This window comes from Diceros bicornis, chromosome 30 (genome assembly GCF_020826845.1).
Source record: "Diceros bicornis minor isolate mBicDic1 chromosome 30, mDicBic1.mat.cur, whole genome shotgun sequence".
NCBI classification, from domain to species: domain Eukaryota; kingdom Metazoa; phylum Chordata; class Mammalia; order Perissodactyla; family Rhinocerotidae; genus Diceros; species Diceros bicornis.
The window spans coordinates 3,811,976-3,878,646 of NC_080769.1; the positions used below are offsets into that span (position 1 = coordinate 3,811,976).

General features: G+C 59.7%; 4 protein-coding genes and 1 long non-coding RNA gene across 17 annotated transcripts; 1 reads left to right on the plus strand and 4 right to left on the minus strand.

Annotated features, from left to right (window-relative positions):
- Positions 1-546: 546 nt before the first annotated feature.
- On the plus strand, positions 547-6,195 carry LOC131394305 (uncharacterized). The gene is made up of 2 exons (XR_009216106.1): positions 547-1,125; positions 4,946-6,195. It is a non-coding gene; the product is annotated as an uncharacterized LOC131394305 (long non-coding RNA).
- A 1,771-nt stretch (positions 6,196-7,966) lies between these two features.
- Positions 7,967-26,213, minus strand: ZSWIM4 (zinc finger SWIM-type containing 4). Of its 3 annotated transcripts, none has more exons than XM_058525543.1 (14): positions 25,952-26,213; positions 23,835-24,036; positions 21,907-22,263; positions 21,143-21,291; positions 20,918-21,068; positions 19,949-20,116; positions 18,980-19,333; positions 17,608-17,745; positions 16,858-17,112; positions 16,124-16,259; positions 13,621-13,775; positions 12,219-12,382; positions 10,376-10,457; positions 7,967-9,947 (listed from the first exon to the last, which is right to left on the minus strand). In XM_058525543.1, exons 1-14 carry the CDS (start codon positions 26,102-26,104, stop codon positions 9,088-9,090), a joined length of 3,324 nt encoding a protein of 1,107 aa, XP_058381526.1. In that variant the 5' UTR covers positions 26,105-26,213; the 3' UTR covers positions 7,967-9,087. The 3 variants fall into 3 exon arrangements, with proteins under 3 accessions (XP_058381526.1, XP_058381528.1, XP_058381527.1); XM_058525545.1 differs by lacking the exon at positions 25,952-26,213 and adding an exon at positions 24,662-25,937; XM_058525544.1 differs by lacking the exon at positions 25,952-26,213 and adding an exon at positions 24,524-25,937.
- Positions 26,214-32,597: 6,384 nt separating this feature from the next.
- On the minus strand, positions 32,598-35,434 carry C30H19orf53 (chromosome 30 C19orf53 homolog). Its single transcript, XM_058525562.1, has 3 exons — positions 35,320-35,434; positions 35,187-35,242; positions 32,598-33,059 (listed from the first exon to the last, which is right to left on the minus strand). The coding sequence occupies exons 1-3, from the start codon at positions 35,414-35,416 to the stop codon at positions 32,919-32,921; spliced, it is 294 nt and encodes a 97-aa protein (XP_058381545.1). The 5' UTR covers positions 35,417-35,434; the 3' UTR covers positions 32,598-32,918.
- Positions 35,435-36,568: 1,134 nt separating this feature from the next.
- On the minus strand, positions 36,569-41,304 carry MRI1 (methylthioribose-1-phosphate isomerase 1). Of its 3 annotated transcripts, none has more exons than XM_058525558.1 (6): positions 41,197-41,304; positions 40,851-41,089; positions 39,883-40,058; positions 38,690-38,866; positions 38,394-38,618; positions 36,569-36,795 (listed from the first exon to the last, which is right to left on the minus strand). In XM_058525558.1, exons 1-6 carry the CDS (start codon positions 41,290-41,292, stop codon positions 36,668-36,670), a joined length of 1,041 nt encoding a protein of 346 aa, XP_058381541.1. In that variant the 5' UTR covers positions 41,293-41,304; the 3' UTR covers positions 36,569-36,667. The 3 variants fall into 3 exon arrangements, with proteins under 3 accessions (XP_058381541.1, XP_058381543.1, XP_058381540.1); XM_058525560.1 differs by having other exon boundaries at positions 38,566-38,618; positions 41,161-41,304; XM_058525557.1 differs by having other exon boundaries at positions 41,161-41,304.
- An 861-nt stretch (positions 41,305-42,165) lies between these two features.
- On the minus strand, positions 42,166-54,136 carry YJU2B (YJU2 splicing factor homolog B). 9 transcript variants are annotated; one of them, XM_058525547.1, is made up of 11 exons: positions 54,083-54,097; positions 53,356-53,430; positions 51,535-51,937; positions 50,059-50,112; positions 48,924-49,006; positions 47,501-47,556; positions 46,273-46,333; positions 45,304-45,446; positions 45,054-45,226; positions 42,905-43,043; positions 42,166-42,829 (listed from the first exon to the last, which is right to left on the minus strand). In XM_058525547.1, exons 3-11 carry the CDS (start codon positions 51,535-51,537, stop codon positions 42,339-42,341), a joined length of 1,203 nt encoding a protein of 400 aa, XP_058381530.1. In that variant the 5' UTR covers positions 51,538-51,937; positions 53,356-53,430; positions 54,083-54,097; the 3' UTR covers positions 42,166-42,338. The 9 variants fall into 9 exon arrangements, with proteins under 9 accessions (XP_058381530.1, XP_058381529.1, XP_058381536.1 ...); XM_058525546.1 differs by lacking the exon at positions 54,083-54,097 and adding an exon at positions 53,603-54,002; XM_058525553.1 differs by lacking the exon at positions 54,083-54,097 and having other exon boundaries at positions 51,535-51,579; positions 51,851-51,937; positions 53,356-54,002.
- Positions 54,137-66,671: the final 12,535 nt, after the last annotated feature.

Below are 66,671 nucleotides of genomic sequence, written 5' to 3' on the forward strand. Positions count from 1 at the left end.
ACCGGGAGGTTTTAAAGGCGATCGGGCCCCCGGCGGGCCGGCCAGTGAGTGGGATGGAGCGCGGCGCCCCCCGGCCCGCCCGGCCCTTCGCCCCCCGCCCGCGTTCCCGCCGCCCGGCCCGGCGCGGCGCCCTCCCCGCGGGTGAGTCGCAGGGACCCGGAGGGAGGCGGCGGCCCGGCGACCGCAACTTTCCGCGCCGGACTCGTGGGCGGAGGGGGCGCGCCCGGCGGGTCCCCAGCCCGGCGAGGGGAGGGCGCCGCCCCGCGCGCCGCCGCCGGGGCCGGGGGACAGCGGGGACCGTGCGTCTGGCGGCGGCGGTGGCAGAGTCCCGGGGCGCCCCCTACGGAGCGGGGGAAGGGCGGCCAAGCCTCTCCCCCTCCCCGGGGGCCGCCGAGGCGCCCCCAACCACACCCCCCAGGACACCGGGGAGCGCGCGGTGGGGAGGGCGGGTTCTGACGCGCCCCGGGCAGGTCGAGGTGGGCAGGGAGAAGGCCGCAGGGCGGAGGGCAGGGGCCGGGGCTGGGGGTGGGGGTGGATATGCGGGCGCCTGGTCCCAGGGATGCCTGTCTGGGCTTTGGCGGGGATGGGGCTGGAGGAACAGGGCGGGGGGGGGGGGGGTCTCCCAGAGTTCTGTGGGTTGGGGGGGGAACACTGGTTTAAGTTCTTGACATGTCAGCCGGCGAGTCTCTGAGCCCAGGAAGGCCTTCCACCAGCAGGGCGGGCGGTGGCCCGTCAGTGCCGCCCTGGCTCTGGGGAGACTGGGGGACCCCTGCCCTCCCTCCTGGCTTCTCCTGGCCTAGGAGAGAGCGCTCATTCTGTGGAGGGGGCCAGGTTTGGGAGATTCCTGGAGGGCTGATTCCCAGCCCTGTGTAGCTCAGGGTCCCCGTGCCCTTGGGCGACAGGAGGAGGGTGAAAGGCCCAGATTGCACCCCGATCCTCCATCCTAGCCCTGGACTGACCTCTGACCCCAGCCTTGGACTGGACTGCACCGCCTCTCCCTGCCGCCCAGCCAGGCCCCGACCCCACGGCTTCCTGGCTGCCTCGGAGCTGCAGCTGGCTCCCGTCACCTGCCCCTCTCTGCACCAGCCCCAGCCAGCTGCTCGCCCCTGATGGCTGGTGCACGAGGTGAGGCTGGGCTGTGGGACCCCTGGCACGAGGAGGGTCCTCTGGAGGCCCTGCCGTGCCAGCTCGAGCTGGAGGGCAGTACCAACAGGTGTCCAGGCTCAGGGGCGCGGCGATGTGAGACACCGCCTGTCTGCTGGCCCCCACGCCCTGCCCAGGCTGGCCTGGGCGCATGTGTCCACATGCCGCCGTCCTGGGAAGGCATGGGCCCGGGGCCTGGTGCCAGCTCTGTCCTAGTGCCCCGGAGGCGCCCATGGCCCTCTGTCCTTGCAGGACGTCCTCTGGGAGCTCTCTCAAGACCCCAACTGACAGGCCTTGTCTGTGGGCCTAGAGGGGGCCCCAAAATAGCTGCCGGCCTGGCCTGGGGCTGGCACGCGGAGCACATGCGTGACAGGGCGTGTCCGGGGGTCGGGCCTGTCTGTGCTGGCCCGGCCTCTGAGTCTCCGCAGACCCTTGCTCGCTGGAGACAAACAGTGGAGGCGGATGCTCGGGGGTCCTCCCAGGGACCCCTGTACCAGCCCTGCCTGTTGCAAGTGGAGGCCAGATGTTCTGTGCAGGCCGCAGCTGCGGGGCAGACCCCCGTCCCGTCTGCCATCTCAGGGTAACCGTCCCCGTGGGGACAGTGGGTGACCTGCTCGCCATGGGCCAGGTGGTACTTTGGTACACCTTAAGGCATTTTTCAGAGCGTGCCCTTCACCTCGGGAGGCTGGGTGGGGTGTCTGTTCGTGGTGAAGAATGGCGCCAGGAACCCTGGGCAGTATTAAGAAAATGCTTTCCTGCGCCTCTCTGGGCTGGGCCGCCAGCCCTCCTCTCCTTTGGAGGTACTTTATGCGAGGGTCAGGCCTGGCTTTTTGTTAAACTTATTTCGTGACCTTGGCCTGGTTCCGAATCTCTTTGGGCCTCAGTTTCTCCATCTGTAAATAGGGAGCACTGGGAGCCGTTCCCCTCCCGTCCCAGGCAGGCTCTGGCCTTCAGATCCCTTTTGGGGCACCCTGGCCACCTTCCCTCCTGCCATCGGGTGCCCTGGTGGACATGGAGGTGTGTCTGGGAAGGCTGGTCCCCTGGGCAGGACGGGTGAGGAGGGCAGCAGCGTGGGCAGAGAGGGACGCCGCCATGCTGGGCACGGCTGAGTCATGCTCCAGCAGCTCCGTGCCCCAGGGTGCGGGAGCTGGCGCCACCCTGGGTGTGGTCACTGAGCTGTGGCCCTGGGCAGAGCAGGCCTGGGGGGGTCTGGGATGGGGGCCTGGGTGGTGAGGGGCCAGGGACCCGACTTCTGAGATGCTAAGCCCTTTGGCCTCCTTGTGGCGTTGGTCTGGCGTCACCATCCAGGACCGTGGTCACCCACACCCTGGGAATGCCTTGGGGAGCCCGGGGACCCCGAGCTTTGGGTCTGGGAATTGTCGGGGTGCTGAGGGCGGAGGACGGGGCCCGGAAGCCAGTGACTGCCCTCGAGGCCAGTGGCCCTGAAAAGCCAGGCTAGAGTGGGACATGGGCCCATCTGGGGTAAGGCAGAGGTGGACCTGCAGTGGGGTGTACCCCTCAGTTAAGGGCACACAGTGTGGATGGTAGGGGCCCTGGGAATCCGTGACTGGCCTGAGGGGGTCACAGTTGAGGGCAGGGGTTGGAGAGTGGTGCGGTGTGGCCAGGCGCAATGGGGGCTGGGATGTGACTTGCACGGTTCCCCTATTTATAACAAGTGATTCAGCCCTCGGTTACTCACCCCTGCCTGGGCCTGCCCCCTTCCCCCCAGCCCTGGGTGGGCAGCAGGGCCCACCCACTCGCAATGCCCTGCCCCTCCTCCCAGGTGCCAGCCTCCGAGGGCTGCCCGTCTGGATGGCCGTCATGGTGGCTGCGTTGGGCTCTGGGTGAGGGGCGGGGGGCTGGTGGGCAGGCAGCCCTTGGCTGGGCAGCCCAGGTCGGCGGCTGGCTCTCGGCCCGGCCCAGGGAGCCTCTGCGGAGAGTCTGGGCCCATTAGGCAAAGCGTTAGTGACAGGCTGGGAGGGCGGGCGGCGGCGGCAGGGCGGGGCCTGCAGCCCGTGGTATTTTCCGATCCCAGCTGCTTTGAGAGGGTGGAAAGTATTTGGGGACCAGGCTTGGGGGCGGTGGTGGTGGCGCCCCCGGCGGAAGCTGCCCTGATTCATTCTTGGAGCGTGGGGTGGGGGGTGGTGACTTGCGTGCTGCGTCTGCCTCCTGCCTACACGCCCTGTCTGTGGAGCAGACTCAGGCCTACGTCCCGCATCCCTCCATCGGGCGGCCCGGCCTGCACCCTGCGCCCTCCCCCGCGCCTCCGCTGCCGGGAGCCTGGCCCTCCCAGACGCCCTCTCCCCCGAGCCCGAGCGGCACGCTCCAGTCACGGGCCCAGCTCCTGGGCACCGGCGTGGCAGTGCCCCGCCAGCGAGACCCCGGCCCTCTGTGCCTGCGGGCATGGGGAGCGGCCTTGGCCCTGGCCCGGGGCTCTGTGCAGGGGAAACCCCACAGGAAACGGTCCTGGCCAAATGGCCGCCCTTCCCGTTCTCGTCCCTGGGACACGAATGTGCTGTCTCACTTCCGGAGGCGGCCCAGGGAGGCCAGCCGCCCTGCGGGGCCTCGTCCGCTCCCGGTTGGTGCCCCCAGACCCTGAGGGGCCAGGGCTGCGCTGGGGCCCGAGGGGAAGGGAGGTGGCGGGGTGGGGGTGTGTGTGTGTGTGTGGCAGGGGTGGGGGACAGGGCAGGACATCTCTCTCCACCTGTCTCCCAGTGGTGGGCGCCACCGGATCCGGGCGCTGAGGCCCTACCCGAGTGCGGCGGCCTCCCGCCACCATCCTTCCTGTCTCTGCCTGGTTCACGATGACAGCGCAGCCCCATCCTCATGACACGTATCGCTCATGAGATCCTTACTGAGACATCACCCCTGCTTTGCAGATGGGAAACGGAGGCCCAGAGACGTTGAATGACTTTCCCAGAGTCACCCAGCTGGGAAGCCGCAGAGCCAGGGTTCAGATCCCCCCGAACTAGCTCCAGAGCTGGGGTCTCCTGGCCGCAGGGCTCTGCAGAAGGGAGATCTCTGCTTACTGAGCACGGGGCTGGCTTCCTGGGCAGAAGGACCTGGAGCTTGGTCGAACGCTCTGCTGTCGATGTCTTGACGTTCTTAATGCGTGAACAAGGGGCCCCATCTCTTTGTTTTGCACTGGGCCCCACAAATCCCATAGGTGTCCCGGGGCAGGGCACTTGGTGAATGACATACGCCCTCTCGGTGACACCTCCATGTGCTACGAGGGGGGGCCCCTGGCTCCGTTTGACAGCTGGGGAAACTGAGGCTCCGAGGGCATTTGGGAAAGTGCCAAGCGGGGATCTGCACCTCCAGCCTGGGTCCGGCACCCTGGGGGCGCCTGTGCCCGGGGGAGAGCTGGGCGCCCGCTGCAGGCATCCGCTCTGGTGGGTGCGGGCTGAGGCCCGGCCTGAGGAGACGGGTCCGGGGGGAGGCCTGGTGGTTTCCTCCTGCCCTTCAGGCTTCTAGGAAGTGGCGCCAGCTGGAGTGAGATCACTTCCTCAGCCGCCTGCCGCCACCCCCTCAGCTTCCTCTCCTCATGGCCCCATGTAGCCTGCCAGGGCTCAGCACTCGGGGGGGACAGGGGGGACCTGGCTCTGGAGTTCCTGCAGCCTCCGTGGCCGAAAGGGACCCTTGGGCATCTCTGCCTCTCTGGGCCTGGGACTGAGGGCACGGCCGGGGTGGGGGCGTCCAGCCTGGTGGTCCAGCTCTCCCCTCAGCTGCTGCTGCACGGCCCCAGCGGGAGGACAGATGTCCTCAAATCTCATCGCCTCCTTTGCTCTCTCTCTCCCCCCAGGTGCCAGCCGCGGGCCCCGCCCAGCGCTCCCCCACCACTGTGCCATGGCCGGCTGGGGTTCCTGGGGATGGGATTTGCTGCTTGTCACAAATCACATTGCCAGGGATTTCCAACTGACCCTGAGCCCTACCTCTGGGGCCACCACTGCCGCCGCCACGGCCACCACCGAGGACACTGCCCAGGGATGGGGATGGGGTGGCAGAGAGCCCCCTCTGCCTTCGTCTGGCCTGGGGAGCAGGGCTTAGCTGCTTGTGAGCAGGGTCCACACCACGTCGTGTTCACAGTGGCTAAGTTCCGCCCCCCGGGCCCCCGCCTCCTCTGGCCCTGCCGCCTCTCCCCGCTGCTGCCCGCCCGTCCTGCACCTGCCTGGCCTCCCCGGGTCTGCCTCCCGTGCCTACTGAGCTGAAACACAGTTGATTTGTGCAGACTGGCTCAGTTCAGCAGGAACAGGAGTCAAGCCCCCTCGGAGCCTGCAGCCCCTGCCTGCCTTGGGTGGGCTGATGCCTGGGGAGCAGACGAGGGCCCAGACGCAGGCCTGTGTTTGGAGGGGGACTTGGGGAGGGCTGGGCGTGGGGGGGGCGGGTGGACCCAGCTGCCTGCTGCAGGCCCCCTCCCCCAACTATGCACTTGGGGACCCTCCCCAGACCCACCTATGGCTGGGCCGTGCTCCCAGGAAGGACTGGCAGGGGGTGAGCAGCCCTTCCATGAAAAAAGGAAGCCAGCTGTGTCCCTGCCTGGACGACCCTCTCCGCCTGGAGCCTTGGCCCCTCCTCTCCCATGCCTGGTGGGGGCACAGGGCAGGCCTGCCCCTTCCCAGCAGCCAGTTACCCAAGAGGAAGCTCCCTTAGGCCCCCAGACCGTTAAATGCCAACTCCGGGCTTCCGGAACCAGGCTGGCCTGACCTAAGCGTGCCTGCCTTCTTCCCGAGTCCTGCCGCCTCCTACCTCGGGGTGGAGCTGGGACACTCTCCCGGCACGTGGGGTGAGAACGAGTCTCTGTGGGCCCAGGAAGGACACAGGCAGGCCTGCTCAGTCCTCAGGTGGCCCCAGGGCGTGGAAAGTTGGGGCTCTGTCCACTATCAGATGAGATGGGGCTCTCTTCCGGATGGGACTGGGGAAGCAGAGGGAAGCCCCCAGGCTGTCGGGGCTCGCCCAGCGTACCCTTTCCTGGTGGCAGACAGAAGCCTGGGGCCGTCTGTGCTGTGTGTCCTGCCTGCTGTCCAGTTAAATAAAAGCTGCCTCATTCCTGAAGGTCTGGTGGTTTGTGACTCACTCCCGCCTCCATCCCTGGAGTTCCGGCTTTTCCCCGGGAGGGTTGATCAGCCTGAATTTACTGTCCTGGCACCCGGGGCTCCTGGTCTTACAGGATCCCCATCCCTGCCCCACCTGTTCCCAGGAAGGCCCCACCTGTTCTGGGGAAGGTGGCAATTTAGTCTATGGCCGGAGAGGGTGGAAAGGTGACCTTGAGGGGTGTCCTGGGCCTGGGGAGTGACCCCGAGGGAAACCCTGGACTGGAGGGACTGACTTTCGGGGCTGACGTGGTAAACGGGCTGTGATGCAGAAGGCCCAATGCCCAGGGTGGAGGGGGCATGGGACTCAATCTAAGGTGGGGGGCGCCCTGAGGGAAACACTGGGCATTCGGAGATACGCGGGACCTGAGCTGGTGACATTTGGGGGCAACTGAGACATAAGGGGTGACTCAGGCCTGGGAGGAGGATTTGGGGTGCCTGGTATCTGACAGTGCTGGCAGGGAACTTGGGCTGGAGAGTGTGTGTGACAGAGACATTTGCGTGTGACTGGGACCCTAGTGGAGCCCCCGGTCCGTGGGGGACATCTGTCGGGCGCCCCAGGACCGAGGACTACATTTGGAGGCGGCCAGGACCCCAGGGGCGGAAGCCGACGCCGGGCACCCCGGCTGCCACCCCCACCCTCCAGGCGGCGCTAGTGAGCGCGCCGGCCGCTCGGGTCCGCCCGCGCATACCTGCGGGAACACGCGGGGCGGGGAAGGAGGTGGGGCCTCTTCCAATTGGTCCCCTCGAGCGGAGTGCGGAGCCACGAGCCAATCGCCGTGCCCAGCGCCGCCAAAGCCCCACCCCCGGCTGCGCGCGCTGCCTCGGCGCCCTCTAGCGGCCGGCCCCGCCCAGCCGCGCTCCGGGCCCCGCCCCTCCGGGAAGCTTCTGTCCTCGCCTGCCCCGGCCCGGACGGTGACCCAGACGGTCTGTCCGTCACCCGTCGGTCTCTACAGGCAGGAAGGTCCCGAGGGAGGCGCTTCTCGGGGAGCCCGGGAAGGAGACAGAGGGCGTTCCCGCCGTCCCCCAGACCTCTCACTCTCTTTGGGGACTGGGAACCTCGTCGGCGGTGCAGGCGCCCAGACACGCCCCGGCCATGCCCCTGACCACGCCCCCGCCTCGTTCCTCGCGGCCGGGGCCCCGCCCACTGGGCCTGGTCTAAGCCCAGGGTTCCCGCCTTCGGGGGTGTCTTCCCCACCTAGCTGCACCCAGCGCTTGACGCGGCGCCCCACCCCGTGCTCAGCGACTTGGAGACGAGTATCGTCCGTAGCGGGTGTCTGGGGCCAGGGCACCCCCTAGCGGCCATTCCCAGTGGTGCAAGGGCCTCGCGGCCTGGGCTGGGCAGGGTCAGCCACTCCAGCCAGGTACTAACTATGTTCCGCCGACGCTCCCTAAAATGGGTACCCGTCCCTTAAACGTCGAGGCCTCTGTCTTCTCGTCTGTAAAATGGGCACGATAGCCCTCCTGAGGGCTACCGTGACAGGCGTTGTAACATGACAGGTGTGGGCACTCCGCGTAGGGCTCGCTCGCGGTGAGCTCTCCCCCGTGCCTGCTGTTAGCCCACCACGACCACTGGATGGATGTACCAGCCGGCGCCTCCATGGCTCCCCTCTGTGGAGGCTGTGCCCGGAGACGAGGCTGGAGGTCTCCCGTGCAGGGAACAGGGGCCCTGGCTGGGGCCTGGGGTGGGGTGGGGACACACCTCACTCTCAAAATAAAAGAAAAAAGAAAAATGTGTGTTCAATCTTTTAAAAAAAAGGAAAAAGAAAATACAATATATGGTTCAATAAATAGAAAAAAGTTACAAAATGATGTGATCTTTTGTCCTTAATTACAAGAGGAGGAAATAGAGAAGAGTGACTGGGATGGGACAGACTCCCCCAACCTCTCTGGGCCAAGGTGGGGTGGGGGGGCGAGGCCAAAGAGAGACAGCAGCTGGGACTTAGAGATGCAAACAGAAAGGCAGGCCGAAGGCAGAAAACTATGGGAAGGGAGAGAAAGAGGCAGGCAGAGAGCGGGATGCCAGCCTCTTTCCCTTCCAGATCGGGGCGGGGGCCCTGGCTCGCCTGTGCTTGTCTCCCGACACAGGGTTTGGAGGACAGCGTGAGCCTGGCTCTGTTCCTGAGTTGTATGTCCAGTGACTGACAGGGAGGGGAGGGACAGCAATGACCCCCCAGCCGCCCTGGGACCCTGGCCCCACAGGAATGGGAGTCCTGGCCGGACGGGGGTGAGGTATGTGGCCGAGGCCTGAGGCCTCTTCAAATCCTTCAGTGGGGGTGAGCCATTGGTCCCAGCTGGGCAGCCTGGAGGGGCACGCGGCTGTGGAACAGGGCCCCTGAGGCAGAGAGGGGAAGAGACAAAAGGAGATCCAGACGCCCTAACACAAGTGCCCTGGCCACCCAGTGGGGCACGGGGAGGGTCTGCTACATGGACTTTTGAGAGCCCGTTTCTGGAAAGGCCTGCCTCCCAGCCCGCTATGCCCCAACCCAGCCCAAGGTAGGCCTGTGACTTTGGGGAGGGGGTGCTTGCCTATTGCTTTTGGGGTGTCTGACGTGGGGTCATACCAGCTGCCCAAGCACACACCCCCTTCCAGGCCTCTGGGTGGTGGTATGGCTTCTGATCCTAGAGTCTCGACACTTGCTCGCACACTCCTAGGCACGCGTGTGGCAGGACCCCTGCCTCCTACCGCTTCCGGGCTTGGGGGATTGGCAGGCAAGACCGCTAGCTCCAGCCAGGCTCCTTCCCTGACTTAATACTGAAACGCCCCGGGGGCCTCCAGCGTCGAGGCCCCCGCCAGGAGCGGGCGCCTGGAGGCGGGGCGGGGGCCCCACGCCTGCCGGCCGCCGGCTGCCACTCAGCCGAAGCGCTCCCGCACCAACAGCATGAGCTTCTTCTTGCCCTTGTAGGTCTGCTTGAGGCTCTCCAGGAACCGCGTGAACTGCAGGTGCCCGTCAGGCGCCAGCAGGAAGGTCTCCCGGGCCTTGCCCAGGAACTCGATGAAGTCGCCGTAGTGCCGCGGGCTGATGTGGGTGAGGCGGGAGTGGCTGGTGGCGATGTAGGCGGCCACCGCGGCGTCCAGGAGCTGGCAGAGGGGCGCCCGGTCGGGGCCCAGCAGCTTGGCAGCCCGGCGGGCCCCCAGCGGCCCCAGGCCGGGCGCCGAGAGGGTCCAGCGGCGCAAGATGTCCGAGAGCATGGGGGCGCAGTGGACGCTGCGGATGATGAGGGGCACGATGGCCGAGAGCTCATGCCGGCCCAGCGAGTGGCTGAGCGAGCAGGCCCAGAGCACGTCGTTGACGGCGGGGTGGCTGTCCTGGTGGAAGGCGATGCTGAGCTGCGCCAGGGCCAGCGTCGCCAGCTTGTAGGCCCGCAGCGGCAGGCCGCGGTGCTCCATGTAGCGCGCCACGGTGAAGAGGTGCGCGTGGCCCAGGCCGCCGGCAGCGGCGTCCAGCACGATCTGGTAGGCCGCCTCGAAGGCCGCGTGGTTCTTCTCGCACAGGGTGAGCGCGGGCAAGGCGCAGTTCTGCGGGTCCTTCATGGCGCACTGCAAGGCCAGGGTGCGGGCGCAGGCCCACAGCTCCTCCCGCCGGGCCGCGTCCAGCTGCAGCCGCAGCAGCGTGGCGTGGGAGGTGCCCGTCACCGCCACGATGGTGGCCGCCTCCACCGGGGTGAACAAGGAGTACCAATTTTGCATGATGTTCATCAGGGCTTGTGGGCCTGGAGGAGGTGAGAGGGCGACACCGCTCAGGAAGAGGGGCAGGGACGTGGCCGTGGGTGCGTGGCTTTACCCCGAAACTACATCCCCACCAGCCTGGGCTGAAGACGCGCCCCTCTCCTCCACCCCAAGACGGACAGAAGCTACGCTCTACCTTTCCAAAGGAGCAGGGGCAGCCAGACTGGGTGGGAACATGCGTGTGGGGCTAAGCTTTGGAGCCACTGTCCCTTCCCCAAGCCACGTTAGCCCGGCCAGCCTCCAGGCCTTTGTCCAGCTCGGCCCCCGACCCGACATTCCCTCCCGGCCTGGCCCTGAGCACTGGCCGGAGTTGGGGAAAAATCTCTGCTTCTCTCTTGTGCCTGCCCCGTTCCCTCGGGGACAGCCAGAGGAGCAGACCAGGGGCGGGTGGCTGGTCCCCTCGGGGACTCACCCATCTCCGTGGCACAGCTGACCAGCCAGCGCACCATCTCCCTCCGCCGCCAGGTCATGGAGTTCAGGGTCATGCGCATCACCTGCAGGGTCGCAGGGGAGAGGGGTCACCCAAAACCCTGGGCTGGCCTCCGGGCGCTGCGGATCCCCAGGGGCCCGCGAGACCTGGGAGCTAAGGGCTGACTCAATGAGCCATACAATCCGGGAGAGTGGCCTCAGTTTCCTCATCTGTAAAACGAGGATAAAGATCGCGTCTACCTCATGGGGCTGTTGTGAGAAAGAAACGGTTTGGGTAATGCTCTTCACACAGTGTCTGCTGCTTCAAAGAGCTCAGCTAAGGCCAGCCATTACTATTACTGCTATTGTCGGCGTTATTCTGCGGCCTCATGGATTCTATTGGACGATAAGCCAACCTGTCCCTTCTCTCTGGGAAGTTCCATGCTTCACGTTAACAGACTTCCCTTTGCTGGGAAACAGACAAAGCACCTGCCCTACAGACCCCACTTTCCTCAGGTCCCACCCCCAATAAGCACCTTCCTTGCTTGCCCTCCCCCGAGGCTGCATCCCCAGGTGGACCCTGCCTTCTGGAAGCTTCTAAGTAGTGGGTCTCCTCCCTAAAGCTCCACTCTTGTCTCGCACCCCCCCCCCCACTCTCCCCCCAATGGCTCCACCCCCCACAGGAGGTTGTTCGGGGGCCAGATCCGCCTCCTGCTGGCCCCGTGCTTGCCTGTTCTCCTGGGAAGGTCTCACCCCATCCTACAACCCTACCCCAAGCTGTTCCTTATTCTCATGTTTTATTTCCACCATCCTCAGGCCCCGCCCCCATGAGCTCCGTACCTGTCTCTCCCTCAGGCCCCCCCCCCAACATCCCACACCCCGCAGCTGCCTCCCCACCTACAGGCTGCACCCAGGCTGGCCTCGGCTGAGCCCGGGCACGGCCTCTGGGGATGGCCTGGACACCCACTCGCAGGCCCCGCCTCCACGGCTTCCAACCCGACCCCACCCCAGAGGCTGGGTCACCTTCGGGACCCTCCCCCAGGCCCCGCCCCTCAGCAGTGACCCCTTCCTCTCAGCCGGCTTCCCCTACAGGCCCCGCCCCCAAGACAGCTCCTTATTGGCAGGCTCTGCCCCCTCAGCTTCAGCGCCGCCCACCCGTGGTCCTTCACCGTAAGGATACCAGCCTCAGGCCGCCCCCCCCAAGACCAGCACCTCTAGGCTCTGCTCCCTCTTGTGGCCCCACCTACCTGCAGGACCCGTGACCCCTCTCCTTGTCCTCAGCCACGCCCCCAGAAGTGGATTCTCATCTTCAGACTCTGCCACTGAGTCCCTCATTTATAGACCCACCCCCACTGGTGACTCCATTCCTTCACTCACGGGACTCTTACAGACGCTGCCCTGCGGCTCCAGCCCAGAGGTGCCACTCACGCTCAGGCCCCGCCCCAGAGGCGGACCTCAACTCAGGCACCGCCCCAAGAGGCCCTCACTCAGGCCCCGCCCACAGAGGCGGACCTCACACTCAGGCCCCGCCCCCAAGTGGCCCTTACTCAGGCCCCGGCCCCAGAGGCAGACCTCATACTTGGTCCCCGATCCCAAGTGGCCCTCACTCAGGCCCCGCCCCCAGAGGCAGACCTCACGCTCAGGCTCCGCCCCTAGAAGCAGACCTCCCGCTCAGGCTCCGCCCCCAAAGGCGGACCTCACACTCGGGCTCCACCCCCAAGTGGCCCTTACTCAGGCCCCGCCCCCAGAGGCGGACCTCACGCTCAGGCTCCGCCCCCAGAGGCGGGCCTCACACTCGGGCCCCGCCCCCAGGCAGCACTCCCCTCCCCATCCTCCCGCGGCGTCACCTGCAGGCCCAGCTCCAGCGCGATGCCCAGCAGGGTGGTGTCCGGTGGCGCGCTGGCTGGGGTGGCCGTCTTGCAGGCGTCCTGCGCCAACTTGAAGAGTAGGGCTGGTGAGTGGATGTTCTGCTGGATGGAGCTGAGGACTGCATGCAGCCACTTGGGGTCTCCTGGGATGGAGGAGGGACAGAGGGCACGGTTCGCACACCTGGCACCAGCCCCTGCCACTCCCGACCTGCTGCTGCAGCTTCCTCCACACAGGTGCACAGGTGTGAGTGCGGGGAAAGCGCACCTGGCTGTGGTGCTGTGAAGATCCAGACCACTCTCAGCACCGCCCCCTGTCCCTTCTCCCCTCTGCCCCCTTCCAGTGGGAGGAAGCCACCTAGGGACCCACTGGACCCCTAACTGTCAAGGGCATCAACTCTGGACCAGAATGCCAGAGTTCAAATCCCTGCCCTGCCACTCAGTAGCTCGATGACCCTAAGTAAGTCACTTCACCTCTCTGTGCCCTGGCTGCCCCATCTGTAACATGGCTAATACTAAGGCAATGAGACCTGCCTCACAGGGCCTCAGGGAGCCCGTTCCTGGAGAGGCCTTAACATGGCAAGAGCCACACAAATGTGAGTTTCTGTTACTGTAATTATCAACAGCCCAGATCTGAGAATTCTGTCACTCAGCTTCAGCCACACAGGCCTCCTCTCTGTTCCTCAGATATACCAGGCACAGTCAGCCTCTGGGCCTTTGCACTGGCTGTTCCCTCTGCCTGGAATGCTCTTCCCAGATGCTATGGACTGAACTGTGTCCTCCCAAAATTCCCAAGTGGAAGCTCTAACCTCCAGCATGATGGCATTTGGAGGCGGGGCCTTGAGAGTGATCAGGGTTAGATGAGGTCACGACGGGATTAGTGCCCTTATAAGAGGAGGAGACCAGAGCTCACACTCTGCCCCCCATGTGAGGACACAGCAAGGAGGTGGCTGTCTGCAAGCCAGGAAGAGAGCCCTCATCAGGAACCGACCCTGCTGGCACCTGATCTTGGACTTCCAGCCCCTAGAACTGTGAGAGACAAATGTCCGGGGTTCCATGGTATTTGTTACGGTGGCCCGAACTAGGAGACCAGATAATGGCATGGCTCTGCCCTCACCTTCACGTTTTGGCTTAATGTCAACCTTTCCACCTTGTTTAGTGTCTGTCCACCCCGCTAGAATGTACAGCCACAGGGCACGGGATCTGGGACGGTTTTGTTCACTGCGCATCCTCAGCACCCAGATGAGTGCCTGGTGCATGCAGGAAGTGCTCACGAAAAACCGCAGAACTTGGTAAAAGGGTAAAAAGGAGGGGTGGGAATGAGGGAAAGGAGGAAGGAGAAGGCAGCAGAGGAGGCGGGTGGAGGGGCAGCCACCATCCTCACCCTTGGCAGCCGTCAGCATGGCGGAGGCGAGCTCGCACTGGCGGGTCTCCAGGTGCCCAAGGATGAACCAGCGGGGGAAGCGGCTGCTCATGATGGAGTCCAGCGGGTTGGGGTGTGGTTCTCCGGCCGGAAACGCCGTCTCCAGGACGGGCAGCCTGGGGTGAGGGGGGAAGCAAGCCCTTGAGTCCATCCCTCGGGCCCGCAAAGCCCTGGGCCCCCAGGAAGACGGAAGACGCGTGTGCAAGATGTTCACTGCAGTGCTGTTGATGCCCCTCACTTCGGGGATGATTAAATAAACAATGCTCTATTCACGCACCAAGGGCTGATAAAGAGGTGAGGGGTTTATTTGTGTCCTGATGTGGCCCCCACTAATCCCTCCATGGCCCCCCTCCCCTTGCTCACTCTGCTCCAGGCACTGTTACCCTCGACATCCCTCACATACAACCAGGCACTGTCCTACCCCAGGGCTTTTGCACAGGCTGTTCCCTCTGCTTGCAACGCTCTTCCCAGACATCCTTGTGGCTCTTCCCTCACCATCTTCAGGTCTTTGCCCAAATATTTTTCAGTGAGCTCTTCCCTGACACCCCCAGCCACATGTGAAATTGCAACTTCCTACTCCCACCTCCTTCCACCCTTTCTTGTATGTGACCATCTGATGTGCAACACAATTTACCTACTAATTTATTTACTGTCTCTCTCACTAAAATCTGCTCCCTGAGGGCAGGTATTTGTGACTGTTTGTTCACTGCTGTGTCTCCAGCAGCCAGAACAATGCCTGGGGGTACACGGCAGGTGAACAAGAAATGTTTGTTGAATGACTCGACATCCCCCTTGAGGTATACTGGTAAGCAGCTCACTACAGACATCTCTTTTGTGTTGAGAAAGTTCTTCAGAGTTGTTACATGTGACCAACAGCCTGGAACAGGAATCAAGACTATTCTGGGTCCAAACAGTATCTAAGTGTCCTTGCTGTGTGACTTTGGACACAAGTTAAGCCTGTTTCTTTATGGTAAAATGTGGGAAAACACATTTATTTGGCTAGGTTGTTTAGAAGATTCTATGGGGTCATGTGGGTCATGGATTTAGATCAGGGGTCGGCACCTTTTTTCTGCGTGGGGCTGGACAGCCAAGATTTTCGCCCCTGCAGGCCATTTGGTCTCTGTCGCAACGACTCACTCTGTCATTGTTGTGCAAAAGCAGCCAGATAAAAACGAATAAATGAATGAGCGTGGCTATGTGCCACTCAAACTTTATTTCTGGACACTGATACTGGGGTTTCAGATACTTTTGATGTGTCACAGAATATTCTTTTGATTTTTTTCCCCAATCATTTAAAAATGTAAATATTGGGCCGGCCCTGTGGCTTAGCGGTTAAGTGCGCGCGCTCCGCTGCTGGCGGCCCAGGTTTGGATCCCGGGCGCGCACCGACACACCACTTCTCCGGCCATGCTGAGGCCGCGTCCCACATACAGCAACTAGAAGGATGTGCAACTACGACATACAACTATCTCCTGGGGCTTTCGGGGGGGAAAAAAAGGAGGAGGATTGGCAACAGATGTTAGCTCAGAGCCGGTCTTCCTCAGCAGAAAGAGGAGGATTAGCGTGGATGTTAGCTCAGGGCTGATCTTCCTCACAAAAAAAATTAAAAAAATAAAAATGTAAATATCATTCTTATCTCACAGGCTGTACAAAAACAGGTGGCAGGCCAAATTCAGCCTGTGGGCTGTAATTTGCTGGCCCCTGGCTTAGAAAAAAGTCTTGCACAGAAAAGAGTATTCTGTAAATCATGGCTCTTACAGATTATTCTTTCCAAATATTCTGGGAAGATGCACTCCAAATTAATAGGTGTCTCTGGAGGATGGGATCAGAGGATGGGGGACAGATTTTATTTTAGTTGTTGGGCATAGTTTACTACAGAGAGAGCTTTTAAAAATTCTGCTTCTATGATCTGCTGGTGCAGGTGAGAAATGGTAACAAGGTGACTCATTGCAATGTTTTTCTGGAAACAGTGTAAATGTCTGTCAACTCTAGGCTGGCTGTTTCACGGTGTGGCCCTACACGGACACCGTGGTCCACATGCTGTGCCCTGGGACAAAGCCTTTCAGATGCAATGCTCAGTGAAGACACGTACAGGACGCATCCTGGGTTCGAAAGAAGAATGGATTTTCAATTTCCAGATTAGGGGTTTGCAGAAATCTCTACTCTTGAAGGATAGATAAAGTGGTAACACTGCCTACCTCCACTGAGATTTGGGAAGGTTGGGACAAATCTGCGTTGAAAAGGACTCTGAATCCTGTGCCACGTGGAAATTTCTCAAATTCAAAACAATAGTCCACATTTATATTTAATAATCAAGAGGCCACGGCAGGCTGGAACGCCAGCACGAGGGAGACTGCATTAACCAGGCTGTGAGGTCAGGCCGGAGCCCGGGGCTCCGGGTGCGCCTCCCACCCCCCCCCCCCCGCCCCCGTGGCCGAGCCCCCAGCCATCGGCCTGTCCTCACCTCATGGCCCGCAGCGCGAGGCGGTAGGCCAGGTCGGGGTCGTGGGGCAGCAGCGCGGTGAACAGGTACCGGGCACAGGTGTGCATGGGCACGCTCTCCCGGAACAGCACCTCTCCGAAGCCGCTGAAGGGACCCCCTGCAGGGGCAGCCTGAGCTCAGTGCCCAGGCTTGAGCTCACCTCCGCCCCTCCCCAGGTCTCCCCCAGGCCCGGGCTCTGAGTCGCGGATGGGCAGACCCCGGGCTAGACCGGCTGGGCTAGCGGTCAGAGAGGTCCGGGGGTGGGGGCGCAGGGCTGGTACAGAAAAGCTAGAAAATTCAAAGAAAGAGGAGACCCTGGGCAGCCTTGGGGGTGGGGCAGGACTCAGATGCAGGGTCGGGCCACAGGACTTGGGCCTGCACCGGCCCCGGGGGCGGGGCCAAGATAGCTCCTCCCAGATTTAAGTGGCCGGGCCTCACAAGGCAGCACCATGGGCAGAGCCAATCAAGTCCAGCTGGGCCTCAACGACTAGGCCCATTGGCTCCAGATGGCAAGGGGCGGGGCCTCACCACTCACGCAGCAGCTATTGGCTGCCAGCACGGCTAGGGGGCGGGGCCGAGGGCCGACTCTCACTTTCAGGATCTGTCAAGGCGCCAGTGGGCAGTAAGGACCAGGAAGCGGGGCTGGGGCAGCGACCCGATGCAGCAGCAACTCGGTCACTAGGGGACAGGCCCAGGACCTAGGGACGGGGCCTCACCTTCCAGCAGGAGCCCCGCCTGCTTGCGCAGCACCTGCACCAGCCGCTCGTCCAGCTCCACCTCCTCCAGCAGGGCCAGTAGCTGCTCCTCGTGGCGCACCACCTTGTCCTGGGCGTACAGCCCCTCCGGCAGGGCCCGCTGCTGCCCCAGGCCCAGCAGGGCCACCTCCAGCGCCAGCGCCAAGTAGGACTCCCCAGGGGTCCCGGGCACGGGCACATGCTGGTAGGCCACCTTCCGCTTCTCGGGGCCTGAGTCTGTGGGAGACGGGCACCAGAGCTGCTGGAGAGGACCTCCTTTCCTGGGACCCCAGGGGCCCTTGATGTCAAGCAAGGAGACTGGGGGTGGGGGTGGGGCCCACCTTCTAGCAGCAGTTAAGGCTATGCTGGCCTCACTTTCAGAAGCTGATTCTATTGGCTCCTGACACCTGTCAGGGGGCGTGGCCAAGGGTAGGGGCGGGACCTCACTTTCTAAGGGTACGGGCCAGGGGCGTGGCCAAGGGTAGGGGCGGGACCTCACTTTCTAGGGGTATAGGAAAGGGGGCGTGACCAAGGGTAGGGGTGTGGCCCCACCTTATATGGATAAAGCTAGGAGCGTGGCCAAGGGTAGGGCTGTGGCCCCACCTTACATGGATAAAGCTAGGAGCGTGGCCAAGGGTAGGGGTGTGGCCCCACCTTATATGGATAAAGCTAGGAGCGTGGCCAAAGGGTGGGGATTGTCCCATCTCCTCCGGGGGTCCTCAATGTGGGTACCTGGGTAAAGGGCGAGGGTCTCCTCCTCCAGGCGACAGGACTCCAGGAGCGCCCTGCAGAGGCAGCCAATGGGGTCCAGGGGGTGGCCCACCCATCCTTCGGTGTTGGTGATGCAGGTGGAGCCTTTCTGCAGCAGCTCTGCAGGCAGGAAGGGGGCTCAATGCCCGCCCACTCACCCAAGCCCCGGGGGCCTCCTCTCCCTGAACCCCCAGCTCAGCCTTGCACCACCACCTGTCCACCCAGCAGCCGTCTTCTCCACCCCTTGGGCTCTGTAGCTGCTCTCGCCTCCATAGTCCTGACCTCCTGTCCCACAGCCAGACCCCAGCCTGGCAGGACACCGGGATGAAACTGGGCGCTTTCTAAAACATCCAACCACTGTCATTCCCCTCATAACCCTTAATCCCTCCCACCTCTCTCAAGCCCAGCCAGCTTTCAGGGCCACCTGCCCCAACTGGAAGCCCACCCTCTAATCTGCTGCCACAACCCGAGTGCTCTCTTGCCTCTGGGCTCCTGTGCATGCTGTTCCTTCTACCTAGAACACTGTTCCTCCCTCTCCTCCTGGGAAACTCCTATACATCCTTAAGATCTCAGCATAGCTCTCACCTCCTCTGGAGGGCTTTCCCTGTGCCTCCAGGCTGGGACAGGGCTCTGCTGGGTCCCAGCAACCCCATGTTGCCATTACACCCTGTGTTCAACTTCCTGATAACTGACCCATCACCAAGAGAACGCAACTGGTGGGCTCCCTCCTGCCTCCCCTGATCTGGTCCACAGACATGCTCCACAAGTGTGTGTGTGTGTTTTTTTTTCTAATATAAATTTGAATTGTTGCCCATGTTTAAAAATCAGTAAATTCCACATCAAATAATCCAGATTTCTGGCCTGCCTTCAAAAATCGGAAGATCTGGGCACACTGGGTCCACGTGTCTGAAAGGCATGTGGCTGACGCCCGCCTCGAATGGCAGGGGTCGGAAACTACATTTCCCAGACTCCTTTGTGTGAGGAGCGGCGGGTGGGAGAGGACGAGGCTGTTATTCTCCTGCAGCAGCCGTGAGCAGGTGTGCGGCTGTGTGCAGAGTGCACAAGTGAGGTGCTGCCAGCAGCTGAGCTGTCAGCAGTTTGCCGCAACCTCTGTGCTTCCGAAGTTCAAGTTCTAGAACCCGACCTTCCCTGACTTTCAATCCTGCAGCCCTTCCAGTGGTTTTGTGAGCCCTCAGTCCCCCGTATAAACTCCTTTCTGCTCAAGACGTCTTAGAGTGGTCCGGTTTTCCTGGTGGGACCCCGAGTGGTATCCACAGACCCTCCAGGTTGCCACAGCCCCCAGCAGCTGGCATTCGTGTCTGCAGCCCCTGGACACGATGCTATTGGTGCCCACCTTTTTTCTGCTGCTTGTAGGTCTCAAGCTGGTGTCGCCGCTGCAGCCGGAGCGTGTTAACTATGGCGCCGGCCAGCCGCAGGGCCTGGCGGGGGTAGCCATGGGCACGCAGGGTGTCCACACGGGCACAGGCAGTGGGGAAGGGCTCGCCCAGCCAGAGTGGGCGGCCCTGGGGGTCGAAGGTCGGCTTGTCGCTGCCCACACTGCCTGTGAGGCTGGGGCCGTAGGAGTCGCTGGCCAGGATCCTCTGCAGGTGGGGGTCGCTCCAGCGCAGCGACCCGGCCTGCAGGGCACGGCCGAACACGGTGTGGCGGGAACCTGCAGCCACCACCTCCTCCTCCTCCTCCTCCGAGCCTGCAGGAGAGGCGTCCAGCATGGCCTGGTGAGGGGGCCCCCGCAGTCGGGGCCTTGCCCGGTTCCCCCCACCGAGGGCCAGCTGGGGGGTAGACTTCGGGCACAGCAATGGGCGTGCATCACGTCCCCAAATCCTCACAGCAGCCTTCAAAGGTGTGTGTGTGAGTGTGTGTCCAGGGAGTTATTACAGCCCCTCCTAGGATGGACAACCATGAATACCTGTCTGTCCATCTTTCTCCCCCCACACATTCCTCTTTCCTCTCTCCATCTCTCTCCCCACCCCCCATCCCCCATCCCTTGTCCTCTTCTCCGCTGTCTGTCTGTCTCTCTTCTGGCTCTCTCTCTTTCCTCTCCTCTCTGTTCCCCTATGCCCGCCTCCATGGCCAGGAGGCAGCTGAGTCAGGAGACCAGCCCAGAACTACAGGCATCTGCAGCCTTTCTCTGCCCTGTCCCTCGGGCTGCCTGCCCCCGCCCTGGGCACTCCCCCGCTCCGGGTTGCGGGGGTCAGGCTAGGCTGGGGGCCCCTGTGCTCTCCCCCAGAGGGAATGATGGGCAGGCTGGGCCACAGGAGGTGGTGATGGTTTTTGGAGGGGACGGCAGGGACCCCCTCCCTACCTGGGCCAAGGGGCGCAGTGGGTTGCAGGCTGGGGCCATCGAAAGAGTAATTGCCTTCTTCCAGCGGGCACATGTCCAGCTTGTCCCACTGGCCGAGCAGCTGGAGCCAGCTGGCCTGCTCCTCTGGTTTGCAGTGGGGGCTCAGGACGACGCACACCCACAGGGCCCCTGGGGAGGGAGGCAGGGCAGTGAGGGGGGACGGGGGAGGCTAGCATTCACGCCCACGGTGGCAGCACACACTTACGGAGTGCCTACTGTGTGCGGGCACTGCTCTCTGCTTAGCCCTCACTTCGAGCCTCTGAGGTGACAACGCATCATCTGTTCACGTTACAGCACAGAGAGGTAAATTCAGTTGCTCAAGGTCACACAGCTGGGAAGTCAGGATTCGAACCCAAGCCACCAGACTCCTCTGGCTGTTCTTTTTCTCCCATAGAACTTCTCAGCATCTATCATGGGGGTCAGCCCGTGGAGAAAATCCAACCCGCCACCTGTTTTTGAACAGCCCACGGGCTAAGATTTATTTTTACATTTTTAAATGGTAGGGCGGAAATAAATCTAAAGAAGAATATTTGTGACTTGGGAAAATGATATGAAATTCAAATAAATAAGTAGTGTCTGTAAACACAGTTTTATTGGAGCACTGCCACGCCCACTTGGTAACGTGCGTCTGTGGCTGCTTTCCCACTACAGCCCGCAAAGATGAGCAGTCTGGGCCCAGACCGAATGGCCCGCAAAGCCGACCTAGTGACCATCCGGCCCTTGTGGAAAAGGTGTGCGGACTCTGGTCTAACGGGTTCGTAGTAGTTTCCGGTCTGTCTACTAGGTGTCGGCCGTGAAGGCGGGGATTCAACCTCTCCCGTTTCCCGCCGTGGCCCCGGAGCCCGGGTCGGGGCCTCTTCCGTCGGAGGTGCTAATGACGGGGAAGGGTTCAGGGCCAGACCCGGGAGCGCCCCGGGGTCGGGGCCTTACCCAGCTCGTCCCACAGCTGCCGGCACTTGTCCGTCATGCCCGCGCCCTGCTGCCGCCACAAGGCCAGGCGCGGGTCCTGCAGGAACTGCTCGGTCATGAGGATCAGCATGCGCGCCCCGTTGGAGTCCCGCATGCGCAGCATCTCCCGCACCTGCGCCGGGACCGGTGATGAGGGGGGGCGCCAGGCCCTCGAGCCCCTCCCCCGCCCGCCACACGGCGCAGCACCTTGCAGAACATGGAGCGCAGCTGCTGGCTGGCGCCGTAGTAGCCGCCGTTGGACAGCAGCTGCTTCACCTGCTCCTGGATCTGCTCCTCATCCAGGTGCCAGCAGTTGGCATCCTCGATGCCCGCGCCCGCCGTGGGGTCTGGGGCGCCTGCGGGTGGGGAGAGAAAGCTCAGGCCGGGCCTGGGGAGAGCAGGGTCCGCTCCTGCCATCATCCAGTCCTCCAAATCACTCAACCCATCTCAAAGTCCCATCCATCACCCACCCATCCATCCATCCATCCATCCACCCACCCATCCACCCATCCATCCGTGTGTCCGCCTGTCCATCAATCCATCCATCCCACCTGAAAAACCACCCACGCATCCATCCATCCATGAGTGCGCCTGTCCACCCACCCACCCACCCACCCATCCATCCATTTGTGTGTCTGCCTGTCCATCTGTCCGTCCGTCCGTCCATCCATCCATGAGTGCGCCTGTCCATCCATCCATCCATCCATCCACTCATCCATCCATCCATCCATCCACAACTCCCACTTGTTCCCTCCACTCCGGCTCTCCCCGCTGCCTGATTTCCAACCGTTCACCTGCCCGGGGCCACAGCAAATCCAGGATCTGCCGCTTACTAGGTGTGTGACTTTGACCTCAGGCCAGGGCGCTGCCCCCACCCCCGCTCATGGATCAAGGGGACCTGAGGATTCCGGGACCAATGCCCGTCGCAGCGCAAGCAGGCTGCCGCGAGCCAGGGCCCCGGGCGCCCTCACCATGCACCAGGTTGATCTCGGAGCCCAGCAGGAGGATCTCGTCGGCCAGGCGCTGGGCGGTGGGCAGCACCTCGGTATGGTGGGCGCTGATGAGGTACTGCACGAACTTCTGCAGCTGCTCCCGGTTCATCTGCGAGAGCGTCTCGGAGATGGGCAGCCGCAGCTCCACCTGGCGTGCGTGCCGGATGCGGTACAGCGACAGCGCCACCACGTGCGCGCAGTAGAAGAGGTCGCGGTTGTCGCAGCCACAGCTCACGGACGTGATCTTGCAGCGGTCAAAGCTGATGGAGACACGGTAGAGGCGCTCGGGCTCCCCGGGGCCCCCAGACTCCCGGACGTTTCCGCTGAGGTGGAATCCTAAGACCAAAGCCAAAATGTTGCCGCTGGGTTACCCCAGAGACGGCGGTGCTTGTCCACGTGCACGGCAAGAGCCGGCACAGATCCCAGCTGAGCAACAGCGCGAGGCACTCGGCCTCTCTGCGCATCAGTCTGTCAGAAGGAATAAATAGGAACATCCTCCTCGTGCGTTGTAATGAGGATTAAATGAGTTAATATTTGGCAAGTGCTTAGAACACTTGGCATACAGTATGTCCTAAATAAACCGTGCTCACATTCTAATTCTGAAGAACACGACTGTATTATAGTGACGATGCTGAAGAGGATAGTGATGATGTTCTCAGCCCTTGGGTTGCCATGGATACAGCTGGCTCCAGGAGCCTGTACTTCCTGGGAAGATGCCTGTGACACTGGGGGGAGAGCGGCTGATGTGGCAGCCCAGGGGCAGGTCACCCCCTCACCCCCTGCCCCTCCCTGGCCCCTGGGGAGCCCAGATGCCAGGCTCATCCGACTGGTTGGGCAGCTCAGGCCCCAGCCGGCCCTGGCTGCATCACGCCGGGAGACGGCGGCTTCCTCATACCGGCTGGAGGTTGCCGAGCCTGTGGCCGGCCAGGTCATGTCCAGGCAAGGGGGCCCCCAGGCTGACTGGGGTCAGGAAGGGTCATCCTGACGGAGCCCCTGCCTCCAGCTGGGAGAAGTGGCCTGCCCCATGGCAGCTGTCACGTTTCAGGGCTCGCCTGCTTTCTGGCTCACCCTCTACTTGTCCCCTCCTGGGCCCCGCTGCCTGAGGTCTAGAATCACCTTCACCTCCAGCTCTAAACCTCTGCCCCTCCCCTCACTGGACCCTGCTGCCTGAGTCTAACTGCCCCCTCACAGCTGATCCTAAACTTCCACCCTAGACTCCCACCCAAGCCTCGTTGCCTTAGGTCTGAGACCATCCCTAAACTCTGACCCCAACCTCCACCCAAGGCTCTCTGCCTGAGGTCTAAGACACCTCTCACCTCTGGCTCTAAATCTTTGCCTCCAGCTCTCACCTAGGCCCCTGCTGCCTGAGGTCTAGCACCAATCTTACCTCTGGCTCTAAACCTGAGCCCAAAGCATCACGGGGCCCTCTGCCGAGGTCTGGAACCTCTTCTCACCTCTGGTTTAGAGTCACTCCTGGATGCTACCTCAGACAAACCCTCCTCCTCCTCACCACCTCTTCCCCTCCCCCACAAAGCTGTCTGAGATCTAGGACCTTCCATTACCCTGTCTCAGACTCTACCCCCAATCCCCACGATGGCCTCCACCTGGGATCTAGGAACAGCCTCAGTCCTCCACCCTTAGCTGGTCCCCACTGCCTAAGTTCTGGGGCCTCCTTTGCCCTGCTTTCTGGGTCACCATCCTTCCCCTCATCCCCATCTAAGCCCGCTGCCTGAGGTCTAGGCAGATCCCTGATCTGGAGCTCACAATATCTTGTACAACCCTCCCTGGGCACAGAAGCCGGAGGTCTGGAACCTCTGCTCCCCTGGCCCAGGCCTCCCTGCAACTCCCGGCTCCTCCAGGCCTGCTCAGGGCCTCCCGGCCTCCTAGAAGGGGTGGGGGCCACTCACCGACTTGCAGCACGCGGTCCACAGCCCCGCTCTGCAGCAGGTGCAGCCCGCGGGTGAAGGGCACCCGGGCGTCATGCTCGCCCTCTGGGGGCTGGTAGCCCAGCGACGAGTACATACATATCTCCCGCTCGCTGCGTGGAAACGACCAGAACACGATGCGCTTCTGGACCGGCTCCGGCACCCGGGAGAACCGCTCCTCGACCTGTGGGGAGGCCCGGTGCTTTAGAAACCCCGGCTCAAATCCTGGCCTTCCTCTTAACAAGCAACACGACCTGGGGCAAGTCACTCTGCCTCTCTGAGCATCAGTTTTCTCAAGAGTGAGGTGGTGATGCTGACAGCACCTGCCTTCTGGGTACCGTGAAGATTAAATATGCTTCAATATATGTAAAGTGTTTACAGTAACATCTGGCCCATAGTTAGTGTTCTAGAACTTTCTGCTGCTTCCCTCCTGCGTGTCAGGTCCCAGAGTCCTGATGTAAGACGGTCCCACCTCCCAGGCTTTGAGGGGGCAGGAGCAAGGAAGACAGAAAATAGTGACCAGGCCCACGTTATCTTAGCCCACACTACGATAAATGCTTTGTATACGCGATTTTCTTCAATTCTCACAGAAATAACCTCACGATACTAATCATCAATCACCCCATTTTGCAGCCTGGGGAATCTGCGGCTAAGAGGTGGGGTGAATTCACCTGTTCAGAGTCCCACAGCTGACGAGCTCTGACTCCCAAGACAGGCTCTGTGCCCAGCTTCCCATAGGCTGCCCCTGGGGACTCTGGGCAGTGAACTGAGCTGGCTGGGCCTTCTTCCAATCCAGGCTTGCTACTCACTGGCTGGGTGACCTTGGGCAAGTTTCTCAACCTCTCTGTGCCCCAGTTTCCTCAAAGTGGGAAGGAGAACAACTCCCAAAGGCTTGCAGAGGATTCCAGGAGCTCCTGCGGGCAAGCGCTTCCCCTGTGCCCGGCCTGGCCAGGGCAGGTGCGTGGGAGCCCTGGAGATGGTTTGAGGACTACTCTGGGTGTCTCACACACAATGAAGGAGCGGGGGCCCTGCAGAGCCCCCAGTCCGGGGTTTCGGGGGAAAGTGGGAGGGCCAGTGACCGGCCCAGGCCTCAGGGACACTTGGCAGATGACTAAGGAGGGATTTTCCAGGCCGTGAATCAGAGCCTGCCCCAGTCACGCTTGGCCCAGACCCATCGGTCCCGGCAGAATCCCTAACTCTGAGAGGCTGGGGAGCAAGGGACGCCCCGCAAAGCCAGACAGAGGGCAGAGCCCGTGGGGCTGCACAAGGCACGTCAGGTCCAGGCCCCATCTGCAGCTCCTCGGGGGCCCACAGTGAGGCTGGGAAAGGAGACTTCAACTGACCCAGCCCTGGGGCACCCTGGCAGAGCCCCTAGAAGCTGCAGAGGCGGGGTTCCAGGTGCACTGTCCAGGTACAGACCAGGCCCAGCCCCTGCTGCCAACCTCCGGGAGGACTGGGATGGGGGAGCCGGGAAGGGTGAGTGGGGGATGAGGGGCAGGGCCTGAGGGAAGGATCTGGAGATGAGGGGGATCCCCATGGGACAGGTGGGTTCTGGAGGCTGGGGGGCAGAAAGGATGTCTTGAGGCTGAGAGCTGTAGAAATGGGGGAGTCTTCTCCTGGGGGGAGGACAGATCTGGGGGACACGAATAGGGGAGTTTGAGACTCGAGGGGCTGAGAATCGGGGTGCCCCCAATTGGGGGCGGCTTGTAGGAGTTGGAGAGAGGAGTGAGGGTTGAACGGGGCGCCCTAACTGGACGAAGAGGATAAAGTGGGAAAAAGGGGTGCCCAGTGTTGTGAGGGGACCACGGGGCAAGAGGCGAAGGAAGCGTCCTGAGCTGGGGTCTGGGGCGCTGAGCCATCCCGGATCTTGCGGTCTGGGGGCAGGGCCGGCGGAGCAGGGCTGGGGTGGGTCACAGGGTTTGAAGGAGTGAGATGGGAGGACGAGGGGTGTCTCGGGGCAGGGTTAAGGATCTTGGAGGGGATCTCCGGGGTGTCTCCGACGGCGGCAGGTCCGGAGTCTGGGGTTGGGCAGGGGGAGGAGAAGGCTTGCCCTGGAGGAGGCTGGGAGTGCGTCCCTCCCCCCTCCCTCCCTTGGTCACCTGCTCGAAGGCCCAGCTCTCGGCTACTCGCTTGGCGCTGAGGTCCAGCAGCGCCTCGGGCCGGCCCCGGCCGCGCACGGCCCCGGCCCCGGCATCGCGCTCCTCCGGTGCCGCGGGGCAGCCCCGGCTCCGCTTGACCGCGGGGGGGTCCATCCGGCCGGGCCGGGGCCGGGGCGGGGTCTGTTGGGGGTCGGCCAGATACCCGCTCCGCTTCGCCGGCTCCCGCGACCCCTGCCCGCCTTCTCGGCCTTCCTCCGCGCTCGGCCGCCCGGGGACCCCCGCCGCACCCACCCCCGCCCCGCGCCGGGCGGCCGGGCGATGCGGCCCCTTTAAAACTCTTCACAACAATGAAGCTGCCTCGGCCGCCCCTTTATCCTCCGCTGTCGTCCCGCCCCCGCCGCCCGTCCCCATTGGCACCCCCCTCGGCCTCCGAAGCTCTCCTCCGCCACTGGCGGAACCTCCAGACCCGTTTCCGAGTTCCGCTGCTCATTCGTTGCATGAGCTGCCTGTCTTTCCGAGACGGCCCAATCAGAGCGCTCAGCGAGCGGCGCTGTCAATCACGGGGCGCCGTCGACCAATCACAGTGGGAGGACCCCTGTGGAGCAGGCCGTCTGCGGAGTTTCGGGGCGGGCCCTGGGTTCATTCACAACATTCCTCATCCGCCCCCCTCGGGCTGGACAGCGCGCCCGGGGCAGCTGGGGCTGCGCCCACACACGGCTTTGTTTACTGAGGGTCGCTTCCGGGCGCCGCGAGGGGACAATCAACACGGCTCGGCCGGGGAGCGAGACAGAGCCGCGGGATCGCCGGGCAGCAGCTCAGCCCCTCCTCCCTCTGGCTGTGTGACGCGAGAAACTCTCTCAGCCTCTCTGGGCACCGAGTCAAGTTGTGGTGCTTTGGGGGGTGGGGGGGATCACAGGCCCCTTGGTGGAGCTCATGGGGGCTGCGGATCCTCTCTAGAAATAGAGCCCAGTTCAAGCCCCTCCTTGAGCCCCAAGCTAAGAACCCCCGACCCATTCTGTGCCCTAACCATTAAGTTGTCATATGAAATTGTTGATTTTTGACCTACTAAAATGGCAATATCATAAGATTCAACGTAACACGTGTCCAATCCGAGCACCTCTGTTTTTTTCTGACCCAGTTGGTCCGGGCCACCCTCTCCGGCTCGGAAGCCGGCGCCGCCCCCGCATCCTTCGTCTCCGCGTCCTCGGAGCACCCTGCCTTTCCCCGCCGCCCGTCTTCCCTGCGTTATCATTACGCTGATTTCTGCCTCCTCCCTCCGCCCGGAGCCCCCGGGGCGGGGCGGGGCTCACCCGCGCGGCTGTGCCGCCAGCACCGGGAGAGCGCCGGGCGCACGGCAGTCCCTCCGTCTGTAGGGCTTTGCCCCGGTCCCGGTGAAATGACCTACAGCGCAGGAAAACCCCAGGTGGCCCCTAAGCGGCCTGCTCGCCGCCACCCCCTTCCATATGCAAACTCTGGCCTTTTCCTTCCAGGAATTTCCAGTTCCACAGCTGCACTTCCTGGCCGGTCCCCAGCCCACCATTCAGTAAACTCCCTCTGACCCGCACTGTTCGGACGTCACCACCGGCCACCAGTGGCCTTTTCGTCCTTGAAATGGGGCCGGCCTGAACTGGGCTGTGTTACAAACGGGAAACAGCGGACTTCGGGGACTCAGTAGGAAAAAAAAAGTAAGATTTCTCATTAAGAATTTTTAATGTTGATCACATGTTGAAATATTGATAATAATTTAGATAAACTTGGGTTCAATAAAACACATTATTGAAATGAATCCCACCTGTTTTTTATTTATTTTATTCTGGGTGGCCTCAGGACATTTAAAGTCACATATGCCACTCGCACTGTAATTTCTATTTGACAGCGGTGGTCTTGAGGAACCACAGCCTGTCACAATGACAACAGAAACGGCAATAATAACGGTGTACTGACTGCTTATGCGGTGCTCCAGCCGTCCAGATGCAGGACCGGGTTTAAGCCTTCCAACAGCCTGCAAAGTGGGGACGGGCGTCTCCATTCCTCAAGCGAGGAAACTGAGGCTCGGAGAGGGGGCGTCCTTGCCTGAGCTCAGGCTGACTGGGAGGCCCCAGACTTCCTGCAGCGTCCGTTTCTTGCACAGGACGTGAGAAGAAGACTGATGGGGACGAAATAACAGGTAGAGGGGAGAGGCAGGGAGGACTCGGGAGAAAAACGTCTTTCAGGTGCTCCCCTTGCAAACGGGGCCCAGGGACGCTTCAGCATCTGGTCTGAGGCTGTGTCAGCTAAGCCCAGCTCCCCGTGCCCGAGGATGCTTCAGCGGGCGGCCTGAGACGCTGAATCAGAGAAGCTCCTCCAGGCCAGTGGAACAGCGGATGTGGAGGAGGAGCAGGGAGTGGATGTTTTATTTTATTTTATTCCCTCTCTAACAATAGATACTAACATTGTTCACTGTCCGCATCTCACGGATGAGAAAACAGAGGCACAGAGAGGCAACTTGCCCCAGGTCCAGAGCAGGAAAGGGGAGGGCCAGCATTCCAGCCCGGGTAGGTGGGCTGGTTCTGTCACATTGGTTGAGGATCAAATGCAGAGTTTGGGAAACACTGAGATTCTATTCCAACTCTATTCTGGTTTTACAGATGAGGGGAATGGGGCCCAGAGAGGGTCAGAAAGTTGCCCTAGGCCACACAGCAATCCCGGGAGAATGTGTGATGTCAGAGTGCCCTGGGAAGAAGGGGGTGCCCCCAGGATGAAGTCTCTAGGCCTATTTCAAACCTGACCCTTCCAAGTAATACTTTTAGGAAAGGAGAGGTTGGGAGGGGGGTTCCGGCCCCCCGCGTGTCCGCCTTTCTCGGTGCAGCCGGCGAGCTTGGGCTTCAAGGAGACAGAAGGCACAGTTATCCCGCCCGCCTGCCGTGAGCTCACTGTCTAGGCATCCACCGCTCCTGACCCCAAACCCACGTGTCCTCGAGGTCCATGGGAAACAGGGTGACCCTGGAGCTAAGGTGGGGGGACATGGCCCCCGGCTCTGTGGGCACCCCCACCCTAACTTTCCATGAGGGCCCTCCCTCTGCCAGCCCCCCGCAGCATCCACGCCCCGTTGATTCAGGCAGGAAACCGGCCGGGACTTGTCGCTTCCTGGTCCCGACACAGCCCCTCCGGCCTGCCCCGCTGGCAAGGTGTGCTTCTGACGTTTCTTTTCTTCCCTTTTGGAACACCAGTTCCCGGGTAAAGTGTCAGGGCCCTGCCCGGAAAAACGGGCATTCCAGGCGGAGGGGGACGGTGACAGCAGGAGCGGAAAAGGCTGGGGCAGGAAGAATTGTGTCCGAAAAGCCACATTCAGTGACTGCCCTGGCCCTGAGGGCTGGGTGGGGGGACAGGCAGAGAGAAGACGGCCGAGCGGCTGGACGTGGGCTCCCCTCTCCCCCTAGGACACAAGGGCAGCTCACAATCACACCTGAAGGCCCTCGGCTTTCAGGCTCCGGATCCTCCACCCTGGGGGGCGGTATTAGGATCCCCATTTAACATGGGGAAACTGAGGCTCAGAGAGGTGAAGGGACTTGCGGAAGGTCACACAGCCAGGAAGGGCAGAAACTGGCACAGAACTCGAGATGGGGGGTTTTCCGGACTCGGGGGCTCTCTGCGCCAGCACCAGTGGGGGGCAGGCGGAAGGAGAGAGCTGGGGCGGCAGAGTCACCCAGGGCGGTGATGGGAACACGAGGCAGTCTGGGGCGGCGGAGGGCTGGGGGAGGGGAACGAGTGGGTTCACATTCCAGACCCCGTACCTGTCGAGCCTGAATGCCCTCCCTCGCCCCTGCGGTCCTCCTCAGAGGGGCTGGCGTCAGAAGGACAAAGGGAGCCCGCCGACAGGAGCCCTTGGCGCCGGGGCGCCGCCAGCCGCCGCCCGCGGGCTGGGCCCGGGTGCAAGGCGCCTCCTGGTGGCGGAAGGAGGGACCAGAGGGCTCCCAGAGCCCACCCTGTCCCAGCCCCCGGCCTTCTGAGATTCCAGACGGAAACGTTAAAAAAAATTTTCCAAAGAGGGTGAAATCATGACTCTGACAGAGAAAGATGAACCCGTGTTAAAATCTGTGTTGAACTCCCGTGGGGCCCAGGCAGATGTTATACGCGGTTCAAAGGAGTCTGGAAAACAGGCGGCTTCAGGGATCGGACTCTGAGTAAGGCAGCGAGTGGGGGAGACAGGTGTCCCCGCGGCGGAGCGTTGTGGCCGCGACCTCTGCGGGGCGGGACGGGACGGCGCGTGCGCAGAGCGGCGGGGGCGCGTGCGGCTGCCCGCGGCTGCCGGGTGAGGGGGCCGCGCCAGCAGCTGGGGGCCGCAGCCGTGGGTCGGGGCCCCGCGAGGGCGCGCTGTAGGGTGACGCACGGGACGGGCTCTGCCGACGCGCGGGAGCGCAGCGCCGTCTCCCTCCTTCCACAGAGCCTGCTGCTGGGGCACCGCTGTGCGCCGTCCCGGGCGCCGCAGACGCGGCAGAGCGCCCGGCGGGGACCCGGCCTCGGGAGGCAGAGCCGACGGGCTCGAGGGGCGCAGTGACCGCTCCCGGGAGCGGGGGACAGACAAGGGCTCTCGGAGGTGACGTCTGGGAGGAGCAGGGAACCGCAGGCGCAAGAGGCCAGGCGGCAGGACGGGGAGGAGGTGGGGGTCTGGAGGGGCGGCCCGGGGCTTCCTGTTCTGCCCCCTAGAACCTCAGCTCTCAGCTCCTCCCAGCCCAGTGTGGACGGGATTGTGCACACAGTAGGTGTATAATACATGCCCCAAGGGCAAACTGGCTCGGTGTCAGAGGGCAGAAGTCACCCCCTGCCTGCCGAGGGGAGAAGCTGCTGGCAGGACGGCCCAAGGAAGGGTGTGCCTCGGGGTCAGGCAGCCACGCAGCGGCCCTGCCCTCCTGCCCTGCCGCCCCCCCCCCCAGCCTGAGCGCCAGCCCCGGCCACTCCCAACGTCCCAAACGCCACGGCCCTCCCTCAAACGCCCGCTCTGCTGCCACCATGCCCGATTTCTCCAGACGTCAATTAGGATTTTCTTCCTGAAACTGCTCTCCGTTTTTTTTTTTTTGATGGTTAAAACTCACATATAAAATCCATCATTTACACAATTCAGTGCCATTTAGTACACTCACAATGTTTCACAACCACCTCTATTTTCCAGAACATTTCTATCGCCTCCAAAGATGACTCCATCCCAGTGAGCAGTCACTCCCCTTGCCCCCTGGCAACCACTATCTGATCTACCGTTCTGCACATTTCAGGTCAACCGGGTCATAAACCACACGGCCTTTTGTGCCTGGCTTCTTTCTCTCAGCATGTTTTTGAGGCTCATCCACGTTGTAGCCTGAATCAGAGCTTCCTCCCTTTTGATGGCTGAATAATATTCCCTTGTATGGATGGACCACATTTTCTTACCCGTTCACCCGTTGATGGACATGTGGGTTGTTTCCATTTTCTGGCCACTGTGAATAGTGACCACATGTGTACAAGTTATCGTTGAAATCTGTTTTCAATTCTTCTGGGTACATGCCTAGGAGTGGAATTGCTGGGTCACGTGTTAAGTCCACATTGAACTTACTGAGGAGCCACTGAACTGTCTTCCACCGTGGTGGTCCCCTGCTTTTAAAAAAAATGTTGCTAATTCAGCAAATTTTTGTTTGCTCAGGAAGATTCACCCTGAGCTAACATCTGTGCCCATCTTCCTCTTTGTGTGTGGGTCGCCACCACAGCATGGCCACTTACAGATGAGTGGCATAGGTCTGAGCCCGGGAACCAAACCCCAGCCACTGACGTGGAGAGCACCAAACTTAACCACTAGGCCACCATGGCTGGCCTAAGATCAAGAAATTTTGAATATCACTGTGTGGGGCCAAGAAAACACATCTGAGGTGGGTGAGGCTGGCTGGGAAAAGATGGGCCAGCAGGGGACCAGTCACCCACCTTGGGGGAGCAGCCCACTGCACCCACAGGTGCCCACCTCCCCCCAAAGGCAGCAGCTCAGTGTCACCCAGACTGCAGCCCCTGGTCAGTCCCTGAGCTGTGACCCAGCCCCGCCCCTCGACAGAGGGAGGAAGGAAGGTCACGAGACAGAGCCCCTGCTGCTTCCACGGGCACCGTCCAGTCCAGGGTAGCCGTCCAGTCCAGGGTAGCTGAGTGACACTCCAAGGGAGGAGACCCCTGGAGGGGACAGGAGGAAATCCTGGTCTGGCAAGCGTGGGAGGGCGTGGATGGTCAGCTGAGAGCATGCCCTGGGGCTGTGCCAGTGGCGGGTTCACGTCCCGACTCTGAAATGTCAATGACCTGACCTAACCTGGGTGTCACTGAGGGTCGCAGTGCTGTGTGGAAAGCACTAGAACAGTGCCCGGGCATCACAGTGCTACACAACCACTAGCTGTCATGACTTTCTTAAAAATCGAGGTGTCACCGAGCAGTTCCTCAGTGCATCCTGGTTTAATCAGCACCGGGACCCTACGAGGCAGTGTCGGCACACGTCCCACAGAAGGGGCAGCGGCTCCCTAGGACGCCTGGCAGAGCGGGTGACCTGGGCGTGTCTGTGGAGGGCGTGCAGGTGCGCAGGGAGGCTGGTGTGAGTCAGCCAGGCTGGGAGGGAGAGCGCTGAGCTGAGCCAGCACTGGCCCACTCACAGGACCCCGCGACACAGGAGGAACCACAAAGTCAGGTTTATTGCTCAGGCTTAAACCTGTGGAGACAGGACCCAGGGAGGGGAGGGGACCCAGGGAGCTGCTGAGCGTCTCCTCCTGGCTCCGCTGAGTCCCCGGCACTCCAGAAGCCGTCCAGCGCTAGGGACCTGCTGATCCGATTGTCTGCTACCGGGCCAGGCGCCCCCACCTGAAGCTCTAGGCACAACCGGAAGCTCTGGGAGCGTGGCAACTCCTCCCCTCAGTGCGGCCCGGGGGCCCCTGCACAGTCTGAGCGGGGCCGTGGGGGCTGTGGTGACGGCCCCGCAGGGCTGGAGCCCTCAGGCAGGCGTCCTGGTGGCGGAGGCTGCCTCCTTCTTCCCGGCGGGCGCCTTCAGCAGTGCCAGCTTCTTGGGCAGGCTGCTGCTGGCTTTCATCACCACGTCGTGCTCGATCTTCTTCCGGATCCCGACCTCCAGGTCCTGCGGGGCAACCAGGGGGCAATCAGACCGCGCCCCGAGGCGGAGGGCCCTGCCGCCCTCTCTCTGCCGTGAGCCGCGGGGGCTGCACCTGCAGTTCCCCTCGACACAGCACCTGAGCCTGGCGGCTGGGGTTCAAGTTCTGCTTCTGCTCTGCAGTCTGAAATCTTACACCCAAAAAACCCCTGCCCACCTCTAGACCTTACCTTCTAAGCCTCTGCTCATCCCCATCTTACAGAGGGGAAAACTGACGCTCGGCAGGAAGGAGGCACTTGCCTAGCGTCCCCAAACCCCGTGAGTGACGGGAGACTGGACCCCCGCGTGCCCAGAGCCCCTGGTCTCAGCCTCTGGGCGGCAGCCCCTCCTGTCCCATGTCATCTCCGCTTGGCAGATGCAGAACTGGGGCTCCGAACCCAAGCGCGTTGGGTCCAAAACTACTAGCTTAATCAGCCCCCAAACAGCCCCCTCTCCTGCCTATGACTGCCAGTGACCACGAGCACCAGGACCACCACCACACGCTGGGCGCAGAGACGTCTCTGCCCTCACGGAGCCCACAGTCCCTGTGGGGACAGCACCCACGTCCATGACGCGCTCTGTTCAACTGTTAAGTGACGACAAACAATAACAGCTGCCATGGGGAAAGTAAACAAGCTAACCAGGCAGAGCTGGGCCCCGGGGCGCTCAGAAGCCAGGCCCGCAGTCAGACAACTCTGCAGAAGGGAGCCTCAGGGCATTCTGGGAGAAGAATCTGGCCAAGAAAACAGCCAGGGCAAAAGTTCTGAGTGGGACAGGGAGCAGCTGATGGGCCAGGGGGGCTGGAGGGACTGAGCAGGGGAAGAAGAGGAGGTGACAAGCTCAGATCCTGCAGGGCCCTGCGGCCGGAGGAGGGACGGGGGCTTTTCCTGAGAGCGCTGGGAGCCACAGACCGTTCTGAGCAGAAGAGAGACAGGACCTGCCTTGGGCTCACAGGCACCCACAGGGAGGACACGAAGGCACTGTTCCTGGTGGGCGGATGGATTCTGACTGATGTTAAGGGCAAAGAGGATGGGACCAGACCAGGATGTGAGAGAAACGGCAGAATCAAGAACGCCCCGGAGCATGTGGGAGAACAGTCTGCCTGAATGGAGTCTGTGGCAGGATCCTGGGGTGGGGGCGGCAGGAGGGGAGGATCAGGCGCTTGGTTTCAGACATGCTGAGTCTGAGACGCCACAGACACTCTCCCCCTCCCGCCGCCAGATGGAGGAAGCAGGCCGCTGGCGCCCAGGTCTGAGAAAACCGAGGCTCCGGGCACACTCAACAATTTGCTCAGGATTACAGGGCTAGTTGGCACATGGAGTGGGATTCAGGGTCAGATCCGAGCCCACCAAAACCAGTTGTTAGTCTCTGTAACTTCTTTGTAAACTCAACTGTACTCACCTACACACAGGAAACTGCACTTAAAGACGACCACAAAAACGACGACAGTAGCCAGGGCCGCTAACGTTTATTTGTGCCCTGTGCTGTTCTCAGCGCTTTACAGGCGTCCCACGGCACTGAGCCCTTACCCGTCTGGGGACAAAGTGCTAGCACTGTGACCACCGCACAGAGGAGAGGTCCAGGGTGAAGAAATGCCAGCCCTCCATGGCGCCGCGATTTGCACCCGGCGCTGCCTTTTTGCAAAGCTGGGGTTTTCACCTCCTTTCCCTTGCCGCCCCCCACACGAGTTCTGTTAAAGAGGACAGTAATAGCCAAAACAGCCAACGCGCGCTGAATACTTTCTGCGCACCAGGCCTCGCTTCCACACGCCCGTTAAACGACAGGCGACCATCCTGCACCCAATGCACAGGGGAGCAAACTGACGCTCACAGCTGGGAGTTCTCTGGGCTCTAACCCCTCCCCCCGCCGGCCCCAGGCCCCCTCCTTGCCCCCGCCCCTCGCCCCCAGCCCCCCGCCGGCTCCGGGCCCCCTCCGCCTCCTCCACCCCCGGCCCCCTCCTCGCCCCCGCCCCTCGCCCCCAGCCCCCCGCCGGCTCCAGGCTCCGTCCCCGGCCCTTCACTGGCCCCCTCCTCGGCCCCCGCCGGGTCCGGGCCCCCCCCCCCGCCCCCGGCCAACCCCGGGCCCCCTCCTCGGCCCTCCCTCGCCCTGACTCACCTTCTTGAGCTTCCGCTGCTGCACGATGCGCGCCTTCTTAGGAGCAATAACACGACCTGCAAAGAGACGCGCTTCCGTGAGGCCGGGAAGCCCCGGGCCCACCTCGCTCCCCAGCCCCCGGACCTCTCCTCACCGCCCTTCCTCGGGCCCCGGTTCCGCTCGGAGGCCGCCGCCGCAGCCTTGCTCTTCGCCGGCTTCTGCGCCTGGAACTTGCGCTGCCCCTGCGCCATGGTCGCGCACGCGCCGGAAGAGGCGGGGTGGCGAGCAGTCGCAGCCGGAAGGCGCAAGGCACGGTGGGATACTGTGGGGGCCGGAGGGCGCAAGGGTTCACGGGACACAACGGGGCAAAGAGTTAAAGGGACAGTAGGCCACAAACGTGGATCTGAGCCGGCGTTTCGCACAAGTTTTGAAGGAAAGATTACAGTGATAAACTAACATATACTGGGCGCTTGTTTCGTAAAACTTACACTGTTTTATGGTCTTTATACATAACATTCAGTCTAGGACTAAGGTGGAGTAAATGAGGCAAAATTTAAGGAGTGCCAAAAATTTCAGTAATGAAGATAAAATTTTCAACACTTACACATACTACTTTAACATTAAAAAAAATCAAATTGTCAAACTACAGCCTGCTGACCGGCTGCCTGATGTTGTAAATAAAGCTTTATTGGGGGCCGCCCCCATGGTTAAGCGCCTGCGCTCCGCTGCTGGCGGCCCAGGTTCGGTTCCCGGGTGTGCACCAACGCACCAATTGTCAGGCCATGCTGTGGCAGCATCCCACATAAAGTGGAGGAAGATGGGCACGGATGTTAGCTCAGGGCCAGTCTTCCTCAGCAAAAAGAGAAGATTGGCATTGGATGTTAGCTCAGGGCTGATCTTCCTCACAAAAAAAAAAAAAAGGAAAAAAAAATAAATAAAGCTTTATTGGAACAAGGGCCGGTAACGAGTGAGGTGAGTACGTTCACCGTGTGCAAAGTCAGCGTTTCATTCTATTTAAAAATCTTGATATTTTGTTCATCATGGATTTTTTTGCATTAATTTTGATTTTTAAAAAGTATTGCATGAAACTATTATTTACCTTGATTAGCAAGCTTTTGGGTGTCCCCTTTAAAACTGTGCACCCAAGGCGTCACCCTAGTTCCAGCCTTGCCAGCAACCTCGGGGGGTGGTACTAGCGTTGTCCCCATTTTGTAAACGAGGAAACCACAGCATGGAGATGTGACGTGACCTGGCCAAGACCACACAGCGGAAAAAGTGCAGGGCTGGGATTTGAACTTGGGCAGCCTGCCTCCAGCTGCTGGGCTCTCGAGAGGCATGCAAAGGCCCTGTGTGCTCTCCCTGCTCTAGAAGAAGTGTGGTTGGGGAAGAAGGTCAGATTTGGGACAAGCCATTCAGTAAGTTTATTAAAAAACATAGGGGGGAGGGGGCAGGGTATGGAAAGCCGGGTTGGTGACTTCTGGGGTCCATCCAGGGTTCCCCACTCAGGAGACGGTGGCACTCAGGGCTGCCCGGAGCTCCTCGGGGGCAAAGACGCCCAGCTCTGTGATGATGCCACCGGTGATGAGGTCATGAGGGGTGACATCGAAGGCAGGATTCCAGACCCCAATCCCTATGGGGGAAAAGAGGGGAGGCAAGAAGGCAGGTATTTGGCTCAGTGAAGGTTCTCAACCTGTTGTCACCTGTCTCCCCCTAGGCAGTTCTTGGAGCTGGGGAATCCTTGAGAACCTGGGGATGCTCACCCCAAAAGTGCACAAAGGCATGGGGTATAGACCCCCCATCATTCCTGGACTGTCTCTGTCCAAGTTTTCGAACTATTCTATACATCCACCCACCTGTGCCTGCTCCAAGGATCTCTTTAAGAATCTCCAAGAACCTACCTCAGGGTCTTTGCACAGGCTGCCCCTCTGCCTCAGATAAAGCACGTGACTTGCTGTTTCACTTCCTTCAAGTCTTTGCTCAAATGTCACCCTCTCAGTGAGGACTTCTCTGGTCATCCTGTCTAAACCCCCTGCACGGACACTTCCCATACCCTTCTTTGCCTCGTCTATTTCTCCTCAGCCCTTACCCCTTCTAACATACACTGTAATTTTGTTATTTCTCCCGTTGGTTGTCTGTCTCCTCTACCAGACTATCAGCTCCGTGAGGGCAGGGACTTTTGTCTTGTTTCCCCCTGTATCTCTGGCACCTCGCATCTGCCACGCACTCAAAAATATTTGCTGAGTGAATAACAACTTTTTACACAAGAGGCTGCAAACTGGTGCCCTGTAACTGTTTTCTCTGCTCACAGTTTTTTAAGACTACTGAATTAGCAGCCAGCGTTCAAGACGGAGATTTCATATTAAAAAAAGTCAAGTTTCTCTTAGAAAAATCAGGAAGACCCATCCCCCGGGGTCTGCACTCCTGTGACCACTGGCTGGAGCAGGGTCTCGGGCCTGGCCCCTGTCCCTCATCCTTGGTACCCTGCTGTCCCCAGTTTTCTTAGCGGGGGCAGGGCGGGTTGTCAGCCCTGCTTCACACGGTTTTCTGGATTTTGACCAGCGCTAATTATGCCTCCAGGAAAGCAGGGGCACCAAAAAAATGAGAAAAAAATATTTTAGAATTAATCTATTTTTTAAAAGCTGGAAGTAATCGCAGCAGAAAACATCCGCATATTAGGATTTCCCTCTGCTGGGCTGTGTAATATTGTTCCTACTATGACTCTACACTTGGACGAGGGGGTGGCGGCCCCAGGGCATTTGCAGCGCTCAGGGATTCTAACTGGTCCTTTGGGTGGTCAATTGAAGTTGTTAACATTTCACGAGCACTGACTGAGCGCCAGGCCCTGCGCCCCACGTCGTGTGGCTTCATGCCCTGACGGCCCTGCAGTCTATGAGGTGGGTCATCCCAACAGCTCATCCTACAGCCGGGACAGCGGCTCCTAGGGACGAGGGGACCTCGGTGCCCTGCTGGTGGCCACACAGCCAGGAGGCGCCGGACGCTGAGAAGTATCTGCCGCTCCGCGTAGGCCCCGCCGGGCGGTGTCGTCTGCAGGTGAGACAGGCCGGGCGCAGGACAGCCAGCCAGTCTGCTGGACGCTTCCCAGCTCACAAGCTGACACTCCGACCCTCGTGCTGAGGCTTGAAGCAGCGGCCTGTGCCCAGACGCTGCCACACCCCAAGCGCCGCCCGCCCCGGGGGGTGCCAGGGCGCCCCCCGACAGACGGCGTACCGGGCGCCGCGATCCTGACCCCGCCGACGTCGGTCAGCTCCCGGCCCGGGCGCTCCTCGATGACAATCTCCCGGCCCGTCTCCAGGCGGAGGTCACACGAGGAGCTGGGGGCGGCCACGTAGAAGGGGATGCCGTGGTGCTTGGCGGCGATGGCCAGCTGGTAGGTGCCCACCTTGTTGGCCGTGTCGCCGTTGGCAACCACGCGGTCGGCTCCCACGACGACGGCTGCGGAGCGAGACGCGGGGTCAGCACCCGGCCTGGCCGCCGGGAGCCCCCCACCCCCGCCGCGCGCTGACCTGACACGCCCCGGTGCGCCATGGCGGCGGCCGCCACGCTGTCGGCGATGAGTGTGCCAGGGATCTGCTCGTAGACCAGCTCGAAGGCCGTGAGCCGGGCGCCCTGGTTGTAGGGCCGGGTCTCCGTGCAGAAGGCGTGTTCCAGGCGGCCCAGGCTGTGCAGCGAGCGGATCACACCTGCGGCCCGTCCACCAGAAGGCCACGGAGAGACAGAAAGGGACAGACGGGCATGATGGCCGCTGGCCGGGGGTGCGGCTCAGTCCCTCGGCCAGTGCACATGTTAGAGGACGCCTCCTCTGTGAGGCCTGCCCTGATCCCGCCATCTCACACGGCAACCCACCCCTCCGACCTCTTTCCCTGCTTTCTCCTCTGCCCTTATCACCTGCCAACACATAGGACATGGTCACATGTCTTGTGAGTGTTCGTGTCTGCTCCTCCTCCTGATGGCAGAGATTTTGTCACTCCTGGGTCCCCAGCACCTAGAACTGTGCCTTGCACACAGTCGGTGCTTAATAAGTGTCTGAGTGGATGAGGGAATGCATGCATGCACGAATGATGGGGCACACTGCAGGTGAGTAATAAATGTTTGTGGGTGAACGAGGGAATGTCTTGCCGTCAAGGCCTCAGTCCCAGGCACGAGGGTGGCACCCAGACAGGCAGGGAAGTCTCTGGGAGAATTGAGAGCCAAGTGGAATCTGCTGCCTTAGCTCCCAGGACCCAGTGCCCCCTCTCCTGGTCACAGCTACCCTAATCTTTCTTTGGGGGGCCAGGCCCTTCCCCTCAGTCCTCTGGAGTCCACATCCTGCCAAGTCTCCAGGCACATGGCTCAGGCTGGGCCCATCGAGTGACTGACCCTGGATGGGCCGGTGACCCCATCAGAGCCCCAGAGATACAAGACTTTTCTGGCACTGTTGGCACAGAGACCCTTGGCTCTTTTCCTCAGGATCCGAACACTGGCAGGCCCCCTGCTGACCCATGGGCGTGAAGAGGAGGGCAGACTCAGGGACAGGGACAGATGGGTCCTGTTACTACTATTTGAGCCCCTGGATCTAGCCATACCTGAAGCCAACCCCCTAAGTATTTCTGTACAACAACTAATAAATTCACACTTTTTTTGGTGGGCAAAGTGGTTTTGGTTTCTTTCTCTTGCACCTAAAAAAGACCCTCCCCTGCCCCTGTGGATGCCCACTCACCTAGGGCTGTGCCATAGCCTGCGGTGGCCAGTGCCCCGGTGTTACAGTGGGTCAGCACGGTCACCTTCCCGCCCCCGGGGGCTGCCCGCTCCAGGAGGTGGCGGGCTCCCAGGTCCCCGATGCTCCGATTGTCCCTGAGGTCCTTCTCCAGCATGTCCTCGGCACAGCGGATCACTCTGGGGGTGACGAGGGGCTTTCAGCCCCAGCCGCCAGGACTCGGGGCCCATACCAGCCCCTCCTCCCTCCCACCTTCCTGCTTGGAGCCTCTTGTGGCTGTGGGGCCTGCACCCCTATGCCACTGCCACCTGTCACTCTGTTCACTTATGCCACACACGTTTACCAAGCACCTCCTGTGTGCCAGGCGCTGGGGGACATAAGATAAAACTCTCGGCCCCTCCGGAGCTGACACTGGGGTGGGGGAGGCAGGCAGTGTGCAGATAATAAAGTGAGAGAAGAGGTGACAGAGAGCAGGGGAGGCGCTGTATTATATGCGGGGTGGGGAAGGCAGAAACCTGAAACCGGAACGAGAGGCGTTAGCTCTGTGGACACCTGGCCTGCAGAAATGGCATGTGCAAAGGCCCTGAGACAGCAACCGGGCTGGTGGAGTCAAGGAGCATGGAGAGTAACGGTGTAGCTGGAGAGAGGGAGTAGAGTGGGAAAAGAAGGCGGCAGGGAAGGAACTGGACGGTAAGCAAAGTTCCTCAACAGCAAAACCCAAGAGGAGGAGGTGGCCCTGAAAAGGACCTCCAAGGCAGGCAGGGGCTGAGCGTGTTCAGCGGAGGCACCGTCAAGGGACTGAGTTTGAAGACCTCGAGGCCAGGCCACCAGCGGCGAACTCCCAGCTCTGCCTGTGTGGCCTTGGACCCAGCGCGCCGTGCCTCGATTTCCCCATCTGGAAAACGGGTCGCTGTGCACAAAAAGTCAGTCAAGAGCCTCCGCTCAGAGCAGCGCCCGGCACAGGCCCCTACCTCTCGCGGACCGCCTCCTCCGTGGCGCCCTCCCGCTCGGCCTCGCGGGCGGCGGCGTCGGCCAGGTCGCGCGCGGCGCGGGCCATGTTGACGGCGGTGGGCCGGGCGGTGACCAGGAAGCTCAGCGCGTCGCGCACGAAGGCCACGAGCGCGGCGAGCCCCGGGCCCCCCGCGCCGGCCTGCAGCTCCACGGCGAGGCTGAGGCAGCCCACGAGCGCGATGGCGGGCGCGCCGCGCACCTGCGGGGCAGCGCGGTCAGGGCGGCGCGCCCCCGGCCCCCGCCCCCCGCCCCGGCCCGCCGCGCGCCCACCTTCATGGCGCGGATGGCCTCCCAGGCCTGGCGCACCGAGCCCACCGCCTCGTAGCGGCTGCGCTGCGGCAGCAGCAGCTGGTCGAGGATCTGCAGCGAGCCCCGCGAGTAGCGCACCGCCTCCAGCGCCATGCCGCCGCGCGCCCCGCCCGCCCCGCCCGGCCGCCCCGGAAGGAGGCGCCGCCCCTCCCCACCCCCCGCCGCCGCGCCGGACCACAGGCCTGCAGGCTGTCCCGCCGGGTGCTGAGCGTTGCGACCAGAGTTCGGGGGGCCCAGGGTGACCCTCAACCCCCAGGTGGGCACCCTTAGGTGCCTGACTTCCCAGCCAGAGCGAGTGCTACCAGCGGCTCCAACTGGGGTTTCCAAGAACGAACGGCGAACAAAGGCCGGGGTCCGGGGCAGCGGCCAGGCCACCACCTCCGGGAGACACGCGAACTAGGAATTCGGCCGGAACCCGCCCCCAGAGGGCCGCGTGCCCGGCTGGTTCCCCGCTGTACCCCAGTGGTGCGACAGCGTCTGTCACGCGCAAGGCCCCACCATCTTCGCGAAATGGCCCTCCTTCTCCAAGCTTTAGGGAGAGGTGGGGGCTCTGAGCCTCCCGGTGGATGCGTGGCTGCTTCTGGGCCGTTTTCTGCTCAGTTTACGTTTCCTTCAAAAGCAGCAACGTGCTGGGAACTTTTTCATGGCCCGTCCAGGGCGTCCGGGGATAATGAACAGCCACATCCGTGTGCTCTACCCCCAGCTGCATCTGGCACGGATCCTGGGCATGCCGTGTGCCCCCCTGCTCCCCTTTCCACCCTTTACACTCAGCCTGTGCCACCTCCTTCAGGAAGTCTGCCCTGATTGCAGGCTGACCAGAGCGACTACCTTCAAACCCTTGTCAAGCTGGGTGGGGACCACGGCTGTGGTCACAGCATTGGCATTTGCTGATGAGAATCCTGCCAGGCTTGGTCAGCGGCTGGGGATGGGGAGCCCCTGGGCCCATCTAGTAACCCGAGGCAGGGGGCAAAGACATAGAGCTTTAATGTTGGGGGTCCCACCAGGCACAAACGCCCTCTCCAGGTCCAAATAAATAACTCCACGGCTGTGGGAAGGCGAGGTCGGGAGGGGCTGCCCCCGGGGAAGGGGCCTCCTGGGTGCCCGGCCTCCGGCAGGCGGGGCTCCAGTCCCCGGCTCGCTCACTCACTGTCCGAGTCGGAGTAGTCGGCCACCAGGGAGGAGCCGAGGCTGCAGGGCTGCAGCATGTCCCGGGGGTTGGCCGCCTCCTGGCGGGAGCCTGGCGGGGCCGGGGGCCTGTCCTGCCAGCTCCCATCGCGCCCCTGAGGCCCGCTGGTCTTGGGAGTCTCGGCTGTCTCCTGAGAGCAGTCTCGGGGGGATGCGGGCCTGTCCTGGGCGGTCCCCTCGGGCAGCCGTGGCTCCCCAGATCGGGGGGCCTGGCCCTCGCGCGGGGGGCCCTCTGAGGCCTCCCGGGAGCGCCGCCGCACGATGCCCAGGGCCCCCGGGGTGACAGGGGAGCCGGCGGGCGCGGGCCTGCGGGTCTGGGCCAGCTTCTTCAGGACGCTGCCGGCCCTGCTGCCGCTGCCGCTGCCGGCGCCGGGCGCCGGGGCCGCGGGGAACCAGGAGCGGCTGCTGATCTCCGTGCGCTTCAGCCTCTGCTTGTCCTCGCAGGCTGCGGGGAGGGGAGAGGAGGTCCAGAGCCGCCCTCTGCGCGCCCCCCCCAGCCCCCGCCCACGCCCCCACGCACAGTCCAGGGTGTGGAGCGCCAGCAGCGCGGCCAGCCTGCGGTCCGCGTCGGCCTCGGGCAGCAGCGGGATGGCCAGGCTGGCCTTGGTCTGCAGCGCCTGGTCCCTCTCCGCCGCCTCCTGCTCAGCTCTCTTCTTCTCCTGCGGGAGGGCGGCTGAGCTGACCCGGGGGCACCGCTGCCGCTCCCGGCCTCAGGTTCCTCCCCTGCAGCTCATGCGAGAAGAGGCCTCACACCGGGGCCGCGCACAGGCCCGCTCAACAAGCGGGGGGCGCAGTCGCGTTAGCGTGTGTACTGTTCGGTCCCGCCCTCACTCGTCCCAGAAACATTTACAGAACGCCCCTCTGCTGTCAGGCCCTGTTCTGGACACGGGGCACAGCAGAGAGTAGACCAAACCCTTGCTCTCTGGAGCTGACCTCCGAGTGGGCGAGAGAGACAAAGTGGTGAAGAGAAAAGGAATGTGGAGAAGGTGTGGGGGGTGGGCTGGGGGTTCAACTTTAAATGGGGTGCAGGGTGGAGGAGAGGGCCAGGGACTGTCTCCCCAAGAAGGTTACATTTGAGAAAAGACGTGAGTGAGGAAGCCATGTGGGTATCTGAAGGAAAAGGGTTCCAAGGTGGCGGGAACAGCCTGTGCAAAGGCCCAGAGGCAGAAGCATGCTTGGAGGGGCTGAGGAACAGGGAGACGGCCTGTGTGGCTGCAGCAGAATGAGCGCGGGGAGCGGGGGGTGGGGGCGTCTGGTGGGATGCGGGGAGGACTCTGGCTTCTACTTTAAGTAAGTGGGAGCCATGGAGGGTTCTGAGCAGAGGGACGTGCTCTGACTAGGTGCTCGCAGGCGCCCTGTGGTAGCTGTGGGGGAACAGACTGTGGGGGGCGAGGGCTGGAGCCTGCAGACCAGGGAGAGGGACTGTGCTCGTCTAGGCGGAGGTGATGGGGGCTGGGGAAGTGGCCACATACTGGATCTCACTGCAAGGCAGAACCTGATGAATCTGCTAACAGGAGACAGGGAAGGGGGAGTTAAGGCCGACTCCATGCTCCAGGGCCTGAGTCTCCAGAAGAACGGGGATGCCTCTGTTACTGAGAAGGGGAGGACGTGGGCGGGGCAGGTCAGGGGCTCAGGGGGGCTCGTTGGGATGTTACGTTTGAGGGTGCTTAGACGCCCCCATGCGGTGACACCAGCAGGGAGGGGACACACAGCTCAGGGCACAGTCCTGGCTGGAGGGAGGCACTTTCAGTAACAACAAGTAACAAACCCAGCAATTCCAGTCCTAACAATAACGACCGCGGGATGATCAGAGACGATCAGGAAAGGAGAAAAGAAGGGATGGGCGCGGTGGAGAGGAGCTGGTGGCCCGTGGGGTCGCCGGGACGCTCCTGCCTGGGCCCCAGAGCGAGGGACGAGGGAGCAGCTCGCACGGCCCGCACGACTTGCGGGGGCCCTGCCGGCTGCCCTCAAGGGTGAAAACCCCTTGCTATCGTAGTCATCTGACCCGGCCCGGCTCCTGGGACTCAGCCCCACCAAGTATTTCTGGCATCACCGCAGCAGCCATCGGGGTCAGTGACATCGGTGCCCGGGGTCCTCCAGCAAGACACGCCCCCGGGGGCGCCTGCACCTGTGCCTTGGTGACTCCGTGTGGAAATATTCCATGTTGAAATACACACGATTGTATTATAAATGACTTTCCCTTTTTTCTCACAGTAGGCACTGCAGGCACGATTCTGGAAATTATGAGCGCAGGGGCTGATGACCTATTTGGTTTGGGGACAGTGGGCGGGCACACGAGTGCGTGGTAGGAGCCGACCAGGGGGTCGTGCCTGGCTGGGCCTCCGCCTGCCCCCCACGGCCCGCTCAGGCCTCACCCGTGGCCCACGCGCGGCTTGCTATCTGAGAATCTGCTGGAAGTGACGGCGCTCTCCCCTGGGGAAGGGGCCAGTGCCTCATCACAGCTGCTGGGCTACGGCCCCCCACGGGCGCCGTGAGCTAGGGACGTGGTCCCCACGTGGCCGATGGGGAGCAGGCTCGAGGGAGAAACGGCCGGCCTAGAGCTAGGCCAAGGTGGGGTGAGGGCGGGGCCTGGGTCTTCACCCGCCAGGCGTCATCCGCTCCGGAGTGGGGGTGTGGGGGGAGGTGCCCGCCCGCGGAGCCGCGCTCACCCGGAACCTCCTGCGCAGCGTGCTGTTGAGGGCGAAGTCGTCCTTCCAGGCGCTCTGGGCCTCCTGGATGTGGCTCAGCGTGGGCAGGGCCTTCCTGAGCGCGCCGCGGTCAGCCTCGCCGTGCTCCAGCCGGAACATGGCGTCCGTCTCCAGCTTCTGTTTCTTCTCGTGCTCTGCGAGGGCGAGAGCGCTGCTGGGCCTCGGGCCGTGGGGCCGGGGCCGGGGCCGGCCGGGGCCGGGGGGCACTCACCTGTCGCCAGCACCTGCTCGTTGTCCGCCATGTCCCAGCGCTCCTCCTTGCGCCGGGCGCCGCTCACGATCACGTAGTCGCAGCTGGCGGGGTCCGTCTGCATCTCGATGTAGTTGACGCACAGGTGGCATTTCATCCGGAACCTGGCAGGCAGAGGGCGGCGGGTGGGAGGCGGCACCGCGGCCGCGCCCAGGCCACCCCGGGGACCCTGCCTGCTCCCTTCTGTGCGTGCATCAGTCAACGAGTGTCCGCTGAGCACCCCGCATCCGGGGACCGCCGCAGGAGGACAGCCACAGTCTCGTCACCCTGAGCTGACCTCTGTCTGGAGTCCGTTCCTTCGTTCATGCATTCGTTCCTGCACTCAGTCAGCAAACCCCAGGCGGGGCGGGCTGCTCTGCGGCAGGCTCTGCACCAGTCGCCGGGGACAAGCAGTGAAGTAAGCCAACCTGCTCTCGGAGGGGCTGACCTGCCTGTGGGGGCCGCGCTGCTGGCAAAGGCACAAGCAGCCACAGGGTCGGGCGGCAAGCGCCGCTAGAAAAGGCCTCTCCGAGACAGGGTCGCGTGTCTGAGCAGAAACCCGAGGGGAGGGGGGAGCCTTGCGGGTGTCTGGGCACAGAGAGCGTTCCAGGTGGAGCACACAGAGGTGGGAACCCCGGGGGTGTGTGGGGGCAGCGAAGACGCCACGTGGCTGCCACAGAGTGCGTGAGGGGAGAGTGGGAGGAGGTGAGGGCAGGCAGAGGCCACGGGGAGGACTTAGACTGTTGCTCTGAGGAAGGTGGGAGCCGTGGAGGGTTCTAGGCAGAAGGACACACCCTGACTGACAGACCAAGACAGTTTCCAGGAGAGGCCGGCAGGTAAGGGCCATCGTGAAGAGGGCGTGAGCTGCCCTTCCCCTTAGGCTCCTCTGTAGCCCCTCACCCTGCAGCCACCCCATGTGTCCCTCTGTGACGCCCACCAGGCTGCCCCTACCTGTAGATGGGGGTCGTGTAGTAGTTGCCAACCTTCTTCTTTTCCGCGTTGTAACGAACACCTGGGAGAAGAGGGCGAGTGGGGCCGGGGCTCAGGCCACCCCCTGGGTGGGGCAGATGGGGTGGTATTCTGCCCCCTCGGGGGAGGCACCTCGGGAGGGCACGGAGATTCAAGGCGGGGAAGGGCCACGTCCAGGCTGTGTGGCAGGTGCTCCAGCCCCCGGGGAGGGAGGGCTGGAGCTGGGGGGCCTGGGTCAAAATCCTGGCTCCCCACTGACCGCTGCGTGACCCTAGGCCTCCCCCTCTGGCCTCAGTTTCCCCATCTATTAAACAGGGATGTGCCTCCACACAGGCTGTGTGAGAATGGCAGGAGCTAACACTACACACGACAGGGACTGGGCCGGGCACCCAGCAAGCCTTCAAGAAGGGTCAGCTTTCCTTATCAGTCTAGAGAATGCCCGGGTTTTTGTTTTTTTGCTGGTTAGATAATATATGTTCTTGACTCTGTGTGACCTTGCTTATTGGGTGAAAAACCTTTAAACTAGAAGAACAGAGCTTGGGCTGGCGGGAGGTGTGGTCTGGCTGGTGGCTGTTTCTGTTCACGGCCCCGAGGGCCCCATGTGGGGTGTCAGGCGGACCCCGCCGTCTGTCCCCTGGGTGCCCGGTGGCCATTGGGGCGGACGGCCCTGGCTCGGTCTGATCAGGGGACATGCCGGGGGCTCGCTCGTCCTCCTCGGCAGTGGGGTGGCCCACTCCCGTGAGGCGGGCGGGACCCTCCTGCTGGGGGCCGCCAGCTCCTGTGTGCAGGCCAGGTGCTGTGCCAGGAGCTGAGCCGCCCTGGACCACGGAGGAGGGAACGGAAGCCGGTAGGGTGGTCTCACAGCCGCCGAGGGGGGCGGTGGACCCACGTCTGTCTGTCTGTCCGTCTGTGGGGCAGCATCTCGAGTTCACGAGCCCTCATATGTGCCGTGCGATAAGCACGTATATGCCACACAGGTGGGTACTCAACCATCTGAATTTTACAGACAGGGAAACTGAGGTACACACAGGCTCAGAGGGTCGCCCAGCTAGGAAGTGGCAGAGACGGGATTTGAACCCAGAGCCCAGCCTCCTAACCGCTCTGCAGTGAGGCGTCCACAGCCCGCCAGTCACTCGGGGCCGTCTCTCCCTGACCCCTTCGGGAGCCCCGGCAGCTAAGGGGCTGGGGGCGGGGCCGGCGGGGAGCTCACCCATGCCGATGTGGTTCTTGCAGCCGTCGCACCAGATGTTATAGGGCATCTCGAATCTACACGACAGAAAACAGCTCGTCTGCATCCGCGCACGGGGCTCCCCGGTCTCCACACCCGAGAGTGGCCGCAGCCACAGTGTGAAGAGCACGCGCTGGGGAGGGTGAAGAACGGAGGCCCGTCCCGTCGTGCTGCTCTCGGCTGGCTGACCCAGGCCCGGGGAGGCTCTACTGGGTGCTGCCAGGCCTTCCAGCCTCGCCATGTCGGCTGACCAGGCCTTTGAGCAGAGGGGGAGGAAGCGGGCGCGGGGGCACAGGTGTGTGACTGTACTGTTACTGGTTTCTTTTTCACAGCTCTACGTGCGACATGCAATCCTGGATTTCCCTGAACAGTGGTGACAGGGCTTCTCTTTTAAAAGAGAACCATTAAGTAATGAGTAATGAGGCGAATTAAAGACACTGCACAGACGAGGCGGGGGCTCAGCACCCAGAGCGGATGGGCCTGAGGTGGGCGAGCTGGGTGTGCTCTGGGGCGTGCAGACAGGGCGGGGGAGAACTGAGGTGTGTTTCAGCCTCGTGCCTCCACGAACACCGCTGGGACCCGCATTTTGACTCTTTTCCATAGACCTTCCCGCCTCTGATGATTCTGTCACTCGATCCTCTGCTCAAGCCCAGCAGGGTCCCGGGAGGCTGCGGGCAGAGTCCACAGAGCAGAGGAGGAAGCAGCGAAGGGCTCGCACAGCTGGCTTCTGCTTCCTGCTCGCACAGCTGGCTTCTGCTTCCTGCTGTGGACGGTGCACAGAGCGCGGGCCAGAAACGAGAGGAGAACCCCGAGGGAAGGGCCGTTGTCCTGGCTCGGCAGTCACCAGTGGCTGCAACTGTCTATCCTGCCCATGGCTGTGCCCTTTGCACTGTGACTCTGCAGCACCTCCCGTGGAGAGGTGGCCTGTGCTGCCCCACCCCGCATCGTGACTCTTCTGAGCCCTCACTGGAGCAGAAGTGACGTGGTGCCAGTTCCCTGTCTCGGCCTCAAGACGCCTTGCATGGCTCTGCTCGCTCTCTTTTGGGACCTGACGCTGCTATGTGAACAAGCCCAGGCTAGTCGATGGAGGATGAGAGACGTGGAGCAGAGCCCAGTCATATCGGCCAGGGCTGTGCTGGACCGGCTAGTCCCCAGCCAGCCGACCCCGACACACGTGAGAGAGCCTGGCCGAGGCTGGGAGCAGCATCCAGCTGAGCCGCAGACTTGTGAGCAGTAACACACGCTTACTGTTTTGTTATGCGGCAACAGCTGACTGATACAGTGACCTTCTGCTTTACGGAATCAAGCCCCTACAGCGCTGGGCAAATCGGGGTGCTGAATTCTCCCAGAAATCAATGCCAGGTGGCATGAGGGGCAGAGTCCCCGGGTGGTGGCGGCGCCTTACCTGATGATGAGGATGCCCTGGGACAGCTTCCGAGCCCGCTCCCGCAGCGGGTGGCTGTTGTGGTAGCGGTTGAGCGAGCCATGCTGTGTGGAAAGGACGAGGCAGCAGATAAGCACGGCTGAGCGGGTGAGCTCGCGCGCCCTCACGGGCCGAGAGAGGCCTCCCCGTGTCCTGCTGGGGGGTTAGCAGTGGACCGGGCACTGAGGCCTGGGTGAAGCCGTGGGCTTGGAATCAGGAACATGTGAGTTTCATCTTTCCTTCCCCACTTAGAGGTGACAGAGCTGCAGGACCCCGGGTGGTGTGCTGACCTGTGGCCTGCCTGAACCTCGGTTTCCCCTACCCGTCCCTGGGGACAAGGATGGTAATCACCTTGGGTGAGGTGACGACACCAGCTAATGCTTACTTGGTGCTCTGTGGGCCTCACCCCATCTTGATCCGTCACCTTCTGTGAGGTAGGTCGTTTTATCTCCCTCCCTGGACATATGGGGAAACTGCGGCGTAGAGAGGCCGGGTCACATGCCCGGGGCCACGCAGCCGGGATGTGTGGATTTACTCAGGCTCTGACTGAGCACCTGAGTGTGGGGACCAGCCGTGAACGAGACAGGTGAACGGCCCTGCCCTGGTGGGCGTTCGTTCCAGAGGGAGACGGACAATACACAAATAAGTGGACAATAGTCAGGGAGTTATAAGGGCTACCAAGAGAAATAAAGCACTGGGTGACGCAATAGAGAACGAGACGGTGGTCAGGGAGGCCCTCTGTGAGGAGAGACCTAACAGAAGGGAAGGAGCCTTGTGGTTAAAAGGAGGAAGAGATTCCAGGCAGAGGGAACAGCAGAAGGAACGAGGAGGCCAGAGGAGCTGGAGCTGGGAGAGCAGGAAGATCTGACCCAGAGCCCGAGGGCCAGACCTCGTCCTGAGCTCCTCGGAGACACGCCAATGGGCTCAGAGTGAAAGGTCACTGACAGAGCCACATTCACCACCCGGACTGAAGACCCGTCCGACTCCTGTGACAGCTGCAAGGCGGGACCTCGGGGGCTGCCCACGAGTCTGTGGGCGCGGCTTCTGGGACGGGACAATGCGTGGTGGGGCCCTGCCCGAGGGGGTCGCACCCATGGGGAAGGGGGCCTGGTCTCACCTTCTCAGGGTTGAAATCCGGAGGGTAGTACTTGTTGACACCTTTCCTCTCACCCTGGAAGGCAGAAGAGACATGACTCAGAGGGGGTCCCGCCAGAGACCTGCTCGTGCAGCCTCGGGGGGTGGGACCTGATGAGGGAGACGAAGGACAGCAGAGAGCAGGGCCCTGGGCTCTGTGTCTGACTGGGGACTGGCGACTTAGGAGAAAACCCATGGTCGGCGCTGTGGAAGACTGCACCAGGATCAGACTCCCACACAATGGCTTTCACAATTTTTGGGACTCTGACCTACAGTTAGACACATTTAACACGCAACCGTGCAAATACACACATAACACACCTGAAGCACAGCTTTCAGGACAGAATCCTTATCCAGCTGTGAGTCTGTCTCTCTCTTTTTTTTGCTGAGGAAGATTGACCCTGAGCTAACATTTGTGCCCATCTTCCTCTATTTTATATGTGGGGCGCTGCCACAGCATGGCTTGATGAGTGGTGTGTAGGTCCATGCCTGGGATGCAAACCCACGAACCCCAGGCCGCCGAAGTGGAGTGTGCAAACTTCACCATTACACCACCAGGCCAGCCCCAAGACTCTGTCTCTTTAAATGCTGGCAGAACCACCAGTGGGTCTCAAACTTGGCTACATGTTAGAAGCCCCTGAGGAGTTTCTAAATCCTGATGCCTGGGACCAACCTCCGCTGGTTCTCCTGACACATGGCCTGCTCTGGGGCCATGGCACCTGGACGCTGGGCTTCGAAAAAGCAAGAAAACGTGTGTAAATAAATCCTTGTACACGCCTCATAGCAGCACTAGTCACAATCGCCAAAAGGTGGAAACAACCCACATGTCCATCAATGGATGAACAGACCAATAAGTGTGGGCCATCCACACAGAGGACTATTACTCAGCCATAAAAAGGAATGAAGGTCTGATTCGTGCTACAACATGGATGAACCTCAAAAACATTCTGTTAAGTGAAAGAAGCCAGACACAAAAGGCCACGTGGTGTATTCCGTTGATATGAAATGTCCAGAACAGGCAAATCCATAGAGACAGATGCAGCTTGGTGGTAGGCAGGGGCTGAGGGAGGGGAATGGGAGGGACTGCTCATGGGGATGGGGTCTCCTTTTGGGGTGATGGCAATGTTCTGGAACTAGATAGAGGTGGTCAGTGCACAATATTGTGAATGTACTAAATGCCACTGAATTGTACACTTTAAAATGGTTAATTTTATGTTATGTGAATTTTACCTCATTTAAAAAAAAAAGTCAAAAAAAAGAAGAAAGCTCCCTAGGTGACTTTAGTGCCCAGCAGTGTGAGAACCACTGTGCCCAACACCACGACCCAGAGTTTGCAGAGAGCACCTTAGAGCCTGGGGAGGGGGCTTACGAGGGGTTTTTGGGGGGAGGGCAGGGGCCACTGCGGGGGTCCGACAAAGCCCAGAAGAGAACCCCAGTGAGCACAAGCCCATCTACTCACCATCCTGGGAGCCGCCTATGGGTCCTCGCCCTCAGCACGACCAATCTGCAAAGACACACCGATGGCGTGGCGTCGACCCACTGCCCAGTCCTGTCCTCCTGGGGAGCCTGGCGGGGGGTCCACGGCCCCCCTGTGAAGAAGCCATGGGCTGCGTGCCTGTGTGTGGCGGTGGTGGCTCAGCTGATCCTCTCCCCAGGAGCAGCTGGCATCTGAGGAGCGGCGTCTGCCGTTTAGAAAGAGTGTCCTGTGCCCTCTCCATCCAGCACACAGTCACAGCTGACACTTCTCGACCCTCCATGGCCCCAGCCCCACTCGCCTGGACCAGTGCCGTCGCCTCCTGCCCGGCCTCCAGGCTCTGCCCGTGACTCCCACGGTCTGTTCTCCCCACAGGGCCAGAGGATCTCTTAGAATATAAATGTGAACTATCACTCTCCTGCTTAAAGCCCTCCAGTGACTCCCATCGCTTGGAGAATCAAGTCAAACCCCTCCCCGTGGCCTGTGGGGTCCCCGCCTGCCTCTCTAAGCCCCTCTTACCCCTCTCCCTCTCGCTCACTCTGTTCCAGCCACCCTGGCACCCTGGCTGCCTTCAAAGGCTCAGCAGGTGCAGGCCGACTGGCCCGAGTGTCCTTCCACCAGCCGTCGGTTCTTTGTCACAGGTCTCAGTTCAGACACCTTTGTCAGAGGCCTTGTCTGACCACCTGATCTAAAGTCACTTCTTCCCTGGGGTTCTAACACATCACCCTGCGTCTGTTTACTTGTCTACAGTCTGTCTCCTCCGCCAGGTCACATCGAGCTGTATCTCCAGCCCCTTGGACAGTGCCTGGCCCCTGGTGAATGCTGACTGCGGGAACCACCCAGGTAACTGGTTGAGGTTCCATAAGAATCAGTGCGGGTGACACAGCTATTGAATGCAGGGGCTCCTAAAACTGGGGGTGGGGAGACCCCCTCCCCCTGCATGTTTGGGGGAGAGACTTTTAGGTCAAATAAGAGAAAGTTCTACTTTACTCTAAAGAGGGACACTATGAGGGACGGAAGCATATTCTAGAATCAGGATTGGCAAATATTCTCTGTCAAGGGCCAGAGAGTAAACATTTCTGGCTGTGCGGGCCAGACCGCCTCTGTGCCCAAAACTCAGCTCTGCCACCACAGCTAGAAAGCAGCGACAGACACTATGTAACGAACGGGTGTGGCTGCACTCCAATAAAACTTTATTTAGGGTCGCTGAAATTTGCGTTTCACATGATTGTTACCTGTCACAAAATATTGTCCTTTTGATTTTTTCCCAATCATTTAAGAAATGAAGACCATTCGTAGCTGGCACGCTGTACAAAGTCAGGCAGCGGGCTAGCCTTGGCCTGTGGGTGTAGTGTGCCCGCGCCCTGTGCTCAAGACACCTGGTCTCTGTTTCTGCCCCCTTAGCCGAGCGCTCGGGAAGGGTTCCCGCGTGCCAGGCGCCGCGCTGAGTCTACCTCACTGCCTCCCTTACTCTGCATCATGTGACTATTACCTCCAGAACCAGGACGTGGGGGCTTAAGGAACTTGCCCAGGGTCAGAATCTCACGGGGAGGCAGAGCCAGGGTGCAAGGCCTTGGAGGCAAACTTCCGCCATCACCGGAAGCTCTCTCCCTCCCGGTCCTCCACCTGTCTGCCCCTGGACCAGATCTTCCTAAGGCTGCTTCCAACCCCAAAATGCTCTTGCTCACAAAATGGCCAAGTGCGCACCCAGGCTGCGGGGGCCCAGTTCCCTGGGGCGGAACCCTCCCCAGCTGGGTGGCCGGGGCCAGCCGGGGCCTGAGCTTCCCTGAGCGTCTATGTCCTCACCTGTAAGGAGCGGATGGGGGCGACGGGGCTGACTTTCTGGGGGTGCCGTGAATGAAGTAACGCGCTGGGAAACGCCTGCAGAGTAAGTGCTCCGTTTACAGGAGCTGGGGGTCGCACGGGGGTTTTACCACCGCAGTGAACGGCACAGAGGGGCTGTAGGGTGGCCGTACGGAAACCCCTGGTCCTCGGAGTCCAGAGTAATTATAAACCCCCCGCTCAGGGCGTGTGCTTGGGCTTGGACACCCACTCTGCTGCTGCGGAGCGGCTTGACTTCGGGCAAATTGCCTACTATCCCTGAGCCTCAGTTTCCTCGTCTGTCAAATGGGGTTTGTAAGGTATCCACCCGATAAGGACGCTGTCAGGACTCGGCGAGTTAAATGAAGTGCTTAAAACAGAGCCCGACTTAAACGCTGGGATTCTGATGACTTCTCACGTCCACTGTTTTACAGGCGTCATTTTACGAAACCTTCGCCACGACCCAGCCGGGTAGGGGCTGACGGGCCCGTTTCCCAGGCGAGGAAAACCCCAGGGCCCTTGAGGCAGAGTGGGGGCCAGGCTGCGTCTGGGGTCGGGCTGGGACCTGCGCCGGCTCCGCACACCCGGCCCGCGTCCGCAGAGCCCCGCGGCCCCCGGCTCGCTCGGCCCCGCCGGGCGGCTCGGAGGTCGCGGAGGCGGCGGCCAGACCCCCGGCCGCGCCCGGCCCGCCCCTCCGCCCGCCCGCACTTACCTGCCCTTCTCCTGACGTCACGCCGCGCCTGTGCCCGGAAGTGAGCGCTGGGCGCGCGAGGGGGCGTGGCGCGTTTCTCGCGCGACGAGGGCGCCTGCGCGAGGCGGGGCGAGGCGGCAGCGCCGCGCTGATTGGCTGAATGCCGCACACGCCGCGCGCTCTCGGAGTGGACCAATCCCGGACTGCCCTCCGCAACCACGCGCACGTCAGGAAGCCCCACGCTCGGCCCTGCCCACCCTGCCCGGCCCAATCCCAGGCCCGCCTCCCTGCCGGCGCCCCCGGGGGCGTCTCGCCCCCTGGAGCCGTGGAGCGAGGGCGGGCGGGCCCCGGCTGCCGGCCAAATCAAACCAGCCCCCTGGGTTGAACGGCTGGCGAGCTAGGAGTGATTTTCCCATTTTTAAATGGTTGGGGGAAAGAAATCAAAACAATAACATTTTATGACTTGTGAAGATAACTTGAAGTTCAAATTCTAGTGTCCATAGATAAAACTTTGTTGGCATACAGCCACGCCCACGCATTTACCTGTTGTCTGTGGCCAGAGCTCAATGGTTGCAGCAGAGAGAGTATGGCCCAGAGACCCCCCAAATTGACTGTCTACTCCTTTAAGGAGGAAGTGGGCCAGCCCTTGCCTTGGCGCCTTCAGACCAGCCTGGTTGTGCCCTCTCCACAGGGGAGTGGCGTTTGCATTTACTTTTATGCCCTGTAGGGCCTAACAGAATGTTTGTTCATCTGTTCATTCAGCAGCTGTTTAGTAGGTGCCTGCTGTATGCCAGGCCACGGGGGTTTGAGAGCAAAGGACACACCTTTTTCTCACTGATGGGGCAGACATGCCAACGGGCGATTTATCAAGGGCAATGTGAGAAATGATAACACTACTACTGCTATGTTACTGGGTGCCAGGCCCTGTTCTAAAGCCCTCGAAAGCCGGTTCTCGTGTAAACATGGTGCTGTATATGGAGTGCTCACTACTCACTCACATGTATTATCTCAGGGCATGCTGCTCCTAGGAGATGGATCTGCTATCATTCCCATTACAGATTAGGAGTGGGCCCAGAGAGGTTAAGCAACTGGCCCAAGGTCACACAGCTGGTGAGGGGTGGAGGATTTGACCTCCATCTGCTGGCGCTAAACTTTGTCTCCTTGACGTCTGAGCTATACTGCTTTGCGTTGTATGCATTAAACATAAGGGCTGTGGGGACCCAGAGGAATCTTTAACAAGGATGGCGTGTTCGGGAGTGGGCAGGAGCGAGGGTCAATGAGGCCCCTGTGACGGGTGAGCCTGAGCTGGATGAGGAGGGTCGAGGCAGAGGAAGGGGGGAGAGGGCAGAGGAATGCTCACGGACCTTGAGGAACAAGAGGGAGTTGCATTCAACCCAGTAATCTTGCCTGCTACATCTGGATTTTGCTGGAGTTCTTGTCCTGCCCCTGAACGAAGAGATAGTGACTGAAAAGCTACAGAATGCCACCTTGCGAGTAAAATATTTTGGGGAGGGGAGATGTGAGGACTCTTGTCTTTCAAGGGCCATTTAGAGCCTCACCTAGTACTCACATGCAAGGGGCGTGATGGAACCTAACATCGGCCTGAGATATGAAGAGACCGTTTTATACAGAGGCCAAATGCAGGCCAGTTCCTGTTAGGGAGAGGAGGGCAATTAGCCAGCCTCGGCATGGTGGCAGGAAGGACCTGGAATGTAGCCCTGGGGAACCTGACCAAGTCACCTCACCTGCTTGCTCATCTGTAAAGTGGGATATCTTAGCTCTGCCCACGGGAATGAATGCAATAAATGCCTACAAATGTATTTGTAAAACAGTTTGAATAAGAAAAGAGAAACCAGTGGGCTGGGAAGGGCGCCCTAGGATCATGGTGTGGCTTTTGGGGATAAGAGCAGAATGACTGAGGAGGAGGCGGGCTCTAAGCATCAGGAAGTTCTTTACATAAAGCTGAAACCCACTTTCCTGCTATTGGCACCCACTGGCCCTATTCCTGCCTTCGAGGGCCACGGAGGACTGTCCCCTCTTCCACATGCCAGCCCTTCAGCTCCCACCCACCTCTACGAGTCTGTGGTTTGAGCCTAGCACTGGCTTTATTTCTCCAATCACCATCCAGAGCTCAGAAAGCAGCCTAATAGAGTAGACATTTTATATTTGATCTGTGGCTGGGGTCAAAACCACTGGGGGCACCTGCCCAGCCCCACCCCTCCCTCTGTGTGAGAACATCCGACCTCCAGAGGGCGCCACAGCGTTTATACTTAGCCGTCGTCCTCACCACAGCTGACTGGGTCAGGGGTGTAGATGGAGCCTAAGCTGGGCCCATCGGGTTTGCTCCTGGGAAATTAGAATCGGGATCCGGAAATGTACAGGTATCTGCTGGTGGCCTGACCTGAGAACGTGGAACTCTGGAACTTAGTGGGAGGGCATCTATAGCCGTGTGCACGGAAAAGCGGAGGTAAGCAACCATGTGGTGAGACAGAGAGAGAGAGACAGACAGACTGTCTTTATCCCTCGGGCCTTCCAGTTGTGAGATTCCTTGAGATATCCTTAAATAAACTCTCTTCTTTCAACTAAGTTTGAACAAGGTTCTCTCTCACAACCAAAAGAACCTTAACTATGAGAGTAGTCCTGTGTATGGTGATGTAGGAAAATTTTATATATTGAGGTGTATGGGGAAGCCATTCTGGTTTAAACTTGATTTGGCCTAAATTTTATTTAAACCAAAGAGGCCTGACTTACAGCCTGTCAAGCATTCATTGTACATCTGCTTTAATCATTATCCCAAAGAAAGAATGTGCCCTTTGAAGATAAGAATTGATGCCTCCCGTCTTATGACGCCAGTATTTTTTGAAGTTTCCCTTCCCATGACGCCAGGGTCTTGTGACCTGCTGTGTACGTGCTAATCTGTAACGAAATATTTCCTTGAATCCTTGAAAGAATGTACCCCTGTCATGCTTGATGTGTGTCTCTCTGTTTGGAAATGGCAGATGACGGTGCTGAAAACCACTCTTCGCCAGAGTGCTTTCTCACTGCGCCTCCAGGCTAGCGCTCAGCTTGACTCGAATGAAACTCTCTGCTGTAGAACGATTGGTGATTATTTGCATCAACACTGGTTATGGGAAACTGGTTAAGTCCACAGTTGTGCTGGAGCAAAGAAAGGAGAGGCTGAGGATTGGGGTGATGATTTCAAGGCAACCCAAGCTCTTCTTCACCCTTTTGAGAGAGCAAAGGGCAAGGATAGTGAGATCTTAGGAAAGACAAATCCAATTGCTAGTTTCTGTAGTAGACAGATTCTATGAGGGCCCCCAGATCCCCACCTCCTGGTGTTCACACCCTGTGTAATCCCCTCCTGAGTGTGGGCCCAGTGACTCTATTCTAAGTAGTAGAATACGGTAAAGTGATGATGTGTACAGAAATACATTACATAAGATTGTAGTGTTCATCTTGCTAGGAGACTGTCTCCCTTGCTGGCTTTGAAGAAGCTAGCTGCCATATTGCGAGAGGCCCTATGGAGAAGGCCATGAGGCAAGGAAGCGAGGGCAGCCCCCAGCCAACAGCCAGCGAGGACCTGAGGCCTTCAGTCTGACAGCCTGCAAGGAAGGGAAATTCTACCACTAACTGCACGAGCTTGGCAGCAGATCCTTCCCCAGTCGAGCCTCGGATGGGACCACAGCCCTGGCCCACACCCTGATCACAGCCTTGCAGAGGATCCAGTTAAGCTTCGCCCAGACTCCTGACTCACAGAAACTGAGACGTTGTTGTACTTTGTACATTGTTGTAGGCCACTAAGTTTGTTATAATTTGTTACACAACAGTAGATAATGAATACAGTTTCTTTCTCAGGCTATAAAGCAACATATAATAAAAGAAACCTGCTTGAAGTGTTTTCAAATCAGCTGCAGGCAAAACAGAAATCTCAATTGCAGACCTACATATTTACCTCTGTAAGATCCCAGTGTGATGAGGACAATACTTGGGTTTCTCAGATATGCAAAAGATTCTAGAAAATGCTCTCCCGGGTGCAAGCCCGAAGGCAGAGAGGACAGGGCACCAGGGTGATTCCCCAGGTCTCACGTGGGCCGCTCCTCCGGCAGCCAGGCACTGAGCACGGGGGCACCCAGGGAGCCTTAGAGCCCTCGGCACCATCCTGCAGCTGCAGAAGAGAGAGGAGAAGAGCTACAGAGCAAGTGCAGTGCCACGTCTCCACTCAGCGGCTGCACCTGGCTTCTTCCGCAGCTCAAGTCTTTGGTTAAACAAAGTCTCGAAAAGGAACGTCTGTTTAGAAACACATGTTTCATGTGTGACAAGATGAGGACGGTGATGTAAGGGGCTTTGAGAGCTCGCTGGGTGGTGAGGGCTACTCATTTGGCCTGTGTCTCTAGAGAGGACGACTGGGCTGGATGAAAGGAGAACGGGGGGCACCCTTCCTGGTCGTGGAAGGGCGTCGTGACGCCGTGAGGCCCCATCATGCTTTGTGGCTCTGTGGCAGGAAAAGAGCACGGAAGTCTTCATCTGGAAGAGCTCAGTGCCATCTGTGTGCTGCCTCCAAACAGCGGGAAGAATAATACGCTTAGCTCAGACACTGCTTTTACTGCACCCAGTTCAAGGGACTTGAAAAGGGGGCCTGTGCCTTTATGGGTTTAGGAAAATCGGGTCCTCTGGAGCAGTGGGGTTCTATTCTGGGCGCTGCGGCTTGCTACTCTAGCTGACCTGGTGTGCCATGGGAAAGGTTGACAATCTCTTGGAGCCTACTGTTCTTGAAACTTGAGGAGACAGCAAGGAACGGGAGACACAGACACCCATAGCATTTCTGGTTTTCTGAAAGCCTTTGAAGTAACAACTGAAAGCATTTTTGGGCTGGGAGGAGGAGGCCAGGAATGCTGGCTGGTGCCAACGCAGACTGCATGAGGAAGGCATTTCCTGTTCTCCTGCTGGCTCTGTTACAGAGGTCCTTTATTCACCACTGAATGCCCACAAACGCAGGAGTATACTGCACGGCTCTCTGGGGTCCCCGACAGCTGAATCTGAAGGACATGGGGACAGTGAATGCAGGGGTCCTGCACCAGTCACGGGCAGGTGGGCGAGAATTTGGGCGACCACACGCTCTGGTCCTGGCCTGAAGCCTTAGAGTCTAAGGCAGGGTTGGCAAACTTCCTGTATGGGTCAGGTAGTAAATATTTCACTCCTGTGGGCCAGATGGCTCCATAGCAACTGCTCAGCTTAGGCATTGCTCAGTGAAAGCAGCCACAGACAAGATGTAAACGAACAGCTGTGGCCGTGGCCAGTAAAACTATTTCCACAACCGGGCCATGGGCCGGAGGGTCTGGGGAGCCCTGGTCTAAGGGACTGAAAAGACGAAACCTTCATCTTCAGAGCTCAACAACTCCAGTTCCTTCTGGCAGAAGCAGCTGCAGAGGCGCTGAGGACAGGGCTCAGAGAGGGTCTGTATATGAACCGTGGTAATCCCCTTACTAGTTTTTACAAGGATCTTTTTTTTTTTGCTGAGAAAGATTCACCCTGAGCTAACATCAGCTGTCAATCTTCCTCTTTTTGTATGTGAGCTGCTGCCACAGCATGGCCACTGACAGCCAAGTGGTGTAGGTCTGCACCTGGGAACCAAACCCGGGCCGCTGAAGCAGAGCATGCTGAACCTAACCACCAGGCCAGCGGGGCTGGCCCTATAAGGCTCATAACTTCAAATCCAGAGGTTTGGATTTGGGCCCCATCACTTCCTAGTTCTGTGATCTGGGGCAAGTTGTTAACTACTGTATGGCTCAATTTCATCACCCAAAGGTGGAGACAGTGACCCTTCACTCGGAGCTGCAGACGAGGTTTCACAGGTAACACTGGGAAGGCACTTGGCATGAGGCTGGCACTAGGTCTAGAGTCCACACGTGTGGAGTCGGAAGTCTCTGCCTTAGCAAATGGGCTTGGTCCTTCCCACTGTATAAATTAATCAATGTTTATCCAAGTTGGGAAGAGCAGTACTTGTAACTTTTGGTCTTCCCCATCTAGGATGACTCAGCACGAATTGAGTCACTACGTTGACTCATACTAGTAAACGCTGTCTGTAGGAGAAACAGCCCCAAAGAATTGTGTCCAGAGTATCACCCTTAGGACCATGACTAGGACTAATTAGAATCTTAAAAAAAAGTCTGGGAGTTAGTCTTGACATAGCTATTATATACAGACAATTGAAATATGACATGAATGGAGTGGAACCCCTCCCCCATCACCCCCTGGGCCAAACAGAGACTTGTACTACAGACTTGACTACAGAAGTCTCTCCCTTGCTGCTTCTGAGATGGATTCTAATAAAAGCATGGAGATGCTGACAGCCAGTTGGAACTCGGACCCCTTGGGAGCAGAAAGCCCTGGCACGAGGTTTGCTCGTGAGGGTCCATCTCCAAATGGCGTTTCTGCATGGTGTCCACCTGTTCTGACTCACCTGTGTGAAAGGGACGTTTCCAGACAGCAAACCACAAGCATAGGGAACCAGTTTCTGGGATAAGACCAGGAGGCAATGCGGCGGGGGCGGGGCACAGGGATCAGGTTTAGGACCACACAACTGACCCCCCCCCCCGCCCCCCACCAACCTGAGCCCCAGATAATAAATTCTTCTCCTGCCACTAGGGACACATGTGAAGGCCGCCCTCCAGAAAGGCCTGCTCACAGAGCCCACCCAGACGAGGGAGAAGATGCTCTGTCAGAGAGAGAACTGACAAGGGCAATGACAGAGAACGGGGCGAAATGAGGGGAAGGGGAGAAAAGAGGGAAATGTGGTCTAGCACACCAATACTTTCTAGCACCTTGGAACATAATCTTAAACCTCAAGCAAAATATTTAGATCAACTTTATTATTTACCCAAATACGGCAGTACCCCTTCTTCATTCATTCGACATGTATTTATTGCCTGCTATTAGGTATTATTAGCATTATTCTAAGCACTGAGGAGGCAGCGATAAAACACGCAGTCTCTGCTCTCTCGAGCTTACGTCCTAGTGGGTTCAGGCTCGGTCATCCTGGTCAGACCATTCTCTATGAGCAGGATCCCAATTCCTTACTTTAAGTTCCTACTCTTCTAGGGCGGGACATAGAATCTTCTGACCCATGGCCCAAATCTGGCAACTGCGGAGTCCATGTAAAGGCAAGTGGATGCTAAAGAGAATTAATGAAAGGGGTGATCCGTGGCTTTCTGGATGCATACCAACCAGGTTAGAACAACTTCTGTGGACGCTTGGGACATTCCTATAATTTAAGCACCACATTATGGAGCATTTTAAAAGGCCAGTTTTTAATTTTATTTTATTTTTCATGCAAATACCAGGGTGTCTTGTGCTTAAACACCCTAATTTCCCACAAACGAGCCCCTGCCATTGCTGTGTTAACCACCACCATAATTTACTTGTTAGAATCAGAAATAATAATGAGTTTGCTGGAGTGGTAACAAGAGCCCAGAAGAAATGACTCTGAAAAATGTGTTTAACGGACCAGGCAGAGGAGCTGCGAGATGTAACGAAAGCCACTTGGAGGTGAAGTGAAGGGGCACGGGGAGGGGGGCTGGGCAGCTTAAGTCACTTCTTGGGGGAGGGGGTGGATTTTGTTAGAAGCTGTGCTTTCCAGGTCCTTAGAAATCATCTCACTGCCCTCATTTGACATCTGGGAAAGTCAGTCCAGAGAAGTTAAGTGACAAGGTCACAGAGCTTGTAGTGGCAGAACTGGGGACAGAGCCCAGGTCTCCCGATTCTTGGCCCAACGCTTGTTCCACTCAGTTGAAGAGTCCATTTCAGTCATCCACTGTGTTTCATATAATCCAATTGGGTCAACCAGTTTCCAGAAAATCGGGCTATTTTAAGAATCTCCACTGAGAAAATTAATACAGTATATACTTTTGGGCATACCACAGTGGTAAAGAATTAAAAATCTATTTAGTGAAAACTAACAGACTTATCTATCTTTTCATTTTTGGCTCTGCTCGGTGGTTGTCTCCTGGTGACACCTTGCCCCCCAGCGGACATCTGCAAGGTCTGGAGACACTTTTGGTGGTGACATCTTGGGGGCAGTGGTGTTCACCGCACCTAGTGAGTAGAGGCCGGATATGCAGCTAAACATAAACATCCTACAGGGCACAGGACAGCCCCCACCCGAGAATGACCCCGCCCCAAATGCCAGCAGGGCCGGGGTTGAGAAACCCTGCGCTAGAGGCGCAGAAACCAAAATGGGAGCTGAGACAGAAAGCTGGAGGGCGGTCCCGACCAGGGTGGACACGGCAAGTGCTGCAAAACTTGCCAGCAAAGGTGCTGTTTCAAAAGGTAAGCGTCCTTGGGCTCCCACATCCAACACTTCCCACCCCGTTCACAGTCGGATGGCGATCGGGGCTCCTGGGCCATTTCCTCCCTCGCGCCTTCTCCCCAGCCCAGCGTGGACACGCGACCCGCGCGCTCCCGCCAGGCACAGGGGTCACTCGCCGAGCCTCCAGCGGGGCCCCCGGGGTGCGCACCTTCCCCTCCTCGTCCCGCCAGCACCAGCGGAGCCCGGGGCGGCTCCCTTCGCGGTGCTTGCCTGTGAGACGCGGAGAGTGAGAATACCGCGCCCCCCCTCCCCGGCTGCCGAGCGCCCTCCCCCACCACTCCCGCCACGCAGGCCTCCGGGCGCTCCCCACCGAGCCGCCCTGCCCGTCTGCGGAATCTCTTCCGGCCTCTGAGGCAGGGGCTGTGAACTCCCGTTCTGCAAATGGGGAAACTGAGGCTGGGAGGCCACGGAACCGGACCCGGGTCTCGCGGCTCTGGAGGAAGGGGCTGGCCCGGAAGGCGGGGGTCTTCTCCATGAGGCCCCGGGGGCGCTCAGCACGAAGGGGGCGCCCAGACGAGTTTCTTATCCCTCCCGGGCACCCCCGATCCCGCTTCCTCGCTCGGCGAGGCTCCCGGCGAGGACGGGAGGCCTAGCTAGCAATTAGGGGCCCCACGGCGGGCAGGGTCTCCGAGGCGCTACGCCGGCCCCCCGGGCGCATGCGCGCGTGCGCGCGGGGAACTGTGGGAGGCTGGCTGCGCGCCCGCCGCGCAACCCTGACGCCGGCGCGGTTGTCAGGGCAACCGGGGCGGGGCGGGGCGGCGCCGCCGTCGTGTGTTTGTTAAGAGCCCTTCCCCTAACTCGCTGAAGCTCCTCCGAGTTGTTTATTGTGCTTTGGTTGGTTCGCTTTCCAGTTGGACAGAAGCTGGCTTCCTGTCCCCAGGAGCATGCACAGTTGATTAAATGTCAGCCACGGGCGGGCGGACCCCACGATTAGGTGCTGGTGCAGACCACTTGAAAGAACTCGCAGGGCCAACCCTGTTCGCATTCCCCCGTCGTTTTTTCTCTCCTCTTTAGCCCTTGAGCACTCTGTAATTTATAAGGGCATCTGTAATTTCTCTGACTTCTCCGGGCAGCTCTTGCTTCGCCCAAATCACGAATCTGAATTTGGCAGCAATGACTCAGTGGTGACTAATTCCATTAGGACAGCATTCTCTGCGTTACAAGGGAGTTTGAAGCAGGGTTTCTTTAAATAGAAAACTTCCTCAGTGCACTGGACACGATTCATTTTATATAAAATTCATTTAGATACAAGATCCAACCCCGTTTTTTTGCATCAGCTGCTGCGTAGGGCTGTGCAGGCTGTGCCTGGCTGAGGGGATGGGAATGGGGCTGAAATCCAGCCCAGGCTGTGTTCACCAAGCTGGAGGACAGAGCACCTTCTAATTCGTCTGTCAGAGTGGGTGCCTTTTTCTATTTGCACGAAGTGTGTGTATGTGCCAGCTACTTTCCCGCATGTATTTTTTTTTTATTGAGGTCACATTGGTTTATAACACTATATATGTGGGAGATCAAAATTGGCCGCCCTGAAATATATCTTTTTACCTTGCTTATTTTCTCTGAAAGAAACTTTAACCTTCCACCAAACTTACGCCTAAAAGTGACAGACTGGGAGGGTTCTTGCTAAGCCCATTCTTATCAAAGTTCTGTTTACCAAACATTTACATTTGTAAAGGTATCTGCTTCTCTGTACTGGGAAGGGGGGGGGGATGGCCTTATCTCTGGAAACTCTTATCAGTATGGAAGGAAAGGACTTAAATCTGCATAGTCTTGATTACTGTGATTTCTGTCTCCCTCCACACCCCCAACATCATCCTTTGTCTACCTGAATATGCTATTTAAGGTGAAAAGCCTTCGCCAATTGTCGAAAAACTCAGTTTCCCTGGTTTCTCCCATGTATACATGTTATTATTATTATTATTATTTTTTTGTGTGTGTGTGAGGAGGATTAGCCCTGAGCTAACATCCATGCCAATCCTCCTCTCTTTTTGCTGAGGAAGACTGGCCCTGGGCTAACATCTGTGCCTCTCTTCTTCCAATTTATGTGGGACACTGCCACAGCATGGCCTGACAAGCGGTGCCTCAGTGCGTGCCCGGGATCCGAACCTGGGCTGCCAGCAGCAGAGCACGCGCCCTTAACCACTATGCCACGGGACTGGCCCCTATACATGTTATTAAACTTCGTTTTATTTTCTCCTGCTAACCTGTCTTTTAATTATTTGGCTAGCCATAAGAACCTTAAGGGGAAGGGCGTGGGGGGGGTGGGATTCTCCCTCTTCCCCAACATATACATTTCACGTGTACATCATTATATTTCGATTTCTGTGTAGACTACGTTGTGTTCACCACCCCGAGACTAATTATCATTTGTCACTGTCACAAGCTTTTATAGTGTGTCATTCCATTTCATGCATGCCACAGACTTTATGTGGACCCAAGTCTTTGATTAAAATTAAACACAGTGCAAGGAAGGTCATGTAGGTGCGGAAGATCAAAATTGGCCACCCTGAAATATATCTCTTTACCTTGATTATTTTCTCTGACAGACATTTGACTTCCCCCAAACTACCTAAAGAATTTAACGTGGAAGACCTGTTTCAGGAAGGAGTTACTATCATATGATGGCTGTAACGTAAAATAGATGTTACAATAGGAAAGGCACCAACAAGCCCATTTAATCAAAATTTCTGTCTCTCCCACGCCACATTCTCTAGGTGGCCCTGCAAAGAGTTGCCAGACAAACATTTACATTTATAAGGGAAATCTCCATTTGTAAAGGTATCTCCCTCTGTGCTGGGAAGAGGGGGGGGATGGCCTTGTCTCTGGAAACTCTTACCAGTACAGAAGGAAAGGACTTAAATCTGCATACCCTTGAATACTGTAATTTCTGTCTCCCTTCTGTCTCCCTCCCCACCCCCAAAATCCTCCTTTGTCTTTAGCTGAAGATGGTATTTAAGATGAGAATCGCTGCTCTTGTGTTGAGAAACTCAGTTTCCCTCGTTTCTCTCATGTATACATGTTATTAAACTTGGTATTATTTTCTCCTGCTAACCTGTCTTTTAATTATTTGGCCAGCCAGAAGAACCTTAAGGGAAAGGGTGGAGGGGGATTCTCCCTCTTCCCGGACATAGGGTTAGGTATTAGTTCTTTTTCTGTGCTCCATCAGGTCATCCAGGAACCTAGATTCCTTCCATCTTGTTGCTCCTCTATCTCCTAGGGGTTGTCCTCAGATACATGCTAGGAGCTTGCTTGCTTCCATATCCAAGTTCCAGCCAGCAGAAAGGGGAAGGAGAAAGTCTAGGGCAAGTGGCTTTGTGTTTAAGGAGAGACCTCCAAATTGTTCTCATCTTTGCTTGAATCCTATTGGCCTAAACGTAGTCACATGGCCACACTTGGCTGCAAGGGTTCTTGGGAAATGTAGTTTGTAGCTGGGGGCCATGTGTCTAGCTGAAACTCAGAAGTTGTATTACTAAAAGGAATAAAGGTAGAGTAGATTCTGGGGGACAGTTAGCAGTTGTAAGCCCCATGAGGGAAAGGACTGAGTCACTGAATTTTTTAATAAACACAGCAGACATATGGTAAGTGTTTGTTTTGAGTTGATGAAGAAGAGTCCTGTTATATTTAATAAGCAGCATTGCATAGTGGAGAGGCATGGGTTTCAGTCTTGCTTGTGACACTTACTGTGTGACCTTGACCAAGTTATATCACCACCCAGCCTCAGCTTTTCTAATCTGCAAAATGGCTTACATAGTCACTTTTGGGGGTGTGGGGAGGGTCAATGGGAGAAACATATGTGAAAGTTTTAGCACAGTGCTCAAAACTTGTGAGTTCCCTCCTGACCCTTAGCTATAGTAAAAATGTCTTACCTTTTACTTCACGATATGCTCTTAATTCCAGGAAACTGCACAGAAATATATAGCCAAAAGGAAAAGAGGCAAGAGCATTAAAATATTAATGTCACACTTCACTGCTATTAGAAAAATACCTGGAACCAGGCCTATTTTTTAGCCTGTTGTAAGCAAGAGGCTGTTAGCTTTAAAGTAAATAAAATTTAAATGCTATCTATTCACAAAAAGTAATACAAAGATTGGACAAACCAACTTGAGGGATATTCTACAAAATAGATGATTGATACTCTTAACATGTGTCGAAGTCATGAAAGATAAGGAAAGACTGAGGAACTGCCACAGACTGGAGACTAAAGAGATGTGATGATTAAATGCCATGAGGGTTCCTGGACCAGAAAAA

Bases quoted from the DNA above. Each gene is read 5' to 3' on its own strand.
- ZSWIM4 (XM_058525543.1), bottom strand. From the start codon at position 26,104: ATGGACCCCCCCGCGGTCAAGCGGAGCCGGGGCTGCCCCGCGGCACCG. The intron at 19,334-19,948 runs GTAGGGAGGGGG...CCTCTCCTGCAG, and splicing joins CACTGCGCCCCTTGGCCCAG to GCTCGGAGGAGGAGGAGGAG. The intron at 17,113-17,607 runs GTACCCACATTG...CGTCTCCCACAG, and splicing joins GACCCTCGCCCTTTACCCAG to ACTCAGGCCCCGAGAAGCGG.
- C30H19orf53 (XM_058525562.1), bottom strand. From the start codon at position 35,416: ATGGCGCAGGGGCAGCGCAAGTTCCAGGCGCAGAAGCCGGCGAAGAGC. The intron at 35,243-35,319 runs GTGAGGAGAGGT...GTCTCTTTGCAG, and splicing joins CCGGGGCCCGAGGAAGGGCG to GTCGTGTTATTGCTCCTAAG. The intron at 33,060-35,186 runs GTGAGTCAGGGC...GTTGCCCCGCAG, and splicing joins AGCAGCGGAAGCTCAAGAAG to GACCTGGAGGTCGGGATCCG.
- MRI1 (XM_058525557.1), bottom strand. From the start codon at position 41,292: ATGGCGCTGGAGGCGGTGCGCTACTCGCGGGGCTCGCTGCAGATCCTC. The intron at 41,090-41,160 runs GTGGGCGCGCGG...GCTGCCCCGCAG, and splicing joins AGGCCATCCGCGCCATGAAG to GTGCGCGGCGCGCCCGCCAT. The intron at 38,867-39,882 runs GTGAGTGGGCAT...GACGGGCCGCAG, and splicing joins AGGCTATGGCACAGCCCTAG to GTGTGATCCGCTCGCTGCAC.
- YJU2B (XM_058525550.1), bottom strand. The intron at 47,557-48,923 runs GTAAGGCGCCGC...TCTGTCGTGTAG, and splicing joins CAGGGCATCCTCATCATCAG to ATTCGAGATGCCCTATAACA. The intron at 43,044-45,053 runs GTGAGCGCGGCT...GCCCTCCCGCAG, and splicing joins CGCTGCGCAGGAGGTTCCGG to GAGAAGAAGAGAGCTGAGCA.